The sequence below is a fragment of the Myotis nattereri genome, assembly GCF_964212035.1.
Source record: "Myotis nattereri genome assembly, chromosome: 10".
NCBI lineage: Eukaryota > Metazoa > Chordata > Mammalia > Chiroptera > Vespertilionidae > Myotis > Myotis nattereri.
Window position 1 is genome coordinate 38,045,947 of NC_138085.1, and position 71,642 is coordinate 38,117,588.

Here is a 71,642-nt window from a genome sequence, read left to right on the forward strand (position 1 = left end):
GAAAATTAATCTTCCATTGTCTTGGGTGGAAGCTGCTTTTTCTGTAGTCAACAATGTGTTCCACCATCTTGGGTGGAAAATTTCTATAGTCAGAAGCTTCTGGATAATTCCTAAAAATCCTAAATTTAAAGTCAGAAGAAAGTATATGTCTTTTAAGTTGAGATCAACATCCCGGAGTTTTAGTAGGGTGTGGATGGTTAACATTGCCAGGTGAGATGTATTCCATTGAGGCTTGAAGGCAGTTTTTTCTCTAATACCTCCTTTGGAAAATTTCATATCCAGGTTTCAGAATATGTAGAGTCTACTTAGGTAGGTGTTCTAGAAATGCAGCTTGCTGGTGAAAAAGCTGCAGGCATCATATGAATCTCCTGTAGCATTCTGTCATATCAGCTTGTAAAAAGTTAGAACCTACTATTGGCAATAACATCCAAATGCATGAGGCAACCTGATTTTAATTCACAAAGAGACAACTTGCAATTATAAGAAGAGATTGATCTTACTGCATCAAGGCTAATGGCAATAATTTAGGTATTAGAAATTTGAGGTTTTATAGAGCTTTGATAGTTATAGCCTTAGAATTTTGTGTGTTCTCATTTTTCCCGGAGTCGTAGATAAAGATAGTGAAGACTTTGGTAAAAGATAAAGCAAGAATGAGATAGATGTAAAAGATAAAGTAAGAATGAGTTGATAAAATACCCTGTATTTTTATAATGCCTTTCTCTCTCTCCCTCCTCTCTCTCTCTCTCTCTCTCTCTCTCTCTCTCTCTCTCTCTCTCTTTCTTAAGGAGCTTGAATTGATGTATGTTATTCAGGTATGTGAAAGATGCTCAACACCACTAATCATCAGGGAAATGCAAATGAAAACCATGATGAAATATCACTTCACACCTGTTGAAATGAACACAATTTCAAAAAAAAGAATAGGTGTTGGCAAGTTATAAAATTTCAGTTATACAACTGGTATAAAACTTCCGTTAAACAAAATAAAAATTTTTTCTGGAGATCTGCTGTACAACATTGTGCTTATAATGAACAATGCTGTTCTGTACACTTAGAAATTTTTTAAGAGGGTGGATCTCATGTTAAGTGTTCTTACCACAATCAAAAAAACTTTCAGTAAGTAAACCTACTGGCTAATTTGGTTAATAGCACAAGACCATTGGGAGCAGGACCCTGTATGTTGTGACCCTCTGGTTGCAGAACAAGGCTCCTATCATAGTAAGTGCTAAAAAAATAGATGCTGAAAAAAATGAAAAAACAATTCACTGCATACTTTTATGGATACATTTTCACAATGTATATTTTGTAATTCCCAAAGAACGTATAAACATGACTTCCCAAAATGTTGTCTTCTGAGAACGTTTGACATAGACTGCTTTAAAAATTAAAATATATCCATTACTTATAAAAAGAGAGAATAAAAAAAAATAGCTCTCTAATAAGAAAGGAAGCAATTTCCCAAAGATTATTTGACACAATCCTTCTGTAAGTAGCATCTTTCTCACTAGAGGGAGCACAGAGCACACTGATCAGTGGCAAGAGAAGCTGAATAAAAAGCCATTTCACTTTAGGGGGAAATGGTCTGTTTGAGTATATATGACATCTAAATCCAGAAATTGGGAATTTTTCATATGTCAATTTTCTTCAATTATTAACCGCTGAAATTTTAAAGTTGTACAAAAGGCGATTAATGCAAAGCTTCCTAATAGTCAATAAGTTAGCATTGTAAGTAAATATACTGTGGGTCTAATAAGAGATGTGGCATTATCCTTGTTCTCTCATGAGAACATATTCCTAGCGTTCATGAGAAAGAGCAAATACTATAAGGTAGTGATGATTATGGGTACCCAGAAAGGCTGTTTGAGGAAATTCTTGTTCTCTGGCTGCTCTTTTCCTGTTTCCATGTATAACCCTGTGAGGCATTTTAGCCTTTAAAGTTGCACCTTCTTGGGTACATTTGAGGAAGAGCTCTATCTCATAGCCAGTCCTAAGCGAGTGTGTCCAGCAGCCTGTTTCTATCTCCTCTGGCACTCTCAGCTCCAAAACTGAGGAGACATCAAGAAGGTGCTGCCACCACCCTGACCTCAGGGGCCAAACCCTTCATTCCCACTAAAGACCGTGGAAGAAAGTTTCACTAAAGGTTTTGGGGGGGGGGGGTGAGAGGGGGGAGTGGGGCAGCACTATATCTTAAAGTCCCTGTCCCTTTACCCTCTGCAACTGGGAACTTCTCCCTGGCCATCATTATTCCTCAGGTTCCATCCCACTACCATCCCCAGGACGTAACACCTTACTCTACCCTTTGAAAATGTTCCCATTTCTCTTTATCTTGGACTAGAGTTCCAATATTTCCTCTGCAAGTATGTCCCCAAATATTAAATGGGACATACCTTAAAAAATTCCTCACTTATCTGCAATTCAGATTTTACTAGGCATTCCCTCCACCCGCACCCCCACCCCCCCTGCCCCTAAATGTAACAACTCCAGAGCATTTACTCTTCTTTCCCTGGGATCAGGGGAGGACGCCCAAGGTTTCCCCCCTTTATTAAACAACTTCTGTTTCTTTCGTGCCCTCCCATCCAGGCCATACCCAGAGAAAACCACTTATCTCATTTCTCTCCCTTAGGACAAATATTTGGCTTATGTTGTAAATAGCAGAGTTCTTTTCTGTCTGTCCCAGTAATCTATCACCTGTTTGTTAACATATTTGCAGCCTCCAACAAGTTGCAGGGATCAATGTGTTCTCGGGTTTCAGAATAGCGTCATCCACACATTTAGTCCATTGAATTCAGGTTCACTCCGTCTTCATATAGTAAGTGCTGGCCATCAAGATGCCTAAGAGAAGGGTCTGTCTGCGGAGGCAATGCGGTTTAAAACCGGGAGGTAAGCAGCTGTCCCACATCGGCGGATGGCTCTGAACCTCGCTGAAAACACTGAAGTCACATTTCTCTTGGACATAGATTGTAAATGGGTGACATTTGAAGGGAAAGGACAGCCTTCTGGAACGCCAACGTCACACATATTTTTCTTAAATTTCTCCCTTTCTGAGCAAAGTGTCTGGAAATGTATCCCTTAAAATAATCCTTTCTATGAACCTTTTGGAAAGTCTTGCACTTTAAAACAGGAAAGGAAACAGCAGGAGTATGAGCCGAATCCCAGCAAGAGGAATTGAACTAAATGTTTATTTGCCCCACAGGGATATATGGCCAGAGGCACCGAAGTAAGAATGGGTTTACCAAGGGGACCAACCACTCTGAGTCCATGGTGAACTCTCTCTTCCTCCCCCTCCCCCCGCATCTTTCTAAATTACACCCCTTTTTCAGATACATTTTGTTTTCTTGTGGACCGAAGCGTTTAACCAGGTTCTATGGATGCCTAGAAGCAATCGTAAGATTTTCACTTATTTGTACACCTATCGTTTATATGTAGATCTTACTGTTCAGCTTTCAGAAGCAATACACACACATCCCACACTGATTTTTGTTTAATTCCTGGTTAGGGGGAGAACTTCACTCTCTCCAGAAAGCAGGAAACAGAGGCTGGGTTCCAGGCCGGGACGCGCGCAGAGCGATTCCCAGGCAGGGTGGCACCAGGACACCTGGGAGTGCTGCTCTCCAAGGCACTGAGAGCGGGCGCCAGCGGGAACCTGCCGGCACCACCCGCACGGGCCGGCCTCCCGGCAGGAACACAGCCTCCCAGGTCCCAGGTCCACCCACTCCCAGAAGGCAAGGCACGCATGCGCAGAGCGAAGAGGGCGTGGCCAGTGCGCGGAGCGGGCGCGCGCAGGCAGTGGCCGGCGGGAAGCGGGGGCGCGCGCGGCGTCGCCCGGCGGTGACCTGGGTTGGCTGCGCCGGAAGTGGGCGCGCGCGGTGCTCCCAGGTCTCGGCCATGGCTCACAGGCCGAAAAGGACCTTCCGGCAGCGTCGAGCCGACTCCAGTGACAGCGACAGCGCGGAGGAGCCGTCGGTTGAACCCGGGGCGCCGGGGGAGCAGGCAGTCCCGGGCCCTGCGGAGGAAGGGTCGCCCCCTGAAGGAGGCAGCGCGGAGGCAGCAGCAGAAAGGCCCCTTCGCGTCCGGGGCCCTCGGGGCCGGGGCCGGGGCCTGGTCTGGGCCACTTCCCGGCGCGCGGCCCCCGGAGCTGCTCCCCGAGCGGACGGCGGCTCGGGCGCCCCAGGTGACTTGGGACGGCGGGGCGGGCGCCCCAGGTGACGGGGTATGGCGGGGCGGGGAGAGGCCACTAGAGGTTTCTGTAACCCGCTGCTGACCACGAGCGACGCGCAATCGTGGGACGGTGAGCGCGCCGGCCGGCCCGCAGCCCGCATCTCCCCATTGGGCGCCCGGGGGGAGTAGAAGGGACCCAGCGCGGTTTGGAGGCTCATCTGCACCATCAGATGAACCATCACCAGTTATAGCTTTAGTGCAGGACTTGCTGTTTATGTTAAATCGTCACAAAAGAGTTATTTGCGAAAACAGATAAAAATAACTATATATATATATAAAATCAGTAACGGTACATTGATGATACTGTGGACTGTGTCAGTAAAGGCGTGAAATACAGTGCAGTAATTTTTAAGTACCTATGTGTTCCTAAGTATAGGATTCAGGCAGCATAAATGTGTTTGCATAGAATGTGAGTTTTTCTGCTCTATGTAAGTCATCTTGTCACCAGAAAGGGACTGGTTCTGGAATGGGTCTGCCCCTGCCATGGTCTGGAACGTGTGGGTTCTTGATTTCGTAGGACAGGAGTCCAGGTGATTTTGAGAGTGTGTTTATTACACGTGGAGCAGAGAAACAAAAGAAAGGCTTAAGACAGACGAGGCAAGATCACAGCAGCAGCAGTGAGCCCAGCCTGGGCTGCGTGGACTCGGGAACGCGTTCCCCAGGCAACAGGAGAGGCCTTGGAGACAGGTGCAGAGCGGCTGCAGCCTGCTGCTCTCCTGGTTGCAAGAGAGAGCACACACTGGGTCCTTCGTCTTAAGGGTTTTTATCTGTTTTCCAAAGGCGAGAGATTTAGGGGAGGTTTAACAGCTTTTCTGTTGTGTCCTTTGATATATGCTGATGAATCAAAATGAGCCAGTAGGGGAATGTGGGACCGTTTCTCTGGTCAGCTTCACTGCTTTACTTTTAGCTTGAATTTGTTTGTCCCTAATTGGGTTTTGGTATTTATCATTCCCTGACACCCCCTCCCCCCCCCATGAAATTTAGTTGAAAGCCCTGCTTCTCCACTGGTTAACTTTGTGACTTTGGACGTGTTCTTTAGCCTCTCCAGTCCTGATGAGGACACTAGTTCTCCTCAGTAATAGCACTTACTTTATAGAATTGTGAATATTAAATGAAGTAAACTATATAAAACAAATTCCAATGTGCCTAACACATTCTAAGTGCACATTCACTTTGTTGTTTTATACTTATTCACTACAACTATTTTTTTTCTTTTTTGTTTGTTTTCTCTGGTGTTCCCTTTCCTCTTCTCATTGCATCCTTTAAAGGAGTAAAATACTCCTTTAAAGGAATACAAGTAGGGTAAGTCTTTGTATATTTTTTAGACCATCCATTGGTTTCAGAGAGAATGGAAGTTGGAGAAAGATGTGTATGTCTACTTTAAGTTTGTGGAGTAAAGTTAGAACACCATATTATACATATGTCATGGTGTTGCTCAAAATTTTAATTATTGATTCTAATATCCTGTCTCTTTTTGTTACATTAAAAAATATTCCGTTAGAATGCAGAACAGTTGATCTTTCAACAGATGAAGAGGATGGAACATACGATGCCTCAGAAACTAAGGATGATCAGAGTTCATCTTCCAACAGCTCTAGCTCTCTGGAAGAAGAATTTTCATCAGTAGGTTGGTAATTTTTGTGATTGTTGTTTAAGAACTTTATTTCTAATATCAGTATTTTCTGTACCATTAATCTTATTATTAATAACCTAAACTGTAGTCAAGTATGAGGCAAGTAGGTCATTACTAATGATGGTCAAAGTTTCTGACCATTACATTTCTATTACATAACATGCCCAAGGTCAGACAGCTAATAAGAAGCACAGCTAAGATTCAAACCCAGTCACTGCCTTAGAGCCTATGTCCTTTTTTAAAAAACATGTTTTTTATTGATTTCAGGAAGAGAGAGACAGAAACATCAATGATGAGAGAATCCTTAATCTGCTGCCTCCTGCACGCCCCACACGGGGGATCGAGCTGCATCCTGGGCATGTGCCCAGACTGGGAATCAAACCATGACCTCCTGGTTACATACTGGTTTCCAGTTATTGCCACGGACCGGAAGTAGCACTTCCATAGCTACTGCTTCATAGCACTTTTTGTTTTTCTTAAGCACTTGTTATTTGAAATCTCTCTCTCTCTTTTTTTTTATGTTTAAAAAATTGGAACATTTCTGCATCTCCAGGAATTTCACCTTTTTGTAAATTTATTTTCAAAGGAATTTGGACCAGTTTGTGGGAAAGGTTAGAAAATAATTACTTGAGCCTCAATGACTTGACACCCCTCGTTAATATTTTGAAGTGCTTGAAATGGTAAAATTTCTCTTGCCATTTTGTTTACCTTAGTATTTTGCTGATGAAACCATTTCTTCCCACAGTGTAAAGATTAATTTCAGTTTAGATCATGCATGAAGAAACGTGTTTTGAATTTAAAGAGTCCAAATTAATAAGGTTTATACTGTATAAAATAAAGAAAAAATAAAACAAAGCTCTACTTAAAAATGTTACTTAAATATTTTTTCACCTGGTAAATGAACCTGATTCTCTCCTGTGCACTTTTTAACATCTCACATTTATTCACATGGGAATCACCACACTCCCTTGAAGGCGAACTTGGCTCTGTGATGATTGTAGTATGTTTCTCACTTCCCTGTATGCCTGGATGTCCAATGGAGAGGGGTGGATCATAGTATAGTGTCCCTGTTACTTTGTATGTCAAATTAGTGTATCACCAACTAACCTGTTTCTTCCTGGCTGAAGAAACAAGGACATGTTTAATTTATTTACAGTACATGAACATTAAGGTTTTGTATTAGGTCTATTACCAACTAGCCTCTTCAGTTGTAACTGACTGAGCAACTCCTGCTAGGCCCTCTCCCATCTCTACCCTGACAATTCAGAGCTTCTGGAAATGAGAAATGGCTAGCCCTCAATAAAAAGTCAGCAACAGCACCTGATGACTAAAGAATTAAAAGATATATTGGATTGGTTTCAGTGTATTTTCTAATACTTCTTCATTTGGTTCATTTAAAAATAAATTTTAAAAATTAAATAAAAATTATTTAATCTCTGTCAAAGTAGTTTTCTTCTATTACAGAAGTATACTGTCATTTACATTCATATCAAAATAGTGAAAAAAATTTGAAAACCAGTTTGTTTTTTTTACTGTGAAGAATATTTATATCTGTTGATTTTTGGTTTTTAATATCCTCCTCTTTGTTTCTTTTAGTAAATATCCCTGATGCAGCTTTTATTCAGGCAGCCCGCAGAAAACGTGAATTGGCCAGGGCCCAAGAGGACTATATTTCTTTGGATGTAAAACATATTTCTACCATTGCTGATACGAAGAAAGATAGTGATGAAGATCCTGAGAGTGAGCCTGATGACCATGAAAGAAGAATACCATTTACCTTAAAGCCTCAAACACTTAGACAAAGAATGGCTGAAGAAACAAGTACACATTTAATTTATTTACAATATATGAACCCACGAAGTTTCAATTGCACTGTACGTGCACGCCCGCACATGGTATTTTGTGGAAGAGCCACACTCAAGGGGCCAAAGAGCCACATGTGGCTCGTGAGCCGTGGTTTGCCGAGCCCCAGTTTGCCCACCACTGGTCTAAAGGATATTAAAGTTTTTTTTATTTAATACCAATTTGGTCCATGACATCATGACCTCTAAAAGACATGTTTGTATCAAAATTTTATCAAAGGGTATTATAATATTATTTACTACTAGAGGCCCAGTGCACGGATTCGTGCACGTGGGGTGCGTGGCCTGCAGGGATTGGCCAGCTGTGGGAGCAGCCACTCATCCCTGTCAGCCAAACGATGCTCCCACTATGGGAGCTCACTGACAACCAAGGGGCAGCTCCTGCATTGAGTGTCTGCCCCCTGGTGGTCAGTGCACATCAGAGTGACTAGTCGACCAGTCATTCTGTTCTGGTTGTTCCGCCGTTCGGTTGCTGGGCTTTTGTATATATAGACTAGAGCAGCAGTCGCCAACTGGTGGTCCGTGAGGTTCGAAAGTTTGGCGACCGCTGGACTAAAGGCCCAATGCACAAAATTTGTGCATGCGGGAGGGGGGTCCCCTCAGCCTGGCCTGCGCCATCTTGCAGTCCGGGACCCCTTGCTCCTAATTGCCCGCCTGCTCACTCCTTACCACCTGGCCCGTCACTCCTTACTGCCCGCCTGCTCACTCCTTACCGCTTGGCTCACTGCTCCTCAGCGCTGCCGTCGAGGCCGGAGAGGCTCCTGCCACCGCCGCTGTGCTCGCCAGCCATGAGCCCAGCGTCTGGCTGAGCAGTGCTCCTGCTGTGGGTACGCACTGACCACCAGGGGGAAGCTCCTGTGTTGAGTATCTGCCTCCTGGTGGTCAGTGCATGTCATGGCGACTGGTCGTTCTGGTTGTTCCGTCCTAAAGGTCACTGGGCTTTTATATGTATAGTAGAGGCCTGGTGCACAAAATTCTTGCACAATTAGGGTCCCTAGGCCTGGCCGGCTATAAGAGCCGATCTGCGGGGCTACCAGTGGGGCAATTGGGGGGGGGGTCTTGGCTGGCCTGGGGCATGTGGGCTGAGGGCAACTCCTGCATTGAGCATCTGCCCCCTGGCTGGTCAGTGCGCATCATAGCGACCAGTCATTTGCTGTTCAGTTGATTTGCATATATTGGGCTTTTATTATATAGGATAGATCATTTGATCTCCACTTGATCTTTTTGACAGGTTAAAAACATTTCAAAGTCTTATTTTTGGTATTGAAAACTTTCATTGTCACCTTTATAAAGATGGGTTTTTATTGATTTTGTGGTGTTTGGTTTTTTTAGAGTGAAAGGGAGAGGGGCAGGAGAGAGAGAAACATTGATTAGCTGCCTCCCACACACAACCCAATTGGGAATTGAACCTGAAAACAGCATATGCCATGGCCAGGAATTGAACCAATGACCCTTCAATGCACAGGACTATGCTCAACCAACTGAGCCATGCTGGCCAGGGCATGTAAAGATTATTTATTAAATGTGTAACATCTTCAGGGATTTTAGGTGTCAAGTATTAAAATCTTCCCTGCTATAATAAACAATTTCCTCAAGCAATAACCTTTAGATCTCAAAGGACCATTTTTACATTTCTCATTTATAAACAGTATTATGTTTTGCCAACATTTTTGTTACTTCAGATACTATTATTTCAGAGTGAGAGTTGGTTCCTTGTAACCCAAAAATTATTTTTAAATATTTAGATTCTCATGCAGAATTGAGAAACTGATAGGAAAAATCAAATGTTTTTTTTTTTTATGAGTCTATGATGTTTTGAGTGGGGCAGTTGGGTGATGAATACAGTTTCTGGAGTTAAATTGAGAGATTCAAGGCCCAGCTTCAACACTGTCTTCAGACAAGTTATTTAACCTTCTAATAATTGTGTTTTCTCATTTACAAAATGAGAGTAAATATTGTGAAGAATAAGTTAACACATCTAAAAGGCTGCTAAGCCAGCACATAATAAGCCCCCCAAAAACATTAGCTGCTGTATTAGAATTGGAAAAATACTGAATATTTATACATGAACTGTTGTTTTTTTTCCTAGCAACCGGAAATGAAACAAGTGAAGAAAGTCAGGAAGATGAAAATCAAGATATTTGGGAACAGCAGCAAATGAGGAAAGCAGTTAAAATCATAAAGGTAATATTTTTTTATGTCATGTATTAAGTTTCCTGTGGCTCCTATAACAAATTGCCACAAATGTGACAGCTTAAAGCAAGAGACGTTTATTCACCCACAGTTGTGGAATCTGGAAGTCTGAAAACAAGGTGTTGCAGGGCTATGCTCCCTTTGAGGGCTCTCAAGGAAAATGCCTTTTTTGCCTTTTCTACAGGGATAAACTAGAACACACCGTAGAGGGCTTGCACCTCCAAGTGTTCCTTGCTTTGTGACTACATTACTCCTTTGCCTTCTTCACATGGACTTCGCTGTGCTTCTACACCAGTGGTTCTCAACCTTGGCTGCATATTAGAATCACCTGGGAATCTTCTTAAAATCCTGATTTCTGGACCTCATCCTCCGGAAATTCTGTTTCTTTGTGGGGTGGGGCCACAACATTAGTAACAAAGAAACAGAATTTCCGGAGGATGAGGCCCAGAAATCAGGATTTTAAGAAGATTCCCAGGTGATTCTAATGTGCAGCCAAGGTTGAGAACCACTGTTCTACAGTGTCTCTTGTAAGGACACTTGATGGATTTCAGGCCAACTTGATAATTTAGGATGATCTCACTTAATTGAGATGCTTCACTTAATTATACCCCACACAGACCCTTTTTCCAAGTAAATTCATATTTGCAAGTTCCAGGGGTTAGAACATAGACATATCTTTTGGCAGGCCACAATTTAACTCACTACACTATGTACATACATGCTTTTCCCACTAGATTTTAAACACTTTCCACATATTTATTACAAGCTACTTGAATGTGTCTTTATCTATTTTTATTTATCATTTCAGAGAGGAAGGGAGAAAAAGAAAGAGATGGAAATATCAATGATGAGAAAGAATGATTAATCGGCTGCCTCCTGCATGCCCTACCCTGGGATCAAGCCCGCAACCGGGGCATGTGCCCCGACCGGAAATCAAACTGTAACCTCCTGGTTCATGGGTTGATGCTCAACCACTGAGCTATGCTGGCTGGGCTGTATCTTCATCTTTAATTGTATAGTAACTGACAGTACTAGTATATAGTATATGGTAGGTTTCTTAAATGTGAAGTTTAAACAAATGGGTTTAAAACAAAACTCACAAACAAAAAGAATATTGTACTTGGGATCAGAAGTTCTGAATTTGGGTTCTAACACTACCACTAAAATATACGTTCCAGCCCAGCCAATGTGTCTCAGTGGTGGAGTGTCAACCTAGGAACCAGGAGGTCATGATTTGATTCCTGGTCAGGGGTTTCTGGCTCCATCGCCAGTATGAGGTGTACAGGAGGCAGCCAGTCAGTGATTCTCTCTCATCACTAATGTTTCTCTCTCTCCCTCTCCCATTCTCTCTGAAATCAATAAAAAATTATATTTAAAAAATTAAATATACGTCCCATTAAGTTAAGAATTATTAACTATCTTGTTCAGTGTTACATCCCCCAGTCCCTGGTATTGTGAGTGCTCTATAAATATTTATATGACTTTGAGCAAATTATGTAATTGTTCTAAATCTCAGTTTTCTAAATCAATAACATGGGAATGATAATGTTATTTAACTGAGTAGTCTGTAATGCTCAGAATTACAATGATCTAAATCACAGTGCTTATAAAAGGTTTTATTTAATCTTTTAGTAAAAACTAAGAAAGTATTATAAAAATCTCCATGTTATTAAAACTAAAAAACTAAGTAAAGGTTGGTCTTTGGTTGTAATTTAGAAGTTTCTGACCAGGGAAATGATTTAGAAGGCTATTTATGACTGTAACAGGCTTAGTCCTGTTTTCCCCCTCTCCCCCCTTTTTTATTAAAATTAGTATAACAACATTAAAAAAATACTTTTGAGGAAAAACATGCCACAGTACTTATTCTTAACTACTCAAGTTTGCATAATTCCTTTTTACTTTAGATAATAAACCAAACTAGCTTTAAAAACACCGAGAACCATGCTTTTGTGAAATATAAAATTTGTGCCCTGTCTGGGTGGCACAGTTGGTTGAAGTATTAGTCCATACACCAAAAAGTTTCAGGTTCGATTCTTGTTCAGAGCACACACCTAGGTTGTGGGTTTGATTCCCAGTCAAGTGCATATGGAAGACAACCAATCAATGTTTCTTTCTCTCTCTCTCTCTTCCTCTTTCTTTAAAAATCAATTCTTTAAAGCCATGTCCTCAGGTGAGGATTAAAGAAAAAGAAAAATAAGATTTTGTAATTTGCTGCGTACATGCTAACTTAAACTTCTTTATTTGAAAACTGAGAATTTAAAAATATTTTATTGTAACTATGAAAAATGCCAATGGCATAGAATTTTAAATTGATCTAGTGAAACCTTCAAGCATATAGTCTGCTTTTATGTTATTAATAATTGTAAGATTAACGAATGTTGAAAACTAATTTTAATATTGTTTTTAGGGAAGAAACATAGATCTTTCTCACAGTAGTGAATTTCAAACAGTGAAGAAGTTTGATACTTCCATTTCATTTCCACCAGTAAATTTAGAAATTATAAAGAAGCAATTAAATAGTAGGTAAGTAATATTCATATTAAAATTTACACTTGTCCTAGATATTTAATAGTGAAAAGTTAGCACTATATGTATATTATTTTAAACTATTAAATACAAGTATTAATCTTAAATAGATTGATAGGAAAAATAGCATCACCTATGTTACCACATTAGCAAAACTGATTTCTTTTTTCATATATGTCTTTTTAATCTTTATAAGAGGTATGTATTACATGGCTAAATTCAATAAATATCAAATTCTGCGGGGTAGGATATTTTTCCATTGATTTTTAGAGAGAGTGGGAGAGAAAGATCGATGTGAGAAAAACACATCGATTGGTGGCCTTCTTCACATGCCCTGATCAGGGCCCAGGCTGGGGAAATTCTGTGGGTTTTTTTACTTAGTGTTGTTATAAACATTTCTCTGCATTGTTAAATAGCCCTTAATTTTTTAAATATTATATTGGGAGTGATGACACCAAGGTGCCAGAATACAAAACTCTAGATGTTATTCCTTCATAGAGATACCAACTTAACAACAATATGTGTTTTAAAAGCCTTTTGAGAACACCAGAAACCAGTTAGGAAGTCACAGTACCCCAGGTAGGCTCAAAGCCAAGAATAGTCACATTGTAGTGGGTAAAAAAAACCATTTCATTTCATCTGCATCAGCCCCTCCCATAAGCCATCACTCAACTCATGGCTTCTCCATTGGAAGGGAAAAAGAAGAGTGGAACATACATCCAACATTCTTTCTTTTAGGGAGACTGCCCAAAGGACTAATTTCTGCCTTGTCTATCTTGGAACACTAATGGGGAACTGTCATACCTTGAATGCCTGGGGCCACAGAAGATAAAATAGAGTTCAGTGGCTTACTGCAGAGCCAGCCAAAGGGAACAAGAGACTATGAACTCCTGACAAAGAAATCCACAAACCTCTGTATTTGGGAAATTTCATGTAGAACCCCAGAGAAGATGCATCCCCCTTAAAAAGTTTGAGAAAACACCCTCTCCCTAAAGAATCTCTAGCCAGGCTGATTGGTGAAGTTCCTCTCCAGTACAAAGCATTTTCAAATACACAAAACAAAACAAAAATAAAAAACACATTCAAAAACAGAGAAATTGCTCAAAGAAACAAAGTAGATCTTCAGAACCAATCCTGAAGAAACAGAGATTGTGAATTACCTAAGAATTTATACTAATCCTCTTAAGCTCAGTGTGCTATAAGAGAACACAACTAAATGAACTCAAGATAATACATAAACAAAGTTAGAATATCAACAGAGAAACTATAAAAAAAAACATTCTGGAAATGAATACAGTAATTGAATTGAGAAGCTTGCTAGAGGAGATCAGTGGGCTTGATCAAGCAGAAGAAAGAAACAGTGACTAGTAAGACTGGTCATTTGAAATTACCAAGTCAGAAACAAAGGAAAAAGAATAAAGAAAAGTGAAGAAAGTTTAAGGGATTCATAGAACACCATCAACCAGAACAATATATACATTATGGAAGTCCAAGAAGAAGTAGAGAGGCAGAATCAGGCAGAGAGTTTATCCTATATAATAAAAGGGTAATATGCAAATTGGCCCTAATGGCAGAACAACCAGGAATGACCAGTAGTTATGACGTGCACTGACCACAGGGGGAGTGCCGCTCAGCCAGAAGCCAGCTCATGGTTGGCCAGCATAGTGGCGGCGGTGGCAGGAGACTCTCCCGCCTCTGCAGCAGTGCTGAGGATGTCCTACCCATAAGGAGTAGGTCTAAGCTGTTAGTTGGACATCCAAGGGCTCCCAGGCTGCCTGAGGGATGTCTGACTGCCAGCTTAGGCCCGATTCCCCCAGGAGCGGGCCTCAGCCAACAGGTGGACATCCCCAAGGGGTCCCGGACTGCAAGAAGGTGCAGGCCAGGCTAAGGGACGCCCCCGAATGCACGAATTTTCATGCACCGGACCTCTAGTGAATATATAATGACCAGAAACTTTTAACAATCTGTGGAAGGAAATGAATTTCAGTAACTTCAAAGGACTCCAATGAGATGAAGCAAAATGACTTACACTGAGACACATTATAATAAAATTTTCTAAAGGCAAACAATTTTGAAAGCTTCTAAAGCACCTTATCACGAACAAGGGAGCCCCATAGATTTCTCAACAGAAACAGGCCAAAATGGAGTAGGATGATATATTCAAAAGTTCTGAAAGAAACTGCCAACTGAGAATACTACATCCAGCAAAACTGTTCTTCACATATGATGAAGAAATACAAATCTACTCGAATAAATAAAAACTGAGGAAGTTCATCACCACTAGATCTGCCTTAGAAAAATTGCTGAGAAGTCCTTCAAATTGCAATGAAAGGACCCTAGACAGCACAATGCATACACAAATATAAAGTTCTCTAGTAAAGTTAAATATATAGACAAACAGAATTCTGTAATACTGTAAGGGTGGTATGAAAATTACTTTTAATTCAGATATAGAAATTAAAATATAAAAAAACAACTATATATTAATGAATATAAAATTTAAAAATGTAATGTAGGACTTTAATAATAAGTGGAGGGGAAGATGTAAAGGAGAAATTTTGTATGTGATTATTACCAAGTTAGTAGATTATTACAACTTGAAAATGTTTTGTAGCCCTAGCCAGTTTGACTCAGTGGATAGAATCTCAGCTGCAGATTGAAGGGTCCCGGGTTTGATTCTGATAAGGCCACATACCTCGATTGCAGGCTCCTCCCCTTCTTGGGCCCTGGTTGGGGCTCATGCAGGAGGTTACCAATGGGTGTGTTTTTCCTCACATCTAGTTTTCTGTCTTTCCCTCTCTCTTCTACTCTAAAAATCAATGGAAAAATATTCTCAGGGGAAGATTTAAAAAATAAATATATACATACATACATACATACATACATACATAAAGTGTTTTTGTAATCCCTGTGGTAAATACAATGGAAATACCTATAAAAGAGGCACAAAAGAAAATGAGAAAAAACTCCAGAGCATATCACTACCACCCTCTCCTCTCCCCCTCAAAGAAAGCAAGGTAGAAAGACAGAAAAAGAGAGACAAAATGGATATAAAATGGTTTACAAAATGGCAGTAGTAACTCCTTCCATTGCAGTAATCACTTTATATATAAATGGATTAAACTCTACAATCAAAATACTTCCAGTGGCTGAATGAATTAAAAAATAAAAAAAATAAGATCCAACTATTTGCTTACATTAAAGAAGGGATATCTCAAATCAACAATCCAACTTTACACTTCAATGAATTAGTTAAACCTAATTGCAGACCCTAGCCAACCATAATTTTTCTGGCTATGGTTTCTATATCATATAGTTTTACACTACATTATCTACCAAATATAGAATTACATGATCCAGCAGTCCCACTTTTGGATACATAGACAAAAGGATTCAAAATAATTGGAGAGCTATTTGCACATCCATGTTCATTACAGACCTTAATTGTAATAACTTAGAAGTGGAAGCAACCAAGTATTCATCAACAGTTGAATAGATAAAGAAAATGTGGAGGTGTCCGAGCTAACGTGTGAACACCGGGAACGGGTAGGCCTAACACACAAACACTGGGAATGGGTCCTGCGCGCAGTGCCGGCTACAGGAGCCCTGGCCTGGGAGCTAACGTGCGAACACCAGGAATTTGTCCCGCGAAGCGCAGGCCCAGGGACCCCGATTCTCTGGGCAGGAGGCAGCACCAAGCACCAGTGACTTGACTGTGTTTCTTATCACCTGCACCTGAGATTTTTGATTCCCTGTGCATTCATACTAAGAGCCAGTGACTCCAATTCTTGGTGCATGGGCACACAGGGACCCTGATTCTCAATGCGAGGTCATGCGAAGCAGCAGAGACTGATACTGGATTCTTGGGGAACTCTGACTCCTAGTGCATGCTAGGGGGCTCTGATTTTCAACACGCTCCAGGGGGGTCTCTGTTTCAGCACGGTGCACGCAGGGTCTCTGATTCTAAGGGCGCACATGAGGCCACATTGAGCACTGGCAACACTGACTCTGAGCAAGCCTGGTTCCCACCAACCCACAACAACCACACATCTTAGTGTCAGAGCTCTTCAGTGACACTAGGGTGGTGTGAGGCTCCCACTGCACACGGCCCAGGCCCACGCAACTCAACTTTTGAACCATCGGGAGATAATCAGAATGAAGAGACGACACAACACCCAGAAGAAAGAAAATGAGGAGTCGCCAAGAAAGGAAATTAATGAATTTGAAGCATGCAACATGACAGAAAAAGAATTCAGAATAATGGTTGTACAATTCATTCACCAGATGGATGAGAAAATCAACAACCTATGCAAGAATCAGGAAGAAATGAAAAGTGATATAGCTACAATCAAAAACACCATGGAAGGTTTCAACAGCAGAGTAGAAGAAGCAGAGGACCAAATTAGTGAGTTAGAAGATAAGGTAGAGAAACAAGCTCAATCTGAACAGCAACTGGAGAAAAAAATTAAAAAGCAGGAGGAGAGCCTAAGGTTGCTTTGGGACAACATGAAACGAAGTAGCATATGCATAATAGGGCTGCCAGAAGGACAAGAAGAGCAGCAAGGATTAGAAAATCTATTTGAAGAAATAATGACAGAAAACTTCCCAGATATGGGGAAGAAAAAGTTACACAAGTACAGAGAGTCCCAAGCAAGATGAACCCCAAAAGACCCACACCAAGACACGTCATAATGATGATGGCAAATGTACAAGACAGAGAATCTTAAAAACTGCAAGAGACAGAGAGTCACCTACAAAGGGGGTCATAGTTCAGTTAAATGGTTTGACATAGGAAACATTTTATAGCATTTTATAGTGAAATAAATATATGGAAGTCTTCATTTGTAGCAGTTTTTAAATATTATGTCTGTATTCTAGCCCACGGCTATTTTTGTAAATAAAAGTTTTATTGGAACTTATGCTTGTACATTTATGTGTTGTCTGGCTGATTTCATGCTATAACACAGAATTGAGTACATAGTTGCAACACAACCATCTAGCCTCCAAAGCTCAAAATATTTACTATGCGGACTTCATAGAAAAAAATCTCCAACCTTAGTTCTACATCAATGCTTTTCGGTAGTGATGTTAAATAATGAGGTTGCCTTAATTCAAATTATTTTTGTAACAACTTAACTATCATTTATTGTTTTCTTTCAATACTCCTTTAGTTGGAAGAACTAGAATTACAACTATTTCATGTGGTATTGCATATAACTCAGGATTTTATGCAAAAGGAAAGGACTGAAAATACCCTGTTATTAGCTTAAGCACCTAAAAACCTAAGTGTCCTTTCCCACCTTTCCCTTCGAGTCCGATTTCTTTGTGATGCTCTCCTCTGCTCAGCAAGTCTCATAAGCCCAGGTTTATGTGCTTGTCAGTTTCCTTGCTGGTCTCTGTAAGGTAACTTTGAAAAACTTTCATCAGACTGATACTTACTATAGTAGAAATGAAAGTATGAAAAATAAGTCAGTTTTTATTTGTCTTTATTATATTTCTATAGATTAACATTACTACAGGATACTCACCGCTCACATCAGAGGGAATATGAAAAATATGTAGAAGATGTCAAGAGCTCAAAGAATGCCATCCAGAACCTAGAAAATTCATCAAATCAAGCTCTAAATTTTAAATTCTATAAAAGCATGAAAATTTATGTGGACAATTTAATTGACTGTCTTAATGAAAAGGTACATGGCTATAGATATTGATATCATCTATTTTTTATAGAGAAATTCTCATATCATGTGATTTACAAAAAGCCTAAATTCCACAACTAAATACTTACCTCTAGTATTTTTCCTTATACATTTTTATATACTATGATATTAAGCATTCACTTAATGTTGGATAGCTAGGAAAGTATAAAGTTTTGTATATAAATGTTTGCGTTAAACTTTCATCTGTTTAAGAAAAATTCCTAAAAAGTGAATTATTAAGTCACAGGGTCTAAATATTTCTAAGGCTTATGAAACATTGCTAAACTATCCTCAAGAAAGATTGTATGTTTTATTTTTAGTTTACTACATTAAAAAAGGTTATTTTTATATATTTATTTTTATCTCAGACAGACCCTTTGTTTTACTAACACATGTAGTTTTTCTTCTTTTGAATTATTTTCCCCCTTTGCCTGATTATCTTTGGTTCAATTGGGGATTTTTTCCCCCTTTTTTTCTTGTTTTATTTTTTTTTCCCCCCCAGCTTTTTATTGCTTTAAATTTTTAATTCTTTATCCTACTTGATGTAGATAAACTTTCTAGTTTGTTTTGTCTTCTGGTTTTGTTTTTGCATTGGTTTTCCAGCATCCACTTTTTTGAAATACTGTGTTAATCAGATTCATGAATCATTTTTTTCCTTTATAGTTTCAGTTTTTTTATATACACTCTAAGTCCATATATTAAGATCTTGAGTTCCTTTTTTTTTAACCATTTTAGAAATACAGTACACTCTACTTTCTGCATTTTTTATTTACTATTATTTTAACTTGACCACCTTTTAATATCACTTGGTAGTTACTTCCTGAAGTATTTATTACAATGTAGTTTTCGTCATTCATCCTTAAAAAATCACACCATTAAAGTCTTACTGGTCTACACATTGATGTGCCCATAGCATCTGTGAAACATCATTGGAGTAGAGGAAATTACCTCAGAAATATAAGAATGCCAGTTTCAATTAATCACTCATTTCTGCCTCACAGCTTTTTTACCTGTCTAGTCAGTCTCTTCCATTCTCCACTTTTTATAATTTTATCAGTTTCCTCAAGTCCCCCCCATACCACAAACAGACTGTTCCCTCAGCCTGTAAAAATGGCTATACCCAACAACCCATCATTTTCTCCTCTTCTATCTCAAACAAATAAAATTCTTCTTATCTATCCACTCTTATCTATGTTCCTGACTTCAGCCCATTTGGTTTCATTATTTATGATATTTATAGCTCTGCTAGTACAGTAAGGTGATTTTCTGGTTTTATTAATATTGACAGTATTGGCAGCTAGGTCTGTTCCTCACAGCATTCTTTTTTTTTTAACTGAGAGGTGATAGGTAGTATTCAAATGTTTGTATGAGAATTGAGCATATATACATGCTAATACATAAATAATTACATTTTATTATTTATTATTGATGATCCACAAAATGTTACTTATATATGTATTGCAGATTATCAACATCCAAGAAATAGAATCATCCATGCATGCACTCCTTTTAAAACAAGCCATGACCTTTATGAAACGCAGGCAAGATGAATTAAAACATGAATCAACGTATTTACAACAGTTATCACGTTAGTGTTTTGCATCTTCAATATAATTCATTATTCATTATGCCAAATTATTAGCTAGAGAATAAAAATATTCCTGTATTTAAAAATAATGTTTTTAAGTATTTTTCCATGAATCTTTAACTGACTCCATTCTAAAAATCCCAAAACATTTATAGCTAGGGTTTTAAAAGGTCTTAAGTCTTAAGACTAAAAAATAAAAAATATAACTTCCAATTACTTCATATTGAGACAAATATGTATATGGCCATTTAATGACTATTTTGATATGAGTTGACATAAATTCATAGACTTTGTCAGAAATTTAACTTAATAAAATTTCCATGACCCTTCCACAGATTGGTTATGGAAGTTAAAGAAATTCTGGTTGATTTCAGTATAGAATCACCTATAAAATCTCATTAAGATTGGGGTGCTTTTAGTTCTCACACTGGTTTTGTATTTTCTAAGTTGTCTTCCTTTGATTAAGGTGCTCAAGGATAGTGAAAGTAATGAGACTATCAAGTAGGTGATAATAGCAAAAGCAAAATGACTTTCAAACAGGACATTGAGTTGGTCATGCATTATCGTATTTCCCAAAATCGGAAATAATATGAATAACATATTGGTAATGCAAATGTATCTAGCACTTAGCTACATGGACCAAAAAAAACTGGTGAAAACTATTAAAACAGGATCTGAGACAAAGAAATTAGAGGAATTTTGTTACTGTCCTCAATATATATTTTCTTAAACTCACAAACTCAATGCCTATTAATATTGTGATAGGGAATTAACATTGCACTTTCATTGCATGATGTAATATATAATTTAAGCATATGTGTTTATATATATATATATATATATATATATATATATATATAGGTAGGTAGGTAGATAGATAGATAGATAGATGTAAATATATATATACATACACACCCAAGATATAACTTTTGTTTTCAAAGTATTTCACTTTATTTCTTTTGAAAATAGGCAAAGCTGAGACATCAACAAATGGAAGCTTGGCTATAGATGAAAAAACTCAATGGATTTTAGAAGAAATTGAATCTCGAAGGTAGCTATATAAAATGAAGACTTAAAAGCACCATTGAGCAAGTATTTTTCACTATTTAAATATAATGAACTACATGGTATAATTAACCATAACCTAACAAATTAATTTGTGAGAATGATGTAAAACCAAAATATAGCTTAGCAGTCTTAATTAAATATAATTTAAACCCTCAATCCCAGGGTTTAAGTATACACTGGTGTATTTGAATCAGTCAGGAGGAATAAGTAAAATGGCATTTATCAGGCTGGAAATTGCTGCTAAGTAGAAGCCAGTCCTGATTGTATTGTTATCCATTCTTCAAAGTCTGTAGCCTATGGGAATATCCTAAATGGGAAGATAATAAGAAAAAAGAGGGAGACAACCAATTCAAAATAATGAAGCTTAAATGTCAAAAATATTAACATAAAATTGTGTGCCAATATAATGCTGTATTTCTGAGCATTTTAAATGAATTATGACTTCTACTTTCTGTTTTAAAGCATTTACTTTCAGCAGGAGCTATTTATTTTTCATTGATTTTCAGTTTATTGAAAACTACAGGGCACAAAGAAGACAAGCAAGGGCACTTTCTGGGAATTGTGATCATCAGGAAGGGACATCTAGTGATGATGAACTATCTTCAGCAGACATGGCTGACTTCCAAAAAAGTCAAGGTCAGCCACCAACTTTCTAATGTATCTTTATTCGAAGTGGGAATTCCCACTTTGTATTGATTGCCCTTAAATACATAAGCTGTAGAAAATAGGAAATTTTAGGGGGAAAAAAGTGTTCTTGGAGACTTTTCCTACCTTTGAAAAACTGGGATAAAATGGAGGAGCATTATGAGTATCACTGCATCTTTATAGTTTTTTTTCCCTCAGCCTTCCTCATTTCCTGTTATAAAGGAACCATGAACATTACGGGTTTCATTGCTCACCACGTACTTTCTGTAGTATTATCACTTGTAATTTTAAATAACTGAATATAGTAAAGCCATTTTACCATTATGAGAAGGTAAAAAATGTATAGTTGAAAGAGTTGTGGGCTTTGCAGTCAATGAGATGGCTTTGAAGAGGGGCTCCATTCAAGTGTGATCTTGTACAGATTCCTTGACTTCCCTAAATCTGATGGTGTTTGCTTGCTTGTTTATTGTCTGTAATAGGAAGGCTAGTAACACCTAACTTTTAGGAAAGATAGTTATGATGAAATGAGATCATGTATTTGTAATGTTTTGTCATCTAGAAGGGGTTCAATAAATGGTAGATTTTGTTAGTATTGATATTACTAAAGTGATTTTTTAATAAAAACTAGTTTATATGTCAATATCAAAGGAAAGTTTTCAACTCAGTTGATTTAGTAGTTATATATGATTGCTTATAGGAAGCTCGGTTAAAATGCATAACAAAGACTCATTTTGTTCACAGATGACATTTTACAGTATCATAAGAAGATCTTTGAAGATGTGCATGATGATTTTTGTAATATCCAGAATATTTTGTTAAAATTTCAACAATGGCGAGAAAAATTTCCTGATTCTTATTATGAAGCTTTCATTGGTTTATGCATACCAAAGCTTTTAAATCCCCTAATACGAGTTCAGTTGATTGATTGGAATCCTCTTAAGGTATTTAAGCTTAACATGTGAAAAATCCTGATCACATTAATTACTTAAATTCCCTTGTTATCAGGTTAGCTATAAAATACCTCACCTTTAGAGTTGGAGTTGATATTGGTGATTTGGAGTAATAGTCTACATCTACCTTTTCTTGGTTTACACTTTATTTTTGAGGCTGACTGACACTAAACACCAGTAAAGGAAACATTTTTTTTTTTAAAGCTGCTGCTTTGGTAAGTTTAAGGTCACTCAAAAAATAAAGGTAGTTTTAGGCCTTAAGAATTTTACAGTCTTGGGAAATCGACATGTACCAGTTCTGAAGTTGGAGATGACATCTTGGGAATAGTTAGTTAGTGAAGCTAGTGCATTGAGGAGGAGAGGGATTTTAATGGGGATTTGAAAGGTATACAGGACTTAAACGCGAGGGGAAAGAGGAAAAGGTATTTTGGAAAGGTGCATAGCGAGAAATAGAGTTCAGGAGGTAGACACTGCACAGTGTTCAGGTCCTAAATTAAGATGTATGAACTTGCTTTGGTAAATAATGGGAGGAGTGACATGATGAAAGTAATGGTTTGGGAAATCCTAGCAGTAGGCTAACTTAGAGGGAAGGAAGATAAAAGGTGGGGTTATATATTGGAAGGATTTGCTGTAGCTCAAGTCCAAGGTGATGAATTTCTTACGTAGGGTGGTAGTAATGAAAAGAGAAAAAGGAGTTGATTACAAGAGGTGTTATAAAGCAAGAATCTGTAAAATGCTAAGTATAAACCTAACACCCCACATCCATATATACCCCAACATTTGGATTCTGGGTTGTTAGAACAATGGTAGTTTCATTAATAGAAATGGGGACTTTTCAGAAAGGGAACAGTTTTTGAAGGAAGTTTCACTATATAGAGAATGAAATAATAACAGGACATCTGTCTAGATATGCCTGATAAGGAAACAGAAATGAGATCATGAAATTCTAGGAAGAGAGGGGAGCTGAAGGTGAAGATTTAACAAAGAGAAGAATGGCGTCATGTCCTTTTAACTTTCTCTGCCCTAGTCATGCATGGCTGTTGGCTCTGTTAGGTTCAAGGCCATACAGTCTTCATAGTATAGGAACGAAGCTTCTCTCTAAGAAAGTGGTAGGTAGTTGATGGGACAGCAGCCTAGTTGTTAACCACTCAAGCTGAATGGAGTACTCTGTTAGGCCCAGCAGAGATCCATTAATTCGTTCATTCAACAAATAACTGGCCATTTGCTATTTGCCTAGTAAGCTAAATCACAGGCAAAATACACATTTGTTCTTATGAGACTTGAGGGAGCCAGAAATGAATTTTGCACAAGGTAAATAAATTTGTATAAATAAGAATAGCACTTATTGAGTTATCTTCTTAAAAATGTGTATTTTGCTCCTGACAGTGCTTGCAGTATAGTCAGCTTTTACCATACAGCGGGCATTTTGGGATTTGTCATAAAAATGTATGAAACGCATGCATATTGCATAGACATCCTGTCTTACTCTTGTCATCCTGCCTAGCCTTGGCGTTCTAGTACTGTATATATGGAGTTAAAATATGGAATTATTTGCTTTTGATCCTTAGAAAGCTCCAGTAGTTACTGAAAAAGTTAGCCATTTAAAAATAAGCTAATGCATAAGAATTTATTTATAACTGATAATTTTATTTATAAGTTTGATTCCATAGGTTTAAAACAGATGCCATGGTTCACATCTATAGAAAAATTTATAGATAATAGTATGGAAGATTCAAAGAAGGAAGATAGTTCTGATAAGAAAATCTTGTCTTCTGTCATCAACAAAACAATTATTCCACGACTTACAGGTACTGATTAAATTGTTTTGGGGCAAAATATAAGATCATTATTTTCTGTTACAGTTACAATTTTTTTTCTCAGAAGTTTTTTAATACAAGAAAATGTAATAAGCAGTAAAAATCAACATGTGTCATAATTTAAGCTGGTTAAAAAATGCTTGTTGGTGCAGTTAATTTGCTATCAACCTGTTGATAATCTTTAGCCGTTAGCATTTGTGACATTAGTATTGCTTTTATAACTCCTAGGTCATTAATTAGTGGCACATTTCTATCCCTACTACCTGTATTATTTTCTCTTCCCTGACTTATCCCCTTATGTTTCTCCCCAGTACTGCCCTGGCCAGTGTAGCTCAGGGTTCACTTGAGTTTCATGGCGATGAATTTAAAGTGTTGCTTTTTCCAGCCACTTTTTAGTTGCATTATTGCAAGAACAGACTCAGTGACAAGGTGGATTTAACAAGGGGTGGTTTAGCCAGAGAAATTCAGCAAAACCCAAAAGGACAAGGAAATTGAGGATGCATGCAAATATGTAATGGTAATGATTGGTGTGGATTTTAAACCACAAAAGGCAGTAATCTTTGCTAAAAAGCTTCAGTTGTTTATATATAACAAGCAAAGCAATTGAGTAAATAATTGTGCACCACTGAAATTTTTGTTTCAGACTTTGTAGAATTCATATGGGATCCTTTGTCAACCTCACAGACAACAAGTTTAATAGCTCACTGCAGGATGATTCTTGAAGAACATTCCACTTGTGAGAATGAAGTTAGTAGAGGCAAACAGGTAATAATTTCTAGAGTTATAAATTTCTTAATTTATTTATAAATCAATATAATTTATTATAAGTCTTTGTTTACAGAAGAAGCACAAGAAGTAATTATCAGAAAACAATTTGGGGGGAAATATACTTAGTTCTGATTTATAGAAACTAGGGCTCTGGCCAGTGTGGTTCAGTGGTTAAAGCCTCAGCCCACCAAAGGGCTGTGGGTTTGATTCCTAGTCCAGGGCACATACCTCAGTTGCAGGTTCAATCCTCCACCCAAGTTGGGGAGCATTTGGGAGGCAACAAACTTATATATGTGTGTCTCTCTCCCCATTCCTCCTTCCTTCCTTTCATTCTGTCTGAAAATCAAGGGAAAAAATATCCTCAGGTAAGGATTTAAAAAGACAACAACTGCATTTTAATGAGGGTGTAAGTAAACAGGTTTTCTCATACAGAGCCAGTGGGACTATAAATGGGATACCACTACTACTTCCTAAATACATGGGCAAGAACTTTCATAGCAACGTTATTCATAATAGCCCCAAACTGGAAACCATCTAAATGTCCTATCAGTAGCATTCATGCAACAGAACACTGTACGGCAGTGAAAATGTACCAACTACAGTGACATGCAGTAACATGGATGAACGAAGTTCTCTTGTACCCAATTGATATTTTAACACCTAATTCGGTGTGTGTACAAAATAAATTACTTCTTTTGGTAAATATATTTCAACCCATGACTATCACTGATGCTTTTAAATTTTCAAATAATAGGACTTACTTAAATCCATTGTTTCAAGAATGAAGAAAGCAATAGAAGATGATGTTTACATTCCTCTGTATCCAAAAAGGTAAGAGCTATTAATGTCTAGATTGTATAAAATAATCATGTAATACAGATTTAAGAATGCAATACAAAAGAAACTATACTAAGTATTTTCAAAGTATACATATACCTATTTAGACACAAATTAAGATTTCAATATTTCTCAGTTACCTTCTATATACCATGTCCAAAGCTTGACACTTGGAGATAGGGTGGTTTGTTTTTAATGTTATTCTTAAGAACATGATAGGTGGCATAGCAGAGTAATGAAAAGCCCAGATTCACCATTTATAATAATAAAAGGGTAATATGCTAATTAGACCGGACAGGGCTGGAGGGAAGACCAGGTCCCGGGTGCCTGCAGGCAGCCGGAGGGAAGCCAGCTGGGTCCCAGGTGCTAGAGGGAAGCCGGTGCTGGCAGCCCGGGGAAGGAAGGCCTACTCTTTCACAAATTTTGTGCATCGAGCTTCTAGTTACTAGATAATGACCTTGGGCCTTTCTCTGTCCTCAAATGTAAAATGGGACATTAAATTAATGCCCACATTAAAGGACAGTGTGAAGATGAAGAGTGCGCCAAACAATGCCTGGCACAGAGAAAGCACAGCAGAAGGCCTGGAACATCACTGAGGGGCCAGAAACTGCATCTGTGAATTCTGTATTTACTTAAATTATGAAAGTATTATTTGATGCATGTTTATACATTTGCTAAGAAGACATCAGTTATAGTTATGGATCATGATCTGAAGCTACTCAGCAAGTACTCACAGGATTGAAGAGTTAAATGTTATATTTAAAATAAAAAGTCTTAGTCCATCCCACTCCTGACCTCCATCCACCCAATTTTTGACCTTTCTCCACTGTGTACATGAATGCATGCAATAATAATAATCAGTAATTTTTTTACCTTTCCAGTTTCTTTATGCAGTTAGAATTAAATACTTATATATTGTAATCTTATTTCCTCGCCCTCTCTAGAGCAAAGAAAGTATATTGTAAATAGTTGTACACTGTTTTTTTGACTTAGTACATCTTTGAAATCTTCATCTAAATAGTTTGTCATCATATATATCATCATAAAAGTAGTTTCCTCATTTCTTTTTTAAACTGCATTAAATATGCTATCATGTAGGTGTACTGTAACTGATGGGCATATAAGTGGCAAATTATTACCAACAGTGTTGTGAATAATGTTATAGATATTCTGTAAATGTGTAAGTATATCTATAGAAGCCATTCTCAAAAATAGGTTTGTTAGGTCAAAGTGTGCATGCATTTGTAATTTTTATATTATATTCCATTAAAGTTTAGTGTGATTGGTTAAAAAATAACACTCAGTTTTTTAAACACTGTTTCTGAAAGATTAACAGTTCTTTGTATTTTCTCCTTTGTCTTTCATTTCACATTAGTGCTGTAGAAAACAAAACATCACCACATTCAAAGTTCCAAGAAAGACAGTTCTGGTCAGCTCTAAAGGTAAGCAGAGAATTGCAAAAATAAAAAAGAATTTTCTTTTATCTCCAGTTTACTATATATTCCACTAGTAGCCCACTGCACGAAATTTGTGCACATTGAAAGGGAATTAATTAGAGGAACGTAATTTGGACTCACTGTCTAATATCAATAATATGTGAGCGTGAGGCAGTCCACGTTTCTGAAATTCAATGACATGAATTTTAGCTATTACTTTGCCCAATAAATGAAATTTACAGATATCATTTAAAAGAGCATTCAGCTTAATATTAAAAACTGGCTACCAAGTCAGGTCTGTTTTCAACTTTTTGTCAGCATTGTAAATTGTTTGCAGTATCTGCCCATTTGGGATTGCATGTCATGGTTACAAATAAATCGGGCTTGCCATACTTCGTTACAATTGCCATAGCATCCTGATATTGCTGCTGCATATTTCTGGGACTACCCTCAGAAGATGATGGAAGTATTATCATTTTACCAATCGGCACATTGTTCATTTTCAGATCTACATTTGAGATAATCCATCAATCCACTATATTTTTCAACTCTCAACTTAGATTGGTTTGCTTTGATAAAATTTATCTGATTGGCCTCCATTTTTTAATATGAATCCATGATAAACTGTTGAGTTAATTTTCCTGCATTTAAAATAGGATTGAATGTGTCCCGCACAGAGAGCTCAAATCCATAATACTGCATTTGTGTGACTCGTGTCCTTACATTTTGTCTAGTATTATCGTTGATTACACTGTTGTCTCTGAGTCTTAATGCAATATCTGTTCCCCAGCCTTTTTCACCATGTGGGAAAAGAATAGGATATGTCATTGCATCTAATGTAGGAAACAGGATATTGATTTGTTTCATTTTAGTGGCATTTGGATTATTGGGATCTGGTTTACAATGAATGAGCAAGTCCCTTTCAAAAGGAGGTTCTCCATCTTGGTTTCTGAATATGACAGCAACCTCGGTTACATGGGGAGAATTATATCTACCTGGGTCACTGTTACGATCTTATTTAATCGCCATTGTTACTTCTGTGGGAGCAATACCTTTTGCTGCTGCTTCAGATTGGGCTTTTCTACCTGATGTAGCATCTTGTATGATTTTGTTAATTCATTTATGTCATGCATGAGGTTGTTGATGTTGATCAGGAGTCTTTCTGAGCAGCCCTGGTTTTCTGGCATTGCTAATCTTTTACTTGTAGCTTCAGCTGTATCCAAAATAAAGAGTTGAGCAAACTTCTGAGAAACACCATCCGAAGGATGTAAAGTTCTAGTACAGTGATAAACTTGTCTGTGTATTCTAAAACAGTATGGCCCATATCCTGATGGTGATGCAGTATTTGCACCCATGGAAGCAAAAGAACTATTTCTGGAACGAATATTTTCCATGAAATTTTTACTGTCAGAATCTTCATTTGTCATTAATCTTTTTAAATATGCTGGGTAATCTGGAAAATGTATATCATTTGGACAGACTTTCCCTTTGCTATAACATCGAGTAAATTTCCCATCGGATGGTTTTTCATCAGAGAAATTTAGTGATAGGCAAAATTCACATCAGTCATTCCACCACAACTATGTTCGAGAATTGCATCCTCATATACTCCATTTTCACTGAGAAGGCAATTCCTACTGATATTGGTAGTACTTGTTAATGACTATTTTCTAGATATATTCTGTCATCGCCGCCGCTTTCTTTCAACTTCAAAGGCACATTGGTCTTTAGACATTTTCTGTCAATAATGCCGGTGTTTTTTGGCATCAGAGTGACGTTTTTACAGTAGCTGATGTTCAGATACATCCTGTCGCAGGCGCCGCCTTCTTTCAAGATCAGACGCACGCCGCTCTGCAGACATATTCTGTCGATAACACCAGCATCTTTCGGCTGCAGAGCTACGTTGTATCAACAGTTGTTCTTTAGACATAGTCCCACCTCTCTACTGTCACAGTCTGAGATGCAGGTGAATGAGAGTCCTGGCTATCAGGCTGCTGAGAGCTGTCTGACCAAAGGCTGATTCTGGCTAATTCTGTGGTGGTGGGACTTCCTCCTCCCTGCTGTTAGTTTCCACAGCTGTGATGAGGAAGGTGGGGTGACAGAGGGAGCCGTGCCCTCCAAGCTGCCCTCTCTCTCGCTCTGCTCTATGTCTAGTGGTCTCCTGCTCTGCCAAGTCCTCCAAACCTCCCCGCTCTCTGCCAGCAAGGTCCCAGGAGCCCGCAGGCTTGGCTAGGTGCAGGCGGCCTCGCCTCCCAGACCGGTGACGGTCCTGGGAGCCTGCAGATGTGGCTACGGCCTCACCTCCCAGGCCTGCGAAGGTCCTGGGAGTCCACGGCCACGGCCACCCTTGCCTCCTGGGGCGCCTGACACCTGCGTATGCAAATTAACCGCCATCTTTGTCAGGTTAATTTGCATAGTCACTCTGATTGGCTTGTGGGCGTGGCTTGAGTGTAACAAAGGGGTGGCTAATTTGCATGTTCCTCTTTTATTATATAGGACTAGAGGCCCGGTGCACAAAAATTTGTGCACTCAGGGGGAAAGGGGGGGTCCCTCAGCCCGGCCTGTGCCCTCTCGCAGTCTGGGACCCCTCAGGGGATGACCACCTGCTGGCTTAGGCCCACTACCCGGGGAATTGGGCCTAAGATAGCAATCAGACATCCCTCTGGCAGCCTGGCAGCCCTCAGGGGATGTCCACTTGCCAGCAGGGAACAGGCCTAAACTGCAGTCGGACATCCTTAGCGCTGCTGAAGAGGCAGGAGAGGCTCCCACCACCACCGCTGTACTGGCAGCCATCAGCCTGGCTTGTGGCTGAGCAGAGCTCCTCCCATGTGAGAGCGCCCTGACCACCAGAGGGCAGCTCCTGCATTGAGCGTCTGCCCCCTGGTGGTCAGTGTGTCATAGTGACCAGTCATTCCCAGTCATTCTGCTGTTAGGGTCAGTTTGCATATTACCCTTTTACTATATAGGATAGAGGCCTGGTGAATGGGTGGGGGCCGGCTGGTTTGCCCTGAAGGGTGTCCCGGATCAGGGTGGGGGTCCCCACTGGGGTGCCTGGCCAGTCAGGGTGAGGGGCTGAGAGCTGTTTTCAGGCTGGCTGGTGACTGAAGCTCCCAACCTCTCCTTTTTTTCTTTTTTCTTTTTATTCTGGGATTTATTTACCTTCTATGGCTGTCATTGGAACTGAGAGCCGGCTTTAGCTCTGAGGCTCGGCTCCAGCTCTGAGACCTCGGCTGCTGAAAGCAGGTTTCTGGGGTTTGTTTAGCTTCTATAATTGCAACATTATTTCTTTTTTTTTTTTAAATATATTTTATTGATTTTTCACAAAGAGGAAGGGAGAGAGATAGAGTTAGAAACATCGATGAGAGAGAAACATCGATCAGCTGCCTCTTGCACATCCCCCACCGGGGATGTGCCCGCAACCCAGGTACATGCCCTTGACCGGAATCGAACCCGGGACCTCTCAGTCCGCAGGCTGACACTCTATCCACTGAGCCAAACCGGTTTCGGCAGCAACATTATTTCTTAGCGCGCAGCTCAGAGGCCGGCAGTGGCAGGCGGGGAACCTTGGCTTCCTCCATCACTGGAGCAAGCAAGCCTCCTGTTCGCTTCAGCTGTCTGGCTGCTGGCCGCCATCTTGTTTGGCAGTTAATTTGCATATCACCCTGATTAACCAATGGGAAGCGTGTCAGAGGTACGGTTAATTACCATGTTTGTCTATTATTAGATAGGATTACTATGTCAATGAACTTCTGTAAAGGACCAGACTATTCTTGCCACATAGTCCCTGTTGAACTATTCAGCTTTGGTGCTGTAGTGTAAAAACAGTCACAGACAATTCATAAACAAATGAGCATGGCTGTTTCAATAAAACCTCACTATGGACACTGAAATTTAAATATCATATAATTTTCACGTCACAAAATTTTCTTCTACTTTTTTCAATCACTTAAAAATATAAAAACCATTCTTAGTTCACCAGCTCTGCAAAAACAGACAGTAAGTTGGATTTAACCCACAAACCATAGTTGGCTAACTGCTGGTCTAAAAGGTAAAAGAAGAATTCAATGCTAATCAGTGGCAACGGGGATGATAAAGAGAAGATGGGTTCAAAAGATATGTAGGCTGAACCACTGAAAGGACTTGATGACTGATTAGTAACATGTGAAGGATGTAGAGTGCTAGCCAAGGTTCTGACGTTAGCAGCCAGGTAATTTATGACATTCTTTGGGGACATTGGAGGGGATACAGGAAGAACAGGTTTGAGAGGAAAGATAAGATCTGTTTTAGACATAGTAAATTGAAGATTCCTGATAGAAGATCTAAGAGGCAATTGGATATGTGAGTCTGAATTATAAGGGACAAATCTGAGCTAGAGATTTGGGGGTCAACCACATGTGGTATTTGGAGCCATAGTCATGAATACAATCTTTGGAGAGATTAGATGAAGCATGAGAAGAAGGCCAAGGACAGGCCTTGGGAAACACTGACATAACAGGTGGGCAGAGAAAGTGGAGTCTCAAAGAAGCCTTAGAATGAACTATGAAACTTAGAATGGTCACAAGAGAGTTCTGGCATCAGGGAAACTAAGCAAGGGGTTATCGAGAATTAAGACAGTGTTAAAATGCCACTGAAAAGAATTAGGAGAAAGCCTGAAAATGTTTATCAGAGTTGACTATTAGGAGATCATAGGTGACCTCAGCAAAAATAGTTTCAGTAGGGTGAATTCATGTTTGTCATGTGGTTGAGGCGGGAAAAAGGCTTTCCAGGAAGAGGGAGCAGTATCACAAGGACAATTGTATAAAAAAGCATTGCATATTAGTACAATTTCATGTAGATTAGCACTTAGGAGTAATAAATACAGTACTGGAAAGAAAGTTGAAAGCACTAAAATGCACAAATAGTTCTGGATTTAGAGGAGGGAAAGGCAACCCATATTAATTGTATTAGAATTTCTTTTGAGTATTTTATCCAAGTTATCTCCAAACTTACAGGTTATTATTAATCTTATATATACACACAATGAGGCTCTTGGGTTTGATTGATTTCTGAAGGTCCACATTGGTAGCAGTGGCACTGGCTTAAATGGCAGTCCTTTGAATCCTGGGGCCCTGCGATCTTGCATATAGTGGCTCCAGACTCTGGGAGAGTATGGATTTATAAAGGCTCCCAGCAAATTTATTTGAGATGGATTTTGGATGGTTGTCCTAAAAAATGAAAATAGGATGAGCAATTATGTGGAGGTTGGAATGTATATGTATCAGGCATTTATTTAGACATACTTTTTATTCTAAAATTGACAGTTCTAATTAACTATTTGTAGTGAAAGATTAAAAGAGTTTGACCAACTTATTATGTTTGTTGGAGACTATTCTAGTTTTCCTTTGGAGAAAAGGTACATAGTCACTTGACATGTTATTTTTTTTAGCTCTTCCGTAATATTCTTTTTTGGAATGGACTCCTCCCAGATGATACCTTGAAAGAGCTAGGACTGGGGAAGCTACTAAATCGTTACCTTATTATAGTTCTTCTTAATGCCGTGCCTGGTCCAGATATCGTTAAAAAGTGCAACCAGGTAAGTTACATATGATTCTAACTTTATTATCTTTTTTTAATTCAATTTTTTAATATCTATCTTGTTGCAAAATAATTAAAATTATAATGTTCACATAATAATACACAAGTCTAACAGACTAGAAATCCAGAGAGACTCCTCAGTATTTAAAAATTAGTATATTGGTTAATTGTTTACAAAAAGAATGTTGGATCCTTATCTCTCACTAAATACCTACATAAATTTCAAGTGAAATAAAAAATTAAGTGTTAAAAATTAAATAAAATATTGTACTAAAAAGATAAATAACTGTGATATAAGGGAGTCCTTTCTGAACATGAAAGCAAAAGAAATTATGGAAAAAAGTGATAGATTTGATAAAGATATAAAACTTAAGTGGCTCAAAAAACATTAAAAAAGGTATCAAGATTTTTCACTGTTAAAACTGGAAGATGGGTTTATTGAGCCCATTATACTTATTCTTTCTCCTATTGTTTATGTTTGAAATTTTCTACAATAAAAAGTTAAAACAAAAGTGAATTGAAATACAGAAATAAAAGTTGTCAGGGGTGGGCAAAAATAGCTTAATACTAACCTATAATAAAAGTGAAATATGCAACTTGACCAAATGGCCGAACAGGGGAACGACTGTCTGGACAACCACACTATGACACCCACTGGCACCAGGCCAGCCAAGGCAGGTGTGATGCGATTGGTCGGGGGCCCAGCCATTGTCCCAGGATCGCCCCGCAGAGGGAGGCCCAGGCCACCAACTGGCGGGCTGCGGCGGGTGTGCGGGGTACAATTGATCGCCCCAAAGAGGGAGACCCAGGCCGCCCTCTGCGGGGTGATTGATGGGGGGAGAGGGGGCTCTGCAACCAATCGTCCCACAGAGGGAGGCCCAGGCCACCAGCCGGGGGTGATTGATGGGGTAAGGGGCTCTGCGATTGCCCCAAAGAGGGAGACCCAGGCCACCCTCTGTGGAGTGATTAATTGGTGGGCTCCGGGGAACCGGGGTGGGAGGTGGGGGGCCAACATCATGCAGCCCTTCTTGATGATTTTTCTCCCAAAGAACAAAATCCTGTAGGGGCCTATGGGGTAAGGAGCCCCTCTCCCTGTCTCCTCCCTCTTAACAGCTGCACCCAGACTAGTTATCAGCGGAGGCCCCGCTGCTCTTCATGGGAGCGCTGGTGGAAGACGAAGGTGATAGCAGTGGAGGCAGGATCCCAGGCAGCCTGGAGTACCTCATCCCTGAGCCCCCGCTTATCAGTGCCAGGCCAAGGTGGGGAGTGGAAAAGTCCTCAGGGGTGACCGGGGCCCACAGCTGCCGCTTGCACCCGCTGACAACGCTGAGCAATCAGGCGAGTGCTGGGCACCGGCAGTGGGTGCAGGTGGCAGCTCTGGCACTGGCTGCAGGTGCGAGTGGGGCCGGCGCTGGCAGCAGGTGTGAGAGGCGGCTGCTGACCCCAATTGCCCCTCAGGAGGACGGGAAGGTGGAGAAGCCCTGAGGGCAGATTGGGGCCCATGCCAGGCGCCGGCAGCAGGTGGAAGCAGGGGTGGCACTGGTAGCAGGTGCAAGCGCTGGCAGGTCTGTGGTGCGTGGAAGCAAAGAATTTTCAGTAACCACCAGAGGCTCGCCCCGATGACAACAACCAGCACCCCACCTTGGTCTGGTGCCCCTGCTCACTTGCTCCACCATCCCACTGCTGCTAATGCCCACCGTGTCCCACGCGCACCACCTGGTGGTCAGTCCACATTATAGCGACCAGTTGTCCTGCTGTTTGGTCTATTTGCATATTATGGTTTTATATATATAGATAAGGAAGAAAGGCTGCATGCAAGGGGAAAAGGGGGAGGGATGGCTTCAGTGTCTGTGGTCCAGGATCCTGGAAGTCCGATAACAAGGTAGTTAATTTTCTGTGATGTTAGCAACAGATCCACCTGTTCCTGGGACCTTAGAATGGTCAGCCTTCCTGAGGCAAACTACCAGAGCGGGTCAGGGTCCAAGCATAGCAACCAAATGAAAGCGTCTCCTGTCCTTTATCTGTTCTCAAAATGTATTCTTTTCTGAGTAATGGAACCATCGAGCCCAGGTCTCTCTCTCCGTTTACAGCCCTGCTTTCTTCTTGTAGCACGGCCCAATTTCCCAGGGTCTGTAGGAAAACCTCTTCCCTATAGTTAGTAAGGTGAATAATCATTAAACAACTGTGGTCCTATTCTTATTGTGTGCCCTTCCGCCATCACTAGATCACCCAATATCTTAGTGAAATAATACTAAATGTGTTTTATAGCTGTGTAAACTAAAAGTGTTATGTGTGGGCATTTCTAGTGTTTAGTTGTAGTGTTTTGTACAGATTTAATGGCTCAGGAATACAGAGTATAGGAAGTATTACAAGTACCACTAGAAGGTATTCGTAAAGAATAGTCTATTTTAACCTCTTAGTATTAAAATATAATTGCTTAAAAAGTGTATAACCCCTTGACAAAGAAAGGAAAAATTCTCAAAATTTACCTGCATGATCATTATGAAGATTAACTGGCACCATGTTAGCAGAAGTTCTTAGATGATAACTGTCATTATTAAAACCAACCATGTGTTTTGATTAACAGATAGCAGCATATTTACCAGAAAAATGGTTTGAAAATTCTGCTATGAGAACATCTATTTCCCAGCTAGAAAACTTTATCCAGTTTTTATTGCAGTCTGCACATAAACTATCTAGAAGTGAATTCAGGTAATGCATATTTAATTGTACCTCCATAAGCATAGCTCAAGGATTCTATTACATTCTCAGCAGTTTTAGAAAGACTTATACTTCTACAAACCTGTTGAGACTATTGCTGTAGAATCACTAGGTATTTTTATGTGCAACCTTTGGAATCACTATTTTATACTCACACCTCATGCATCTATATAGTTAATATTTTTAAATGTAAATCTCTTCCAAAATAAGCACTTCCAGAAAACTATAGCACAGGAGAATTTAGGATTAAAAATGTAAATTTAAAAAAAATGTAAATCAAAAGTTTTTAATTAAGCATGTTTTTTTAAATATGTTTTTTAATTTTCCTGGCCATTTTTAAAGTCTCAACACTTTTAAGTACAGGTCTGCAGTTTGCAGCCTGGTGTTTACCCACAGTAGCCAGATCTGTGTTTTGCATATCTTACTCATAACATTGGATGTTTGGGGCTTACGAACAATAGTGATCTAGTGAACCACGTCTCCGAAACTAGAACGCCCAGACCTGTGTTGTGGCTTTAGATGATGCCTGTGGGGTAAATACTCCCACTGAGGCTCCCGCCATAACAGCCCATAGAAGCTGGTAGCAGCACACCACAACTCAGATTTCTGATGACAGATCTGCTCTGTGCTTTTCTGGATTTGACATTCACATTAAAATGTGCCAGAATACAATACACGAAATAGTATGAATTTATAAGTATGTGGAGAAAGTAGTAGCATCTGAATGTATAATGCTATTTTAGATATTGGTTTAAGGTAAAGTTTTGTTTCAGATAAACAAATGATGATTCACTGTGCTCTCCTACATTGCATTTTTAAGGGGGAAATGCGTTGTGTTTTTTTTTTTGTTTTGTTTTTCAGGGATGAAGTCAAAGAAATAATTCTTATTCTGGTGAAAATAAGAGCTTTAAATCAAGCAGAATCGTTCATAGAAGAGTATCACCTAGACCATCTTAAACCAGTAATTAACCAAGTTTGAGTAAACTTTATAGGGAAGCACTAAAGTAAATTTTAATACAGTCACACTCTGCTCCTTTGCTGGGGGCGAAAAAAGCTGGTGCTTCTTTATTCCTAGTAATGGAGTCAAGGATTTGAAAACAAAACAAAGCACGGGTTTCATCCCTTCACTCCGTTTCAGGAAAGGCTGCCCTCCTGATTCTGTGGAAATTAAGCACATGGGCAGTTAAGAGTTTAACGTGTATTTCCCTTTGATTCTTGTGGCAGCTTTTCCAATTTAAGAGAGGAGTTGGCGAGACCTTGCTTGTAGCTGCTTTGACTTCAGCGAGTCTTCTGTCCTGATCCACAAAAATGCCTTTTAGTTCTCTTCATTTTAATTATTTAAAAGTGTAAATCAAAAGCTTTATTTACAAATCAGTTTAAATGGAAATCTTAATTGGAATGAATGAATTATTTGTTAAGTATTAACTGATTACGGCTTTCTAAGGCTTTGATAATTAATGATTATCAAATTGTCCTTCGGAAATATATACCAATGTATTGTACCAACACAAATGCAAGAGAGGCCAATGAATCCCCCAGCAATCATTTTTTAACTCTGCAAATTTAATAGGTGAAAATATCTTATTTGAATTATGTGTTTGGGCTATTACAGAGTGAATACTTATTTTTTGGCCATTTGTAATTCTTTTTGACATGTTCATTCATTGTTTTCCTATGGATTTATGAGAGCTTCATATATTTAAAGATAATGTTTTGCATGATCTGTGTCAGTTGCCATTTTTCATTTAATTTTGTGTATCTGGATAAAATATTTGTATAATTAAGAAAGTCTGAGGCAAGGGTTAGAGTTGAATCTTTTTCAAAGTAGAGATTACTAATATTTCTTAAATCTATTTGTAAAATAATTCAGTGGCAACCCTAAAGATTATCAGGAAAAAAATGGATTTTTTTGTAGGATTTCAGCATTTGACCTCTGACACTGTCACCCCTAACTTCGAAGCTGCATATATTTTAATGGATTAATGTGTTTTTTAAGTTTATTTTATTACACAAATTATACAGGAATAGAATCTCATCTAAAAGATTCAAACCATTGCTGAAAAGCATTTAGCATTCCCACACAATTATTGTTCCCCGAGGTAATTGCTGTTTTCATTTCAGTGTTACTCTTTCAGACCTTTTCTCTTTTTACAAGAGCAAGTGTGTGTGTGTGTGTGTGTGTGTGTGTGTGTGTGTGTGTGTGTAGCTGTGTTGTTTACATAAATGACAGTATTTTATTGCTCTGTTGCATATGAAATTTGTAAAATTTTTTACTCTTTAAGTAATACACATTTGGAAACTTCCCTCTGACTTTGCATTTTTATTGATGTGTTGGATGTGTTCTGATATTTTTAGCTTGGGCAGAGAAAGTTCGCTTGCTTTTCATAAATTGGAAATAAATTTTTATAAAAATAAAATTTAAAAAGACATACATTGCCCTGGCTGGGTGGCTCAGTTGGTTGGAGCATCGTCCTGTACACCAAAAGGTTGTGGGTACACTTCCTGGTACAGGCACATACCTAGGTTGCAGGTTTAATCCCCAGTCGGGGCATGTACAGTAGGCAACCAATTGATATTTCTCTCACACAATCTCTCTCTCTCTCTCTCTCTCTCTCTCTCTCTCTCTCTCTCTCTCTCTCTCTGTCTCTCTCTGTCTCCTCTCTCTCTGTCTCTCTCAAAATCAATAAAAACATATCCTCAGGTGAGGATTTAAAAAATAAAAGAAAAAAGGAAGACATATACTGAGTCTAATCGGGCAGAAAAAGATATTTCAAGCAAATGGTCACACAAAGTCCTAACTGGTTTGGCTCAGTGGATAGAGCGTCGGCCTGCGGACTGAAGGGGTATGTACCTTGGTTTCGGGCACATCCCCAGTAGGGGGTGTGCAGGAGGCAGTTGATCGATGTTTCTCTCTCATCGGTGTTTTTAACTCTATCCCTCTCCTTTCCTCTCAGTAAAAAATAAAATATACATTTTTTAAAAATGGTCACACAAAAAAGCAGGAGTAGCTATACTTGTGTCAGACTAAATGGACTTTAAAAATGATAAAAGAGACAAAAAAGGTCATTCTGTAATGATAAAGGGGTCTATCCATCAAGAAGATATAATTGTAAATATTTATGCACTCAAAGCAACTAAACATTTAAAATTAACAGCTAAAAGGAGAAAAGGAGAAATAAACAGCAATATAATAAAAGTTGAGAACTTAGTACCCAACTCTCAACAACAGATGGATCATTCAGACAAAGAATGAGAGTGGATTTGAACATTAGAGACCATGTGGAGCTAATAGACATATACAAAACATTCCATCCAACAACAGCAGAACACTGTTTGTAGTGTTTTCTTATTTAGAGGAGAATAAAACACTTTTGTGGCTCTTACAAGGCCACAAAATATAGAAAGAACTCTTAAAACTCAATAGCAAAATAACAAGGAATCCAATTTAAAAATGGGCAAAGGACATTAATAGATTCCAAATAAGATATAGGAATGGACAACAGGTACATGAAAATGTGCTGAACATCACTAATCCTCAGGAAAATGCAAATCAAAATCACAGTATCACCTTATGCATGTGAGAATGGCTCTCCTCCAAAGGGCATAACAAATGCAAGCAAAGATGTAGAGAAAAGGGAACCCTCTTGCACTGCTGGTGGGACTGCAAATTGTTCTAGCCACTATGGAAAAACAGTATGGAGAAGCCTCAGAAAATTGAAAATAGAACTAACACATGATCTAGCATTTCCACTTCAAGGTATATATCTGAGGAAACAAAACACTGTCTCAAAGGATTATAACAATTATTTACAGCCGCCAAGACATGGAAACAACCTAAGTGTCCATCAACAGATAAAGAAGTCATGACACACACCACACACGGTAGGCTATTAAAAAGTAAATCCTATGTTTTTAAATTTTTCATCTTTTAAAATAAATGCAAGGCTCCTATTTTAAAACATGACTCTCACTTCCTTAAATTCTTTACTGGTATAAACGCTCTAAAAATGTCATTTTTCATGTGCACCGAGATAAGCAAAAAAGCTAGAAAGTTACTCTCGACTGTACTCATACTCTAGTATAATCTGAAGACAATTATGCTTCATAATGACAAGCAGAAAACTACATTTACTGTCTGTATCTTTTCCAAGATTTTTCTTACGATAGAATTCCAAAGTGCAGTTTCATCCAAGTGAAACAATTTATAAAATATGTGCTATGGTTGCCTAGTTTCAATAAAGGGGAAGTAAACTGGAATTCTTTCCTCACAAGTCCAGTCCTGAGCCTAAGCAAAGAGCCCAAGAAAAAAAAGAAAATGACACGAACCTTCAGTGGGGCCTCACTCACCTGTGCCTCTTCCCCATGTCAGGGTCACTCTTCCTCCTGACATCCCTGGTGTTCGCACCCATATTCTCCGTATTCATAGTGGATACTTTCGAGTAGGGAGGGGCCGGATATGTTGATTTTTACATCGCTAAAATGAATTTCCTCAAGTATATGACAGCTCAACAGAGTATGGTAGGAAAAGTAAAATTTGTTTCTTGCTCTGTAGGACATCACCAGTTTTTTAAAGCTCTTTTTGTCACCCATCACCTCTTTGGCTTTAAAAGCATTTCTAAGGAGAGGAGCTACTCAGTGCTGAAGGCCCTTAGGTGTCCAATGGGCACATTTAGGCTAGCACTTCTCTCAAATTTCCCTTGATTCAAGTTCCACTTTTTTAGCCAGGATCTTGGTTCAGTGGTTCTTTCTCTAAATTTTCCTTCTCTTAGCTCAGTTTGGTGAGTCTAACTCTCTCAGTCCAATGCCTCAGCTGCCTGCTCATTCAGGGCTCTCGAGTCTGCTTTTAGCAGACTTCACCCCACAGGGGATGGGAAGCATTGTAAGCAGTTAAGACAAGGACCGATTTAGGTTGTAGAAACTGATTCGGGTCTTATCCAAGGGTAATAGACATGGAGACCTGTGAGGCCGGAGCCCCTACAGCTGTGGTCTCCTGGACTGGCTGTGGGCACTGGTTCAGGGGGACTTGTGAGAGGGGAGGACAGAGGTTGGGAGACCCAGGGAGTTGGAGTCAGACACCTTCTCTCCCACCCTCTTCTCTATCCCAGTGCCTCCCGAGGTGACTATGTCCTGCCACCTGTCTTGCCCCGCCACTGGTCTTTGCTCTTGCTCTGTCTCACTTCACTGGAAGGGCTGGGTACTAGGTGAGTGGGAATGGGGACTCTGATGACTCCGAACAAGGAGACACATTCTACCTGTGTTGCCCTGGCACTACTGAGTGGAGGTGTAGGGTGGGCTGTGCCTGCCTGATGGGGCAGATCCCACTGTCAGGGCTGTGTACCTACTTCCTTGTTCAGATTTCAGGCTTACATTAGGGGATTCTATAATACTTTGACTCTATTGTAGCTCTGCCTCCAGTAACAGAACAGACACCAGACCACTTGGCGTGTACATTTCTCTTTTTAAAGTAATAAACTGATGTGCTAATTTTATTTTTTTTATAACAGTACTCATATAATGAATACTTAGTTGATTTAATGATATGTCCTTATACATGAAATTAAACTGGTCTCTAAAAAAATACTCTGAGAGTCAGTACATCTTCTGCAAGGAGCTAAATACATGTTTAGATCACAACTTTTTTGATGCTTCAATTTCATCCCATATTGCAGCTTCAATTTTTGAAGTATCATATTCCCTCATCATATCAAACTCTAGCCACGGCTGACTCCACTTCTGAGCTTTTTTCATTTGCTCTTCAGTTAGGTGAAGATCAAACCTGATTCCTTTAATATTAAACTTTGGGCGCTCCCAGCGTTTGGACCAGGGCCTCGGCTTCATCCTTACTTTCAGCTAAGGAGGATATATTTAAAAAAAAAAAAAAAAGGAATAAATTAGGCTGATAGTCACAAGCAAAATTCTTCGAAAAGTTTTCATTAAGATGGCTCATATTATACTTGAACTTCCAGTTCCAAATGTACAACTCATACCTGATTAATAGGAACTTCTTGGCCAGAATCGTGCAGTACTGGCTTCATATTAACATCAAAAGTGCTGTACTCAGGAAGGGCATCTCGTAAGTACAGCAAGCTGTCATCCAGCCGCTTCTCTAATTTGACCACTTGGATCTCCTGGATTCTAGGATTGTAAAGTTCAAAGCAAATCTCAACACCTACGGAGAGAAGAAAACATTCTTACAACCTACAGCCAGATCCCTGCAGGAGCCTCCCACTATAGTGAAGGCTTTGTCGTAAAGGAACTCACGCAGGGTTTTTGCATGTAGGAAATGTGGCATAAATTTGAATCTTTAAAATGAAGATGGTTGAAAGAAATAGAAATAAAGTAAAATCTATATAGATTAAAAATAAGAAAATATGAATTAGAATGATAAAGTCAAAAGAATGTCTTCTATACATATTCTGAGTCAACATCTCCAATTCTGATAGCATTAACTTAGTTGGAGAAAAGTTGAGTAAATTCTTCACCATCATGTGGTTTATTTCCCAATTACTTAAATAAAGTTCTATCTTCTACATTAAAAACAACAGGATTAATGATAAGGAGAAAAAAGTACATTTTTAAGTTGTAACTGGTTTAGAAGCCCTCTTGAGGATGGCCTAGGTGTTTAACACTCTGGAGCCTTCCACAGGAAGCAAGCTAAGAACAGCCTTGAGTGTTTCCAAGAGGCTACAAGTGATAGCTGAAAACACAGCATCTGTATCATCAAATGCTTAAGGGCAAGAGTGTATTCTGAGCTCTCCTGAATAATCGCAAAATAAATATAAACAGTAAAATATATGATCTACATTAACATCTAGTGTTTAAGACCAGGATTTACTCCAGTATTTACTGTACAACTATTCTGGTTCAGGCACTGATTTGGGAGCTGTGCCCACAGCAAAACCCAAATAGCAAGAGCCTTCTCATAAAGCTTACATTTCAGTGGATGACAGACAATAAATAAGCCACCAAGGGAATGTCATGTAGTGAAAACAACACAGGCTGACGCACTGTGCCTGGGGAGGGGCAACTTCAAACAGCACAGCCAGGCACAGCCTCTGAAGGACGGCATTTAACACACAATGAAGGGCCAAGGAGGCTCCAGGCAGAACGAATGGGGAAGGCAAAGGCCCGGGTTTTAACAAATCTGCCATGTTTGAAAAGCCAGAAAAAGGCCCATTTGTCTGGAACACAGTAACTTGGTGAGGAAGGGATTAAACCAGCAACACTACAGTTACAAGCAGGAGAAGGTGGTGGCAAGGATGAGAGTGGTAGCAAAGGAGATGGAAATGTAGACAAAATTGAGATATACTTTTTGGGAGACTGAGCCATAAAAACCTGCTGATTGGGTATATGAAAGAGAATTAAAAACAGCTATTAAATTTTTGGTTTAAGTAAATGGATTTAAGTGAAGCCACTGGACTAGAAAGAACCACCAAAAAAAAGGGAGGGTCGCTGGGGAAGGTCTAGGTGGCCGACAGTCACAATGTGAAGAATGACGAGAAGGAGCTAACACTTTTGAGCACTGTGTCCAGAACTTCACGTACAACATCACAATCAACTGACTACAACTGAGAAGTGGAAACTATTATCTCAATTTTAAAACAGAAAAACCTAGTTCTGTCTGACTCACACCTGTGCTCATGTCTTTCTGTGACACGGTTTCTCCAAGCACAGGACCTGAATGGAGGCACCAGTTTCTGTAATCAATCAATTCCAGCTGGTTCTTACATGCACAGCACCCCAGGTCATTAGAGGGTAAAAGACAGCAGCTCCCCTTGTTCAGTTTCTTTGGAATTCAATACTTCGCTGCTGGAGGCCATGAGGGACAAACATTAAGGATGAAACTTTACTGTCCCGCCACTGTGATTCGTCATCTGTCTAACTATCACCACTTGTTCCTCTGCCTTATTAAGCAAATGGAATATTGCCTTTAAAGAAAGTTCTCTGGTTCTTATAAAACTGATCTTGTGGTGACTGTTGTAATATAAAGCAAATTGGGACCATTCGCTTTAGGAGAAAGTAACCCATAGGATGTCATTATGTTTATAGTGTTCTCAAGGGTTATTTGCTCCTAAAATAACTGCTTTAGTCCCTTGTCTCCTCCTGTGATACTGCCATAGTCTGGGAAGTCTACTTCTAACAGTTGTTGTCCTTATGACACAAGAAGCCTTCCAGAGAAAGCAAAGCACCAACTGCATTTAATCAGCAACCTCAATTTTCAGACCATTCTTAGGCCGCAGCGTCCTTGTCATCCCTCGGAGCCCCCTTGCAATTTCACGTTGCAGATGTCCTATCCCAGGAGCAGGAAACAAAAAGGAGTCCTGAGGTGACATTTTCCAGAAAATCCAAAGAATGGGAAGGAGCCTACCTTGTCCTTCAATAGTATTCCTGAGGATAAACGTCGCTCCAAGCCCTCTTCCTGACCTCTGGATGCAAATCCCCAGGAACTGGCTGGTTTTCCCACTGGCGTATGGATCGGCCGCAGTAACACGAAGAATGCTTCCTACGGATTCAAAAATGTAAGATGCAGAAATAAGCAACAGAATTTCTAGGTAACTTCAGAACTCCCTAAAGATTTTAGTATACTATTAGAAATAAGTACCTCATCTGGCCAAACCCAGGCATATGAAAAACAATCCTCTCTATGCCAAGAAAACTGACCCTCCAGCCACTAATAACAACAGCACCCAGCTCTTACTGACCAACATAGAACTCTGGGATGTGGAGCACCTTCCTCCTTTCTAACATATCTTGTCTTTCTATTTGAAATTTCAGAGGATTTGTTCTTCCTCTTGGAGGAATGAATTCAGGACTCAAGAACCTGTAGGGGGAAAAATAAAATAAAAGCAAACTTTAAAGACCATTAAAAAAGAATCTGCTGCTTTCTTAAAAAAAAATAAAGATTATGATTTTGAAGTGTTTTATTCTCTAAATAAGAAAAATCAATCTTATTTATAAAATTGTTGTCAGTGCTTATGAAAATAGCTAATAATCCTGAGTACTCACCTGGCATTGTGTTAAGTTTTATTAAACATTTATAGCATAAATTAAACCTTACAACAACCAGGTGGGCTTGGTGTCCTTACCTCCTGTTCACAGATGAAGAAAATGAAGCTTGGAGAAGATGAATAACCTTCTAATTATATTAGCTATAAACTTATCAAGCCAAGATTTAAATGTCTTGTCAGACTCCAAAGCCTGTGACCATAACCACAGGCCTCATGTTGAGTTGTATATGTTATAATAAATTATGTTGGAAAGGATATAAACATAGAAATCATCAATGGCAAGCTAACTTTAAAAATAATTTCCCTAGTCTCTTTAACTGATTCCAAGCTCATTATATTTAACCTACAGAAAGGTATGAATGGCATTGCAATGCAAATTCATCTCTCTCACTCATCTCAAGAATTAAACAAACAATATGGTTGAAGCCCTTGTGACCCCTCCCTCCCCCTAAATTACTATAGTGTAATTAACTAAATTTGGTGATGATTTTTCCTATGAATGTCTTCCCTTTTCTCAATTTCCTACTTTGAACATTTTCCAATCTACCAAAAGTTGAAAGAGTAATATAATGGATACCCAAATATACTTCACCTGGTTTCACCTACTGCCAACATTTTGCTGTATTTGCTTTATACAGGTATAATTCTTTTCTTGAACCATTTGAAAATGACAAGCAGCAAGCATTTCATCCCTCAATACTTCAGAAGGTGTCTGCTAAGAATAAGGACATTCTCCTACATTTACCACAATTCCTTTATGACACCTAAGAATTTCAGCATTAATTCAATAATCTAATATATAGGTCATATTTAAATGTACCTAATTGTCCTGGAAAAGGTCTCTTATAGCTGTTTGCTGCCCAATCTAAGCTACAATCAAGCTGCACCCATTGTATCTGGCTGTTAGTCTCTTCCGTCTCTTAAACTAGAACTATTCCCCATCTTTGGATTTACACTGACTTTTTAGAAGAGTCAAAGCCTATTGTCTTATAGACCTTCCCTGCAATCTGGATTTGTTTCATGTTTCCACATGACTAGACCAAGGTTAAATATTTTTGGTAAAAATATTACAGAGGTGATGATGTGATCTTATTTTGCCACATCACCAGGCACATCATGTCAGCTTGTACAGCTATTGCGAAAGCTAGGTTTGACGGCTCTGTGAAAGTGGAGAATTCCTCCTATACATTTCTTATACTTTGCATACGCATGTATGCCTGGGAATATAAGAAAGCTATCATACTCTCAGTTCTTCTGCAGGTTGCTTTTTTTCACACATTCTGTGAGTTCATATTAGCTCTAGCTCATTCATTTTTCACTTCTGGATAATAGTCCACTATGGATTGATATCTAGGCTGCTTCTTAATTTTTGTTACAAACAATACTTTTGTGTGCATTCTTGTACATTTCTTGTACTTACTACTCTCTAAGTTGTATACTCTTGTGGGTCTAAAAGTATACACAACCCAGCCCTAGCTGGTTTGGCTCCGTGGATAGAGCATCAGCCTGCGGAATGAAGGGTCCCAGGTTCGGACAAGGGCACATGCCCCGGTTGTGGGCTCAATCCCCAGTAGAGGGGCGTGCAGGAAGCAGCCAATCAATGATTCTCTTTCATCACTGATGTTTCTCTCTCTCCTTTGCTCTCTGAAATCAATAAAAATATATGTTTTTAAAAAATTAAAGTATATACAACCTTAAGCATACTAAATTGTTAAATATTTTCTCAAGGTAGTCATGCAATTTGCTTTTAATTTAACTGAATTACATTAAATGCTGCAATTTAGGGGAGATATTCCTTTTCCACCTTAAAAAAAAAAAAAGTTGGCCCAGCCTGTGTGGCTCAGTGGTTGAGCGCTAACCTGTGAACCAGGAGGTCACAGGTCAAGACACATGCCCTGGTTGTGGGCTTGATCCCCAGTGTGGGGCTTGCAGGAGACAGCCGATCAGTGATTCTCTCTCATCATTGATGTTCCCATCTTTCCCTCTCCTTCCCTTTATGAAATCAATAAAAACATATTTTTTAAAAAAGTTGTATAAGGAAATCTTTTCTTAATTTCTAGATTCCATAAATTCAACTTTTTTTCAACTCAGAACCACCGAGTATTTGAAATGTCAAACACACATACACGCACGCAGAGATAAGTCAGCAACCTAGGCCCCTTTCAGAAAGCCTCTAATCACACCAAGCTCCCACCCGACCCCAAAACTGGCTTTTTAACTAGGTCGACAGGAACATTTGCAGAAACGTTTTCTGCAAATCCTAAGTCATCTCAATGTACATGTACCTCTAAAGCTACCACCATTCTTTTAAGTAAACCAGGTTTTTAAACACCCTGTTTTAAAGAGCAAATTTCAACCCCAAATAGGCGGGAATTCTGACCACTGTACCCATTTGCCAGGAAACTGAAACACAGTGAGTGGAGAAGCGACAACACGAGTCCTGGCTAACCCCTTCCTGCCAGGGCGAGGAGAGCGCGGCTCCTGGCCTTAAACGGGAAAATAAGGCACGCTTCGGAGAGAAATGCCACATGCCGGTGGGGAGCGCTTCAAACCCGGGGAATGCCCAGCTGAAGCTCCGACTTAAGGCTGCAGAGCAAGTCAGTCCCGGCTTGGAAGACGCGAGGGAGCCAAGCCTGAGCTGGGGGGGGGGGGACACAGGAGCTCGCGCACGCGCACCGGGAGCTCCAGCCCCGCTCGAGCCGAGCCCGGGAGCGAACGCAGGTGCAAGAGCGCAGACCCCAGGAGCGGGAACCGCGCCCCGGTCCCGGCCTCACCGGGTTTCCGGGCGCGGGGGGCGGCGCTTGTCCACGATCACTGGCTTGGGGGGCGGCTTGAACGCGTCGGGCTGCGAAGGTCCAGTGCTCTGCTGCCGGCCCGGCCCCGCGCGGGCGCCTGCGGGAACACACACAGGGGTCACGACTGCGCCGGCCCGTCCAGAGCTCCCAGGACCCTGTCAGCACCCCCAGCTCCCGTTCCCACGAGGGCCCTCCGCCAAGGTCGCCCCAGACCTCACGTCTCGCCTACCCCCGCCTGGCCCCGCACTCCTTGTGCGCCCCGGCCCTCAAGCCTCACTCCACTTACAGCAGGCGACGGAGGTCGGCGCAGGGCGCAGCGCCCTGGCGGCTCCAACGCTCCGGGATAGACCCACGGCTACGCGACAGCCCCCCGCCATGGAGGCCGCCATGCCTGCTGGCACAGGTAGAGACTACAACTCCCAGCAATCAGTGCGCGATCGCGGCCTTCTACAGCCCTATGGCAGCTGCTAAGGGACAAAATAGACTTTTTTTTTTTTTTGTAAAGTTCCTGAAAACTACATCTGGTACCATCAAATATCTTGAGAATCCTTATCTTTTCTTATCCTGCCATCTACAACTTTAATCTAGGTCACCATCATTTCTCCCCAGGATCACTGCTAACCGCTGCAACTGCCTTCTCCTGGCTCTTCCTGCCTCCGCTTCCCTCCAAGCCCTGCCAGTCCTCCACATAGAGAGCTAAAGGACAGTGTAGAATGCATCCCGAGCCCTTGTCTCTTCCCAGTTTAACGCTCTCCATGGGATGAAAATCAGGTTCTCAAAAAGCAGCCAACCTCCGCAGCCTCCCCCACACTCGCCGTTGCCATCCTGCAGATGCACGAACTCTGACATCAGCCTGAGAAGAAGGCCATGTTTTGAGGACCGAATTCAAGGTACTATGAGGAGATAAAAACAGTCACTACATACACATGTACTGATGTGGACATTCAGTGAGAAGATATTGATTCAAAAATAAAACAGTATTACCCACACTAACAGTATTACATACTGTTATATCAAAATAAGCAGAATGGCTCTGGCCCAGTGGCTTGGTTGGTTGGAGCATCATCCCATACACCAAAAGGGTCCGGGTTCGATTCCCATTCAGGGCGTGTATGGGAGGCAACCAATCAATGTTTCTCACGTCAATGTTTCTCTCTCCCTCTCTAAAAAATAAATAAATAAATAAATAAATAAATAAATAAATAAATAAATCAACAAAAAACATATCCGTGGGTGAGAATTTAACAAAAATCTACTTTAAAAAAACAACAACAACAACAAAAACTGCTTTCCCTGACAAAGCAAATTTTTGGTAAAGAGTATCAATGAGGAGTTAAACCTTTACTTTACCTTTGTGAGAGTTTTGTTACAAAATACACCAAATAAGAAATTGAAATAAAGGAATATAACCGGATGTTACCCTTTTCCTTGACCAGAAATGAAACAACCATGAGAATGAAGAACAAAATGCAAGCAGTTACATCAGAAAGAATCCCTCAATCTGTGTCCTCTGCCTCTTAAAGAAGAACAATTTTCAACAGAAAGGCAGAGGTCCACCAGGTGGCACCCCTGGCCCACTGCACAGCTCTTCTGGGGTTTCTAATGCCTGATGCTCTGCTCTGTTCAGGCACGTCTCTACTAGCACAGGATGAACAGTGGTCCCTGAAAGTGTAGTCTTCAGCACCTGCCATTTGCCTCTGTTAGAACTGGGAAGTCTATTTATATTTTGTGGATGGGGAGAGTTCTCCCATTCTCTACCCCCACCCCCATTGGAAAAATATAGTTATCATTACACTATGCAAATTTAACAAAGCACTTTGGACTCCAGAGAGATCTTAGGACACTCGATACCAGTGAGCAGGCAGTGATCTGTCTGTGGACAATCGATGGTTAATTCTCAATGGCACAGAGGCCAAGAGCTGTGAGGGGGGCAGAGAAGAGCCACAATATTCTGGGATTAAATTTCCACTCTTCCTAGGGAATTAGTGGCAGTGCTGATGGTGCTGGGGCTCCGGACAGAAACAGAGTGTAATCTAGATAAAACTATATTTTTTACATGGATTTCAGGACTGAAATTTCTCCCCGAAACATGGACAGGTCTTGTTTTCTTAATGCTGCACAGCAATACTAATTAATGGGAAAAAACCTGGAACATCTGTGCTTATTCATCAGGAGATGGCCACATGACTCCCTTGTTTCCTGAATGAGGTCTGGAAAAAGAATTACAGATGTGGAAGGAAACAACATACTAGCTGAAAACTATAAGCAACAAGAGGTCACTGTGGGTTGACTGCAAGTAAACAAAGAACAGACATAAAGGATCACACTCCACTCACACTTTCTGCTTCAGCTGGGTTCCCTGCTGAGTAGAATGTGTTGCCTGAGGAAATAAGGCTTCCATGGGAGCCCTAGGAGATTCTCTGAAAGATACTGAAGTCCTCGAATAACGTTATATTGTTCAATGTCATTTGGTTATCATGTTTAATGAGATGCTGTAGGAACTTGACTCTTGTTTGCCTCAGTTGTCCTGTGATGAAACTGGTCCTATTGTACATCACTTCACTTAGAGTCCGGGACTTACTGAAGATGTTAAGTGAGGATGCGGAGAGTATGGCAATCTTTCCTTCATGGTTTCTGGACTTTGTGCCTTCTCAAGGACTCCTCATACCCAGAGTTTTCAAGTAGTCTTCTCATACCTACATAAATACCCTCATCCTGTGTGATTTTCATCTTTTCTTGTGTTAGTTTTCTCTCCGTTGGTAGGGTGCACAAAGAAATGGGATCTTTCCCTCCTGTGGCCTAGCAGCCCTTCTGATTCTTGGGGACGCTGCCGTTGGCAGAAGCTCTCAACTTCACTGGAGCAGGGTATTTGGTGACGTCATATGCCAGCCGTGGGCAAACTACGGCCCGCGGGCCGGATCCGGCCCGTTTGAAATGAATGAAACTAAAAAAAAAAAAAAAAAGACCATGCCCTTTTATGTAATGATGTTTACTTTGAATTTATATTAGTTCACACAAACTCTCCATCCATGCTTTTGTTCCGGCCCTCCGGTCCAGTTTAAGAACCCATTGTGGCCCTCGAGTCAAAAAGTTTGCCCACCCCTGTCATATGCCAACCAGGGGCCAATGCTATAATGCCCAGACTCTGGTGATGGGTGGAGGAATAGAGGCAGAGAGGCGTGGCTGAGGCCAGCTGGCATGGGATTTAGCACCCTAAAGAGGCATTGGAGTGGGCTGAGAGTGGCTGCTGAGGACTCACTTTTAGAAAGACCTCAGATGCCCACTTCATGTTGGGTCAAAGTGGCCGCTGCCTCTGTCTCCCTGAATGATACCCGTCATGGAGGGTAAGGCGGGTTTGAAGACTTCCACTCCAGAGCGGAAGACAATGAACCTTGCCTTGTCAGTGCCCACCGTGTGGGTGTTCAGCCTTTCCCTACACCTGTGAGCCCACGCGAGACAAGAGGTGAATTTTCCCTGTCCCCGTTCCCTCCGGGATACCAGCAACACCTGTTACTTCCCCAGGTGTGGCCAGCAGGCCCTGACTCTGGCCCTGTCCACGGTGCTGGAGATGCTCTTCACACACTGGCCTCTCACAAAGACCCTTGCTCGACACTGAGCCAGGAGGCAGCCGGCGGATGAAGCCACGGTTGGGCAGGCCAGGCTTCCTGCGTGTCCGTAACCGGCCCTGCGTGAGACTGGGCACCACCGAGGAGCAGCTCTTGTTCGGAGGACGCACACGGTGCCACATCAAGGTAAGCGCAGGAGGGAGCCCCGCAGGCTGCTGTGTGGCTGCTCCCCTGCTCCTGGTGCTCCCCTTGGTCCTTTGTGCCGTTAGGACCTGGAAACCCACCACCCTCTCTGTGTAAAACACTCCCATCTTCCACTGCGCTAGGGAGTATGTAATTCTACCACGGAGTATTTGCTCCATCTCTTTTCTCATTCCTACAGTCCTGCACAAGATTCCTGTGTAGCATGTGTCCACCACAGACCTCAGGAGAGCCGGCTTCGCTCACGTCCCAAAGGACAGCCTTGCTTCGCCCTCCCTGCCCCATGTACCCACCCCCCCCCCCCCCCGCACCCACTCTCTGTCTTTCTTGCTCACCTCACGCCACTTCTTAGGATGCGTGTCTCCTCCCGGGCCTGAGAATCCTCTCTGGAACATGGTGCTTCTCTCTTGTTTCTTCAGCTGCACTGGCATAGGCCAGAGTTGCTCACGTAACTGGATCTTCAGAATAAACTAAGAATGCCGCTTCCTGCCTTGTTCAGGGAAGGAGATGGGCAATTTTGGCAAAAGACAAAGGAAGTGTAGGCTGAGTCGATGGGGAAAGACCAGGAGAGAGTGGTCGCATAGAAGCCAAGGGAAGAAAGAATGACAAGAAGGAGGACGTTCCCTATGCTTAGAAAAGGCGACTCCCTGGCAGAGATGAAGAAAAAGTGGACATTTCAAGGTGCCTGCCCACTCTGGGTTTCTAAGTGGAGCGGTGTTTACCAAGGTGCCAGCAGGGTGGAGGGAGGGGACAAGAGTAACAATGGAGCGTGCCCAGTAGAGAAGAGTATTTTTTTTTTTATTGTTGATACTATAACATATGTCCTCATTCCCACTTCCACCCAACCCTCAACCCCCCTTCCCTCTGGCCATGGCCACCCTGTTGTCTGTGTCTGTGAGCTATGCCTATGTGATCTTTGGCTCCTCCATTCACCTTCTTTCATCCAGACCCACCTCCTCCCTTGCCTCAAGAGGAGTATTTTACCATTGACATTTTTTACAATTGCTGGTGCATGATGATAATAGAAAGCAGACCAACATTTAGTTAGGTGTATTCTTGTTTTTAAATTCTTTACCAACAGGGCACTCTCTGATTGCTTGCACCCAATCTCATCCCCATCACTCCCATGGTACACCACTGAAATGGAGGAACCTATTGGGAATATTGCATTTTCCCAATAGGGATGCGTTTGGACAGGCAGAGAGAGGACCAGAACTAGAAAGAAGGAGAACTCTAAAATTACCTACATAATAAAGCAAGTTATTGATTCTTAAAGCATGCCTGAAGAGAGGCTCATGTCTGACCTAAAAAAATAAATCTGAAAAATCAGTAATATTTAGGAAGAGAACACCTAGAAATGTGGTCATGTAAGCCCTCTCCATCACCCCAAACTTTGGGAGAAGCCCTGTGGATGGGCTTGAGGTAGGGGTAGATGGCAAATCATGGAAATGGGGCAGAGGAAAGAGTCCAGCATGGGACATAAACACAGTGATATCAAAAATTCTTGGAGAGCCCTAACCGGTTTGGCTCAGTGGATAGAGCGTCAGCCTGCAGACTGAAAGGTCCCAGGTTCGATTCTGGCCAAGGGCATGTACCTTGGTTGTGGGCACATCCCCAGTAGGAGGTGTGCAAGAGGCAGCTGATCGATGTTTCTAACTTTCTATCCCTCTCTCTTCTTCTCTGTGAAAAATCAATAAAATATATTTTTAAAAAATTCTTGGAGATTTGGGACTCAGAGACAAAGAGACCATGAGGAATCTGCGGGAATCTTGGAGAGGGCACCCGACTTCGCACAGCGTAGTGTGCAGGACAAAGCCTTGTGAGTGTCCGTGTGAGGAGGTAGAGGGCCATAGCTTCCCTCCTGGCTTCAGTGTAGTAAGAGGGTGAGGCAAGTGGGCCCGGAGCGGGGAGAGGACAACGAAAGGAAGTGTGGAGCAGGCAGCCCTGCCTGGCCTCTAGGCCTTATGTCATGGTGCTGGGTCCCTGAGGCTGGAAATTGTAGACCCGACAAAAGAACCCGAGCTGGAAGACTAACAGTGATACAGTGTGGCTTTGGCTGGTGGGTCCTGTCGGACGAATTTCTCAAGAACTAAATCTGGCAGATAGAGCAGTAAAAACCAATTTGAGATTTCAATTTCAAACATTACTCACAGTGTGCCTTTAACAAAAGTGAATTGCATGGATTAAAAGAAAAATAGACATTAAGGGAAGTGAAAAGTGATGAAAAGGGGGGGGGGAGGACATAGAGTCTCAAATTTACATAATTTAGTGGTGAATAGGGTTGGGCCCAAATAAGTCCTGGGGTAATTACTGTGGGAACCCAGACCAAGCACTTAGTGAGACCTGCTGGTGTCGCACATGCTAAGAATTGGAAATAAACAATCGAATAACACCAGTCCTCAGCCTCCAGGAGGTTCTGTTATAGAGCATAGATTTCTGAAAGGGAGTGAATCCCACCTTTCTCTTGCTTCTCTACCAATGATTTCCCGACAATCCTTCAAGATTCGGTTCAAATCTTACCTGCTCTATGAAACCCTATCCAAGAACTCCACGAAGAAAAATTAGTCCTGGCCGGTAGCTCAGTTAGTTGGACCATAGACCCAATACACCAAGGTTGTGGGCTCAGTCACCAGTCAGGGCATATCCAAGAAGCAACCAATGAACGCATACACCAGTGGAACAATGAATCAATGTTGTTTGTCCTCTCCCTTTCTTTCTCTGTAAAAAAAAAAATATTTTTTAAATTACCTCCTTTTCCTGTTTGCTCTTAGAGCATTGTTTTAAATCTGTATTCTGTTTGTGTTTGATTGCTACTATCTATTTCTATGTTTGTTCTCATCAGTAGACTGTGAAGAAGAGAAACATTTTGTGTTGTTTGGATTTAAATCTGTTGGATGGTGACGTTTACTGCGATGTGCACGTTGACTCACGAATGGGTGGTGTAAACAGTAGATGACAAGCAGTGTATTCTAAAACGGGAGACGAAGAGGAAACCATTTAAGTGATCCACACAGCATAAAGATGAGTAATGTTTCATAAAATGTGTTTCCCTTATCTATGTGGGTGTTCTGAGTCGCAGTGTAAAATGGTCTTCGTGAGGATTCTTTTTTAAAAAATATCAAACACTGGAAACTCAGTTATGGGTAGACACTAGGAAGAAAACCAAACCCAGAGGTTCTGAAGCTTGCAGACCTATACCCCACACAGAGAGCAGTAGGTGAATTTACACATGTTCATAGCTTCAGTGAGCAAATAAAATAACTACCACGTCATCTAGGTTATGGCAGAGATCACAAACTAATACCCCAGAGATATTTTGGGTTTGGTTCCAGACCACTGGGTGCATCTCTTGACAAGTTCCTCCCAGCCACAGTGATGGTCTGGAGAGCCACAATTGCGGCCTTTTATTTGATGCTCCTCTGCCTGCAATAATGTCCATAAATGTCATAAAGGGGGTATCACAATAAAGCAAATCATAATCTTTTTGCTTGTGGAGGGTCTGGTCTTCAATTCATAAAAAATGCAACATTTGTGAAATGCAATAAGACAGGGAATTGGCTAACCCTGGGCGGGGTCCTCAAGGCCCCAGAAGCCAAAACGTCAGAACGCAGAGCAAAAGGCTTGGTGAATACACATGGCCAGACGGAGGCGGGGCAGGCCTGATGGGGCCATGGGCTGGATCGCCAGTGAATGGGCTAAGCAAACAAAGGCAATGTCGAGTAGCTAAGGTGTGAGTATCGTGAAAAATAAAGGCTTTGTAGTGAATGTACTACTCCATGAAGCTTCTGTGACCCTTGCCAGTAAACAGTGAGGAAAGAAATAGTAATTTATGCCAGTAGGAAACAACCTACGCCCGCTTACATTTAAGAAAGACCTGTCCCTATTCTGCTGATATAATCCGTTCATTCTGTCCCTGTAAGGCCCAGACCATGATCACTCCCTCGCCTGCTCGTTCTTATCTTTACTTAGAAGGGTAATAGCCAGAGAACTTGGAATTCTAAAGTAGCTATCAACTCGATTATAGCTTCACAAGCCCTCTAGTAAAATATCAGTGTGATCTTTCATCTCTTCATTCTAACCAAAGCTAAATTAAAGTTTTGAAGCTCATAACCTAATCATAGTGTTGGGAATTCCTCGAGGGCACAGATAGTGAGTTATTTCGCTCACATGCTACTTCCTGCCTCACATCCTTTCACTGGCTGTGCGTTGCAGTCAGGAGAAAACCCCACGTCCTGTCTGGGGCCCTGCGCCATCCGGATCTGCGCCTGCCCCCGCCTGCTGCTCTGGGTGCATCTCTTGACAAGTTTCTCCTTCTTAGTAGCCGCAGTGATGGTCCGGAGAGCCACAAATGCGGCCTTTTATTTGATGCTCCTCTGCCTACAATAATGTCCATCTCGCTCCTCATTCTTGAGGCCTTACCCGTCTCATCTAAATCTTATCCATCTCCTCTGCAAGTCTTTCTCATAGCTGCCTCTTCTCTTCCTTCACAACTTGCTTCGGTACAATTATCATTGTAATACCCTTTTATTTATTTATTTTTTATTGATTTCAGAGAGGATGGGAGAGGGAGAGAGAGAGAGAGAAACATCAATGATGAGAATCATTGATCAGCTGCCTCCTGCATACCCCCCTACTGGGGACCAAGCTTGCATGTGACCTCCTAGTTCATAGGTCGACACTAAACCACTGAGCCACACTGGCTGGACTATAATACCCTTCTAATGTGTCCGTCTTCCATTAGGTCCCAGGTCCTAGAGGGCTAAGGATCTGGTATACGGTAGTCACTCAATAAATATTCACTGAGTGAATGAATAAATGAGTGAATGAATGAGTGAGTGAGCAAAAGCAAATGCCTAGCAGCTTGAGGAGCAGGGAGAAGCCTGGGTGCAGGGTAGGAGTGATCCCTGTGCTGTGGGTACGGGGGTCACTCCCAGTGGCTTTTAAATCCTCGTTCACATCTGAGAGATTATGAAGCAGCAGCTCGGAGAAAAGTGTGTCATGCAGACGCTGGGAGAGAATTCTCAGGGAGGGAGGGAATTAGAGAGAACTTTAGGGCACTTAAAGGATGATCTGAAGGGTACATACGGGGGTGAGCCAGGCCCCCCCGTGATGCTCTGTGACTGCATGAGACACACAGTCCTTATTTAGTGTGATCTGACTACAATCCTAATACACCCTTTAGACACTCTCCTCAGCAGCAACCTCTTGTCACAGTTGCTTCACTGTCACCCAAGCACCAGTTGATGGCTTTCCTAATATGCATAATAGCTCCATTATTCTGGATATTATGAGCAAGGGAGGAGTATTCACACAGTGGGCAGATTTAGTGTCCCTCCTTTTTTCTGTTTTATTTTCAATATGTTCTATATTCTATACTATGTGTGTGCTCATTGGGTAACAGAATAAGAAGTGAACGCACCGTTCATACTCAGCTCTTCTTTTCACCACGAGCTCTCTGTGTAGCGTGGCCTGGACAGCTGTAGGGTGGTGCCAAGCACGTGGGCTCCAGAGCGATGGTGCTGGGGTTTATATGTTGTGCTTTGTGACCTTGGGCATCTCACTTAACTTCTCTGAGCCTCGATTTTCTCACGTAAAAAATGGGGATAATAAGAGCACCCATCTCCTATAGTTGTTATGAAGAATTAATAAGCAAATAGATATACAAAGTTCAGAATGGCATCTGCAGCATAGTAAGTAACAAAAGTAAATGCTAGCTATCATTACAATTTGTATCTGAAGTTAAGATGTTTCCCCCAGTCCACTGGAGCCCGCCCACCCCCCCCCCACCCCCCCACCAAAGAAAACATAGTGAACCTAATTGGACACAAAATATTAACAAAACTGTTTGCATTATTGTAGTCATTTACAAGACAGTTTAGAAGAATTTTTATTCAAAACTAGAGGCCTGGTGCACCAATTCATGCACAGGTGGGGTCTGGCCAGCCTGCCCTGATAGATTGGGGCCAATCAGCTTGGCCGGCTGGTGGGAGGGGACGTGGGAGGTTGGCTGGCCACCCCGCCCCCTGGTCAAACTCCCAGTCAAACTCTTGGTTGAGAGGACAATTAGCATATTAGCTTTTTATTATATAGGATAATAAAAATAGCCCTGGCCGGTGGCTCTGCTGGTTGGAGCATTGTTCTGTACACCAAAAAGTTGCAGGTTTGATCCCCGGTCAGCGTTTGTACAGAAGGCAGCTGACAGATCTCTCTCTCTCTCTCTCTCTCTCTCTCTCTCTCTCTCTCTCTCCCTCTCTCTCTGTTCATTCCCCTTCTTCTAAAGATCATAGAAACATATCCTTGTGTGAGAATTTAGAAAGGTACAAAATAATAATAAAAGAAAACAGTTGTGTTGCTCAAAATGTTGCTGTGGGGAGAATCCAGTCTGGGCTTTGGGAGAACGAGGTTTGGGCCTGTTTAGACCACCCTCTGGGGAAGACCTCGTAGGTCAGCTGGTGGCTGAAGGACCACCATATTCTCACTTGACACAACAAAATACTGTACACACAACTCCTCTTCCCTGCGTGGACAAAATGATTTTTTAAAGGAAACTTTCTGTATTAGTGACCAGCCGGAGAATGGGCTGGAGGGAGAAGGTGTGGTATGGACCCCAGGTCTGGTTGTCAGATGTGCCTCCTGGTGCAGACCACGGATCTCCATCATGCTGCGCAGCGAGTGCACAGAGCGTTCGTTTAACCCTTAGGGCAACTCTTGATGGGCGCACTGATCCCGGTTTTAATGATGAGGACACTGAAGGGCAATGACATAGTAAACAACACACATCAGCGGGTTGAGTCATTCATTTATTCAACATGCAAAGTAGACCTGGGAGCAAGGAGTCGGATTCATCCATCACAAGGGTGCAGAGTGCTCTATGAGAAAACCATCACAATACCATATCATGATTCCTGGGAAGAAGTGGGGGGTGGGCTCCAGTAGACTGGGGGAACCCTTGGAGATGGCATTTTATACCGGTTTGGCAGGAAGAGTCCCCAGAAGTAAGGCAATTGAGCTAAGACTCTTTTTTTTTTTTTTAAATTTTAGAGAGAAAGGGAGGGAGAGAGCAAGAGAGAGAAATATCGATGTGAGATAGAAACATCTATCAGCTGCCCCCTGCATGCGCCCCAACCGGGACTGAACCTGAAACCTGGGTATGTGGCCTGACTGGGAATTGAGCCTGCCACCTTTGGAATACGGGATAACGCACCAACCAACTGTGTCACACCAGTCAGGGTGAGCTAAGTCCTTGTCACCACGGCCAGGTGGCAAAAGCTGGGGAATCCAGGCCTCCTGGCTTGTAAAATCTACCTCGTAATATAATACCTTGTAATATCTGCACGACCCATGATAAACTATAATACTATATATTTAATCTTCGTGCTTTAAAAGTTTAACTTTTAAAAATTATTTCTTTTTCACAATTTAAGTTCATGATTAAAATCTTTGAAAATTTTAGAAATAAGAAAAAATAACAAATATGTTTGGTTTTCATATTTCAGATCATTTTTCTGCATAAAGAACCCTATGTGCTTCCACCTCACAGGATGTCAGGAACATTCTCCCCTGTCAGCGAGCATGGACCTTTGACATCATTTTTACTGTTTGCAGAGTGTCAGATCCTGTGCTTGCACCACAAGTCACTGGACTGACACCCTGCTGATGGACATGGAGGCTATTGACTGAACAACTCTGAAGCTATGCCAAACTGAGCTGGAGAATGTGGCCGAGACAGAGGCACCTGGGGACAAATCAGGTAATAACCATTCAGGGACCCACCCTTGTCATTCTTGTAAGTTATTTGCCTTGGATTTAGCTGCAATTTTGAAAGCTAATCTGGGTGTTTTACAAGAAAAACAAATAAGCAGAAGTGCCCTCGGGAGCCTGAGATGCAGACATGATTTGTGTGCAGTGAAATCTCAGAACCTTGCCCAGGGAGGGGAGGGGAGGGGACAGGCTTGAAGAAGCCAGAATCCCAGACTCTTCATTTGTTTGAGGATGAGTTCATTATAGGGGTAGATTCTGAAATGCAATACAACCTTGAACAACAATGAAAAAACATAGGACATTTTCCATGTCACCAAATCTTGCTTTGAAAATGAAATGCATGTCCACAAAAATATAGTGTGCTTATATCATAATAAAGCATTTAAACAGTCTCTGAGTCCAACATGAGTACTGTGAAGTCTCAGTGGTGTGACCTTGAAATCAACCGCTGGCTGCTTCTTCCTTCCTTCCCTCCTTCCCCACCCTCTCCCAGCTGTTTTTCTCTGAGGGCCCACTTTGTGTCAGGTCTTTGCTGGCACTAGGAACACATAGTGGCATCAGGCAGACCTGACTCATGAGGACCTTTGGCACAACCCCTCAAGGCAGTGGGCACAAAAACAAATCCATGGTGCGTGCGTGAGCCCACTGCGCGTGGGTCCGAGGGCAGCATCACTTTGACCAGGAAAGACAGAGAAGTTCACAGATGCTTGAGCTGAATCTCTCCCGGAAACAAGAGGGAAAGGCTTGTGCAAGGCACTGAGGGTGAAATCACGAGCCCTGCATGTGCAGAGAAAAGTAAAAGGCATCTGAAGTGTTGGGGGCCCCCTGGAAATGGGGCTGAGACTGGAGAGTGAGCAGGGCTTTGTGCCACATGGGGAGGGAGCCGTCTGAGGATTCTTCGTGGAGAACATACATGATTGGTCATGATCTTTCTTGGTTCCTCGCCTTCAAGCAGACTCTCCCCTGAAATTGCCTTCCAGTCTCCCCTTCCTTCTCATCTGGTTAACGTGCATTCATCCTTCAAGTTTCAGCTCAAATGTCACCTCCAAGAATTGGGTGCCCTTCCCAGCGCTCTGCTAGCTCGCATGTCCCCTGGTCACTCACCACTCTCACTGTAAATGCATAGCTTGTGCTGGAAATAGGCATGTTTGCTCTTGGATTCTTGCAGCTCCCTGCTGTGCATCCCACTCTCCAGCTCTTACAAATGACATGTCCCAGGATCACTTGTCAATTGGCTTCCTGCTAGGTTTGGCCAATGGGAGGCACAGGTGGGGGAGGGAAGGCCAGGCTGTGTCTCTGCCCCTCTCTCTGCTTGGAGCAGCACCACTGGCAAAGGTTCAACTCCTCCCAACCTCCAGCTCCTGCAGGACAACCTCCTCTCCACAGGCAACTTTCTCCCTTGTGGCCCCTTCTTCCAGGCTCTGATAACACCCCCCCCCCTCCTTGGGTACCTCCCACTTCGGGGACCTCCTGCTGCCCTTGCTAATTCTGGGTTGCTTCATTGGTCTCTGCTTGCCTTCTCAGCTCATCCATTCATGGTAAGTGGTCCTCTGCAATCCGTTCCCTCTGTGAGCTCCCTGGCGTGGATCCTGCATTTCAACTGGATGCTGATGCACACATCGCCCAGCAGGGGTGCTCGGTCCACGTGAAGTGAATTGGGCGAATGCTCAGGAAGAACACTCCCCAGTGTGTGTGTGTGTGTGGGGGGGGGGGGGGGGGAGACGGGACGGGGGAGACGGGACAGGGGGCGCAGACTGCGGGGAGGGGACTGATGCAAGGAGGTCACTTGGAGGAAACTGCAATTGCCTAAGCCCTGAGGGCAGGGCTGAAGCAGATGCAGCAGAAATGACGAAGAGGAAGGGAGAGAATCCTGAGGCAGGAAAAGTCCCACCCAGCAGGCCTGTGGTGGGTGGGAACCCTAGTGGGCCGGGTCAACTCAGAGATTCTCAATTCACTCACTCAAAGGCGGGCTCCCTGTCACTCCGCTGCACCTGTCCTTTGTCAGGAAGCTGGAAACCCCCGGGGACTGGACAACCCTGATGCTTAGGCAGTCCCTATTGCATCCAGTTTGGATTGTCTTTCATTTTAAATACGTTTTTATTGATGAGAGAGAGAGAGATGAGGAGAGGGAATCTTTGATTGGCTGCCTCCTGCCAGGGATTGAGCCCACACCTAGAAGTGTACCCTGACCAGGAATTGAACCGTGACCTCCTGGTTCACAGGTCGACACTCAGCTACTGAGCAAGAACAGCTGGGCAATTTGGATTATCTCTAAGTGATCAATTAATTCTTAGGCAAGGCTACTGGCTGGGACTCCATTCAGCAAAGAGCATGGAAGGGTTCAAGATTGCTCCACCACCTCGGGGTGCAATGTGGGCAGATGTCTCTCGTTTTTTTCCAGTTTCACGGCAGGTAACTTCCATCTACCGAGCGGACAGTCAACGTTTCCTTGAGGTCGCTCCTCTCACCTACCCTCTAAGACCCCAGGTCAGGTGTGTGACGGAGAGCGCGCTGGAATCGCTGTGCCCGCCGCTGCCACACGGTGGCGCCATTGAACAGCCCCTCCGCTTTCCACAAAGCGGCTTTTGTCCGTGTCCCCAGCCGCCTTGCAGGTTCTCCCAGGGAGGATGACCCCATTCCCTCCGGGTAACCTCAGCCAGGGGTGGCCCCTCTAGAGCTCACGAGGTTGCCGCTCAGCTGAGTTCTGCGGCCGGTTTTCTCTCACAGCCGCCGTCCAGGTGCCAGCTGGTCCCAGGAGCCCCAGGGCACACCAGGCGCCCAGGATCCCAGCAAGCCTTTGCTTTCAGCTCAAAACACAGAGCACCCCTTATCGCCTCCTCTTCCGGGATATCTGGGCTGCTTGCCACCCATCTAGACCTCTGAGATGTGTCCCGTCGGTGCCTCCCTAGGGGATTCCAGGTGCCCTAGCTTTTCCCCCCCCCTGCCCTGGGCCTCAGGCGAACAGCCCGGGAAGGCCAGTTGGTTTTCTGTCGGAGTCCACAGGCTGAGAAGCTGGCGCTTTTCTCACTAAAGAAAGGGATTGCAGATGTAATCTTTTAATCTTCCACAGGCACCCTTCTTGTAAGTCACGCTGTCTCAGAGTGTGTCTAACAAGCTGGAGATCTAGAGCAATCTGTGGCCCTGACCTTCACAGCCCTGGGGGCGCTTTTGACAAGCGCCCAGCAGCCCGAGCCCTCTGGCTTCAGGAAGTGGCCTCAGATTCCCAGGGCTTGCTCATGCATGGCAATGAGTGTTTCCTGCTTCTAAGAGCAAAGGGGAGACTCCGCGGAGGTGCAGGGTGGAGACCCAGTGCTTTTGTTTCAGCGATGGAAGTCACAAGGTGCTGGGTGTCATGCCGGTGACTAAGCCGCCTGTCACCTTCCCTGAGTCAGAGTCAGGCACTGAGGGGAGCACAGGGCCCTGGGAGAGACAATACATCCCCCGATTCGGGTAGTAACAGCTGCCGCCTTTGAACATGGGCTGTATGCAAAGCATCTGGGGGAGCACGTTGCATAGGCTATTTCTAATCCTCATGACCACTCTGTGGGTGGATGTTTATTATCGCCATTTTACAGATGAGGGGGTGTGGCCCAGAGCAGTTAAGTACCCAGTCCAGTGTCACACAGCCAGCCATCAGTGACGCTGGGGTTCAAACCCAGATCTCAGGACTCTGCAGCTCATTCATTTCCTTTGGTCCTATGTTATCTCTCGAGAATGGTGCCCACCTTGTTCATCTGGTGTCTTCTTTTACCTCTCGGTGCCTTTGCCCTGCTGCTCCCCTGCCCGGAGTCAGCATCCCCTCGCACCCTGCTCCATCTGGAAAGTCTGACGGTCCCCTGGGCGGATGGAAGAAGCCCCCCGAGGGCTCCCCCAGCAGCAGGGGGAGTTATCATCTTCTCTGTGTTCCCATTGTTCTTGCCCAGGCACCGAGCATTATTGGAGGCACAGTCATTGTTTGTTTAGGCCTGGGGCTGCCTGGGTGGGAGGGGAGTTCCCTTTCACCCAAGACAAAAGCAGATGCCAGGAATGATCAGAGCCCCAGTCACTCAAGAACGAAGATCTGAAGGGATCTGCAGAACCCCCAAGCCAAATGGGGTGTGGAGGGGGTGGGGGAATGAAGCTGGGGCCTGGAGCCAGGAACCTGGAGAGGCTAATGGGAGCTGGCACTGGCAGGCAGGCCCCAAGGCGCAGAGCTAGCATGGTGCCCACAGATGGCGGGTTCTCGGTAAGCAGGTGATGAATGGAGGAGGAATGGATGAAATAGGATAAACAGCCTGCATTCCGCCAAACCTGAGGCTGTGTTGGTCACAGGCAGTTACCGCAGTCTGGGTTGAAGTCATAATTCCCCGGAGAACTCGTCATGCTTCTGGAACTTCCCATGTGCTTCCCACCTGCCCTCCCCACCAGTGTGACCAGAGACCTGGGCCCTTGAATTGGTCAGCACACCGACCATCCTGGCCAGGCGCACTCTGCGCAGCGCCTCCCTCTCCAGGCGCCTGTGTGCAGAGCTGGGCAGAGCTGAGCCCTCCATGTGAGACAGGGTGACTCACCCCTCATTTGGGGGCCAGGCCCTACTCCAGGCCATCAGTCTAATTGTGCTCAGCACCCCTTTGTTTTTCTAACTGGGTGTTGGGAATTTCCTTGGTTAAGCCTCGGGTCTTCCCTCTTTCCGGGTTTAATGAGCTCATTTATTTTTCTTTTTCACTTAACAGGTTTTAGGGCTGGTTAATGAGTGGTGGGTTCCCTTTAAGAGCCAAGTTGGGCCGAGCTCAGGGCGCTTTTCTTGCCATTTCCAGCTCGCAAGTCCCCAGGGTCTCATCTGTGGAAGTTTCTGGAATACAATGACACACAGGCCTCTGGGCTTGTTTTATTTTTCTTTCTTCATGCATCTTCCCTGGCACAGTTGTTTCCAGATGAGCTTGTGCTTTCTAGAGAACAGAAGCTGTTGAGCATTAAGAGAAGAGATCGTTCGTTTAAAAAAATATTTCCATTGCTTGATTGATTTTGGAGAGAGAGGAAGGGAGAAAGAGAGAGAAAGACATCTATGCATGCATTCACTGGTTGACTCTTGTATGTGCCCTGACTAGGGATCAAACCCGCAAACTTGGCGCATTGGGATGATGCTCTAACCGACAGAGCTACCTGGCCAGGCTGAGAGAGCGTCCATTTTTAAATACAGCGTTTCCCCTCTGAGTTTTGTCTGAAGCCTTTGGAAGATTTTGGGGTGGGGGTGCTGGTTGTGAATTCCAGGGAGACTTGCCAGAAGCTGTTTAAACCTCCTTTGTGTGAAGCTGTTGTGAAGAGCTGCCAGGAGGGAGCACTAATGGAAGGAACTTGGACGCCTGGCTGTGGTGGTTGGCACTTGGGAAGCTTCCAGCCCCGAGAGGATGAGAAGGAATGCAGGGGCTGCATGGCAAGAACAGGAATCCACAGACCCAGAGACGGACTCCGTTCCTAGAAGCTCCTTGAGGTATTGACTTCATGGCTGCTTTGTTGAATCATGTAGCACAGAAAGTTTATCCCAAAGAGTCTCCTTGTGCATTTGTCTATTCATTTATCCATCCATCCATCCATCCATCCATCCATCCATCCATCCAATAAACAAAGTCTGAGCACCTACTGTGAGGCACTGTGATTGCAGGAGGAATGCCTGGGTACAGCCCTAATGAGTGCTCACGGGTCATCTCCACACGTTTCCTAGAGTGTGGAGGCCAACAGAGAGTTGGGAGGCACTGAAGGCTCAGCCACAGAAGCCTGGGTAGTCTGCAGAGCAGTTGCTAATTCCTTGGCTCCTGCTGAACCCTTAACGCTTGGGCACAGTGCCCCCTTTCTAAGCTACACTCCCCACCGTGAAGCCACAGCCCTCAGCCTGCGTCTGCCTGGGGTCCAGGCTGCAGGTGGCAACTGGAAGCCAGAGGTTCGTCCATCCCAGATAAGAGCCACAGCTCTGGGGACCCCTGCCATTGAGGCCAAAAACATCGCTCACCCAAACCTGGTAAAAGTCAGAGCAAGGGGCGCAAGCAGGGAGGCAGTTCGGTGCTGGGGATAGTAATTTGCTGGGGCTGCTGTAACAATGTACTTGACCAAAAGAAAGGCATTGTCTCACAGTTCTGGAAGCTGGAAATCCACGCTCAAGGTGCCTAGAGCTGCCTCCTCCCAAGGGCTGAGAGAAAGAATCTGCCCCAGGGCTCTCCCTCAGCTTCTGGTGGTTCTCTGGCAATATTTGGTGTTTCTGCACCACCCCAATCTCTGCCTGTATCTCCACATGGCATCCTCTGTGTGTGTCTCTATGCCTACGTTTCCCCTTTTTACATGGACACCGGTCCTATTGGAGAAGTGCCCACGCTCAGGACTTACTAATGCCGCCTGCAACAACTCCACTTCCAAATAAGGTCACCCTCGGAGGTCCTGCGGGTTAGACTTCAACGTGTGGATTTCAGGAGCCAGTGCAGCCCGGCCCCGTGTTTCTCACTTTATCCTTCTCCTGCTGCCAGCAGCGCCTGTGAAGAGGAGGCCCGAGGGACTCCACCCCCAGGAGGGTCAGGGGTGGTGCCCAGGGAGATACCAAAGAGAAACTTCTGCTAGAAGGAGGGTTTGTGCTAGAGAGCAGCGTGGCCCGTGGCCCGTGGGGGACTCAGGGGCAGCTGCAGAAACGGGAGCAGCAGCTGCTGGGGAAGGGATGTGGCCCTCCTTGCCACTGTGCTCACAGCTGGCAGGAACCTGAAGGGCAGGAAAGCCCCCAAAGGCCTGGGACAGAGTTGCCTGAGTGAGGGGGAGAGAGGGGGGCAGGATGCCCCTGGGATCTGGGTGAGGCGACCCCCAAGGCTGGAGGGAATGGGAAAACAGTGGTTAGGGTCCAGTGTCCTAGGGGACTTGAGGCTAGTCTGGTGAGCAGGGAACCGGCGTGTGAGACTGCTTGGGTGGGGGGTGGGGGAGCGCCTGGGGTGGCTTGGTTTTCATTCCTGCAGCCATCCAGGATTCGCTAAGACTCTCTTAACCACATCCTCTCTGAAAGACATGTGAACGTAATTAAAAGGGATAATTATAGTGGAGCGTTGTAGAGCACTTGTAGAGTTTGACAGATAATTTTTGGTGAAAAAAAAGGAAATAAGGGACATGTGCCTTTCCAAATATTAAAACTTAAAATACATATTCAAAAGTATATATTTTAGCCCACGAATAAATAGCTCAATGAAATAGGTCAGATGTCAGGAATGGACACAGTAGGTTTACATACTTAAAACTTGATAAAAGTGACATTTCCGTTCGGTGGGAAACTTGTGATTGATTTAAGAAACGGTCTTAACCTAATGGGCTCTCCATCTCGGGAGGAAAGTGAGGTAGACACCATTTCATACCATAGTCATCAATAAATCCCAGGTGGTTCTGAGTATAAGATCTAATTGTAAGTAAACAAATAAATAGCTACATAAAGTATTTAAAGAAAATGTAGTGGGGCCGAAACCGGTTTGGCTCAGTGGATAGAGCGTCGGCCTGCGGACTGAAGGGTCCCAGGTTCGATTCCGGTTAAGGGCATGTGCCTGGGTTGCAGGCATATCCCCAGTAGGAGATGTGCAGGAGGCAGCTGATCGATGTTTCTCGCTCATTGATGTTTCTGACTCTCTATCTCTCTCCTTTCCTCTCTGTAAAAAATCAATAAAATATATTTTTAAAAAAAAAGAAAATGTAGTGGGAAATTCGTTTTCCCAACTTGTATAAACCTTGGAGCAGAAGGGATATTTTTAATAACAGTGGAAATCCCAAAAACTGTGAAGGGAAAAAGAAAACAACACACGTTCATGCATATTCTGTTTTCCAATTTGAAGAAGAAAACATAGATACCCAACTATAGACTCAGATAAACATTTGCAGCACATATGAAAGATATTATCCTTAATTTGCCCCAAGCTCATACAAATTGGTAATAAAACGGCAAAGGGCAAGGAGAATATAGGAAAAAATACGAACAGGCAATTCACAGAAGAGGAAATGAAGATTTAATGGAGTTGAGAAGGATTCGTCAGAGAAAGTCAAATTTAATTATTTATTCATTAGATTGGCAACAATTAAAAAAACCGGGAACATCCTGTGCTCGAGAGAATGCAGGGGAACAAGCACTTTTATACGTTGAAGTGGGAGTGTGAACCGCTGAAACCTCCAGGGAGAAACGCTCTGGCAATGTTTGTTAAAGGTCAAAATGTGCACCAGGGCCTCAGCAGCCCCACTGGGGGCCATCATTCAGGTTGATATAAAAGCCCCAGTACCGCCTAGCGGTTTGGTTCAGCGGATAGAGCATTGGCCTGAAGGGTCCCGGGTTCAATTCCGGTCAAGGGCACATGCCTCGGTTGTGGGCTGGATCCCCAGTAGGTGGCATGCAGGAGGCAGCTGATCAATGATGAGATAGAATTGATGTTTCTATCTCTCTCTCCCTCTCCCTTCTACTCTGAAATTAATAAAAAATATATTAAAAAAATAAAAAGAATAAAAATCCCAGTACCTAAGAATATAAGGACAAGGGTGTTTATAGAAGCACTGTTTGCTGAGGCAAAATATTGGGCAATTCGTGACAGTCCATCAGTAACAAAATGACGGAGTAAACATAGCACCTCCCTCAACATAGTCACATGGAGAGATGCTAATATATTAAGTGCAAAAGCAAGTTGTAGAAAAATGTGTTTACTATGACCCTATTTTTGTAAAAAAAAAAAAAAAAAGCCGAATAAGCAAATAAAATCCAATATGTATGCCTGTTCTGTGTTTGCATGTATTTACACAGCTTGGAGAAGCCAGGCTTAACAGCACAAGTTACCTCAGGGCATAGGAATGATGGGGAGTGATTCTGAACTTCTTGTTGCTATATCTTTGGCTTTTTTGCTTACTATAAGAATCATGGTTTTTCTTTCTTCTTTTTTTAATTAAAAACAATTGGATAAAGACCATTTTAAAAGGGAGAAAAATGGCCAAGTGCCTAAAACGTGCCTGTGACTCATTGGGCTCTCAGGATAAAGTCCACTTTCTTTAAAGAACTTATAAGGCCCCTTATAAGGGATCTGGGGTCTGCATACCGCACCTGAGTCCTTTTCCTTTGTTCTACCCTTTTCCCTTTGCCGCCCAGCTGTGACCAGGAGCACTCTTGATAGGTCTCTGCCTTCCCCACATACCTGAACCTTTCTTCCCATGGCGATCCCTGAGACTGGGCGAAGTACATGCCTACCTATTCCTATGGCATCTTGTGCCTATGCCCCTGGTGGCATTGCTAGCCTTCCTGTAATTGTCTGTTCCCTTAATTTTAGCCCCCACTGGACAGCAAATACCCAGAGAGCAGGAGTAGTGCTCCTCATCGGATCCCCAGGGCCTTCCCTAGCTCACTGCAGATGCTAAATACATGTTTGTTCAATGAATAGAGAAAAGAGGAATGAAATGAATGGATGCTAAACATTAGAGATACAAAGAAGAAAATCGTCTGTGCCCTCAAAATTGTGTGGTGGGCAGACAGGCCTGTAAACAGTCCAGTTATAATACAAGAAGATGATTATCCTTGCAGGACAGAGGAAACATGTGCTACGCAAACTTGCCTGGGGAAAGACTGGACGGTTTCATAACTGAGAACACATTTAATCAGAGATTTGAAGGATGAATCGTCATTTACCAGGAAAATAAGAGGATGGATGTTTTTGGCACAAGGACCAGCAAGGGCGTGGAGGCACAAAAGAGCATGACATATTCTGAAAAGCTCAAGAGAGCATATTGTTGGTAAGTGGAGGCTGTTATCGTGGAACCAAATCATTGCTGAAGTTCCCTGCAGGCTATGCCCATGAGTTTGGAGTTTACTGAGGAAGGTTTTAAGTGGGGGTGTGACATGAGGGGTTTTAGCTCACAGGGGCAGAATGTGGAGGATGGGTTGGGCTGGGGGCAGGAGACGATCAGATGGAGGGAGATTGGCCAAATGGAAAGGCGGTTACTACAGTCTTCTACTGCAACAGTTATCAGGGCTGAGCCAGGTCAGGGAGTGGGCTCGAAGGAAGATCAATCAGTCACGTTGACATGACTCGGTGCTTGATGGGCTGGTGTGGGGATGAGGAGGAAGTCAAAGTGGATTCTCAGCTTTCTGACTTGGTAACTTGTTTCATTTATTACAATAAGAAGTTCCAGAAGAGAAGTAAGCCTGAGAAAGGTAGAAAATGACAAGCTCTATTTGGGCCATGTTGAGTGTATTTATATCCCAGGGTTGTTACATTCCACAAATGGAAGGGCTTAAAATAACAGAAATTTAACCTCTCACAGTTCTAGAGTCTAGACCAGTGATGGCGAACCTTTTGAGCTCAGCGTGTCAGCATTTTGAAAAACCCTAACTTAACTCTGGTGCCGTGTCACATATAGAAATTTTTTGATATTTGAAACCATAGTAAAACAAAGACATATTTTTGATATTTATTTTATATATTTAAATGCCATTTAACAAAGAAAAATCAACCAAAAAAATGAGTTCGCATGTCACCTCTGACACGCGTGTCATAGGTTCGCCATCACTGGTCTAGAAGTCCAAAATCAAAGTGTCAGGAGGACCATGCTCCCTCTAAACCTATAGGGCAGCGGTTCTCAACCTGTGGGTCGAGACCCCTTTGGGGGTCGAATGACCCTTTCACAGGGGTTGCCTAAGATCATTGGAAAACACATACATAATTACATATTGTTTTGTGATTAATCACTATGCTTTAATTATGTTCAATTTGTAACAATGAAATTGGGGGTCACCACAACATGAGGAACTGTGTTAAAGGGTTGCGGCGTTAGGAAGGTTGAGAACCACTGCTGTAGGGGGAGAATCCTTCCTTCCAAGTTTTTTTCTAGCTTCAGTGGTGGCCGCCAGTCCTTCGCCTTCCTTGGCTTGCAGCTGCATCACTCTAATCTCTCCCTCTGTCGTCACATGACCTTCTCCCTGCGTCTCTGTCTTCAGATGGCATTTTTCTCTTTTTGTAAGAACACCAGTCTTCGTGGATTAGGACCCACCCCAATGACCTCATCTTAACGTGGTTATAGCTGCAAATTTCCAAATAAGGTTGCAGTCACACGTACTGGGGGTAGGACTGCAACACATCTTTTGGGGGACACAATTCAACCCATGACACTGAGTTTGAAGAGCTTGGGTGGGCATGTCCAGGAGGCCTCAGGATAGATGTGAGTGAGACCTCAGGGAGAGGCCTGAGCTGTGGATCTCTCTCTAGCATCTGCCAGCAAAGAGACAACAGCAGGGGGTGATCACAGCACATAGCAGAGCAGACTAAGAAGGGAAACCTTGGGAAAGGTCATGGTTAAGAAGCTGCAAGGGGTAGAGGAGTCCAAGCAGGGGGTGCCTGAGAAGGAAGGGCCAGCGTGTGTGCGCCTGAGAGGGACTCCGAGGGCGTGGCCACGATGGAGCTGGCCTGCATCCATCCTTTGCTAAGAGCTGACGGTTGCCCACCGAAGTGCCAGACTGTGTTTCCTGTTGCCTGGTTCATATGTCTCCCCCATATGCTACGCGGCTTTTCTCCCTTATTCAGGAAGCACGGGGGCCCTGCAGCCATCTCCCTGAAGGAGGCAGCAGGGACATTACAAGCTGTTGTTGGGGCAGCCGCCTCCCTAAAACTAGCACTACAGTACGGCATTGATCTAGCAAACAAGGCCGGCTTGTTTGTGTTTTGCATTTCTTCAGAAATGAGCTGGCAGTTCTGTAATAACATTGAGGAATTGCACTTTACTACTTCACCAAAACACTCCCACATGGTCATAAAAGTGCTGTCCAGAGCATGTACAGTCTTTCCCTCCGGCCCCCCACCCCCACCCCTAGGAGAGGCTGCAAGGCAAGCTTTCAGGTAGCAGAAAAGTTGCAGATTCTAGAATGTGAGACTGAAGGCCAGGGCACACCAGAATGGCTCAGCCGTGGGGCTCTGAAAGTAGTGATTCCCAAATGCGGTCGAATAATAGAAGGGCTCCCCATGAGGGCAGGGGTCTTGGCTGCACTGTTTTCACTGCTGCATCTCCAGCATCTGGGAGGCTCATGGTGGACACTCGACAAAGGCTCTGGGTAGCCGAGGAGGTGAGAGCTTCGTCCACGCTGGGATCAGTAAATGACTGGCCAGCAGTGCTCAGCTAATGGGTGAGCAGACTTGAGATGTGTGCACAGTCATATTTTCTTCTTCCCTGAGGAGGCCAGCGGTCAGTGGCCAGGTCCACTGTAGTATGTCTTGGGCCTCACATTGCTAGCAAGATCTGTTTTCACTGGTTCTGGAAAATACACAACAAGCCATGACCAGAGTGACTATTGCATTAGGACAATAAAAACACTGCCTGTTTACCAAGTGCCTGCTATGGATCAGGTTCTGTGCTAAGTGCTTTATACACTTCATTGCAAATAACTCTTGAAACAACTCTATGAGGTAGGTGCTATTTATATCACCACTTAAAATCAGAAAAAAATGAAATTTAAACTGATGAAGTCATTTACCCAAGTTCTCACAGCTAGAATGTAGTGTTGGGTGGGTGTGTTTGAACCCAACTGTCTTGAAATAGAGCCCATTCATTGAAGCCCTTCATTGCATTCCTGAGCTTTGCCAATCTTGTGTTGACATTTCTTGTCCACTCATTGCATGTGTAGCTTATGAATTATTGTCCAAGAGATGGTGTAATAATTATGTGGATGGTTAGGGCAGCTGCTGTCAGGTTCTGGAGATTAAGATATGGCTTTGGCTTTGTACTGAAAAATAGTGAGTCTGAGTTTAGCTGTCACCACATGCAGG

At 42.4% G+C, this 71,642-nt stretch overlaps 2 protein-coding genes across 4 annotated transcripts; one reads left to right on the forward strand and one right to left on the reverse strand.

Moving 5' to 3' along the window:
- Positions 1–3,779: 3,779 nt before the first annotated feature.
- On the forward strand, positions 3,780–37,838 carry GCFC2 (GC-rich sequence DNA-binding factor 2). 3 transcript variants are annotated; one of them, XM_081101042.1, is made up of 17 exons: positions 3,780–4,171; positions 5,720–5,845; positions 7,448–7,672; positions 9,803–9,897; positions 12,314–12,429; positions 17,936–18,122; positions 19,596–19,719; positions 20,689–20,770; positions 21,311–21,423; positions 22,174–22,373; positions 24,040–24,190; positions 24,843–24,964; positions 25,722–25,798; positions 27,180–27,246; positions 32,666–32,812; positions 35,402–35,526; positions 36,397–37,838. In XM_081101042.1, the coding sequence occupies exons 1-17, from the start codon at positions 3,886–3,888 to the stop codon at positions 36,512–36,514; spliced, it is 2,361 nt and encodes a 786-aa protein (XP_080957168.1). In that variant the 5' UTR covers positions 3,780–3,885; the 3' UTR covers positions 36,515–37,838. The 3 variants fall into 3 exon arrangements, 1 of the variants encoding a protein (XP_080957168.1); XR_013996509.1 differs by lacking the exons at positions 19,596–19,719; positions 32,666–32,812; positions 35,402–35,526; positions 36,397–37,838 and having other exon boundaries at positions 24,053–24,190; XR_013996510.1 differs by lacking the exons at positions 12,314–12,429; positions 19,596–19,719; positions 21,311–21,423; ... (6 more) ...; positions 35,402–35,526; positions 36,397–37,838 and having other exon boundaries at positions 20,689–21,160.
- Positions 37,839–41,019: 3,181 nt separating this feature from the next.
- On the reverse strand, positions 41,020–47,789 carry MRPL19 (mitochondrial ribosomal protein L19). The gene is made up of 6 exons (XM_081101043.1): positions 47,625–47,789; positions 47,318–47,435; positions 44,238–44,356; positions 43,904–44,038; positions 41,523–41,704; positions 41,020–41,385 (listed from the first exon to the last, which is right to left on the reverse strand). Exons 1-6 carry the CDS (start codon positions 47,725–47,727, stop codon positions 41,164–41,166), a joined length of 879 nt encoding a protein of 292 aa, XP_080957169.1. The 5' UTR covers positions 47,728–47,789; the 3' UTR covers positions 41,020–41,163.
- Between the last annotated feature and the right edge of the window lie 23,853 nt (positions 47,790–71,642).

Coding starts and splice junctions, on each gene's coding strand:
- GCFC2 (XM_081101042.1), top strand. CDS start 3,886: ATGGCTCACAGGCCGAAAAGGACCTTCCGGCAGCGTCGAGCCGACTCC. Junction 4,172..5,719: donor CGGCGGCTCGGGCGCCCCAG/GTGACTTGGGAC, acceptor ATATTCCGTTAG/AATGCAGAACAGTTGATCTT. Junction 32,813..35,401: donor TCGTTAAAAAGTGCAACCAG/GTAAGTTACATA, acceptor TTTGATTAACAG/ATAGCAGCATATTTACCAGA.
- MRPL19 (XM_081101043.1), bottom strand. CDS start 47,727: ATGGCGGCCTCCATGGCGGGGGGCTGTCGCGTAGCCGTGGGTCTATCC. Junction 44,039..44,237: donor CATCCCAGAGTTCTATGTTG/GTCAGTAAGAGC, acceptor TTGAATCCGTAG/GAAGCATTCTTCGTGTTACT. Junction 41,386..41,522: donor AAGAAGTTCCTATTAATCAG/GTATGAGTTGTA, acceptor TATCCTCCTTAG/CTGAAAGTAAGGATGAAGCC.